Raw genomic sequence first — 72,089 nt, 5'->3', positions numbered from 1 at the left:
CTTTCTTTTTCTTCACTGCCTGCAGAAACACAACATTTTATGGAACCATTCTCAGTGTAGTTGATGATTCAAACGTGTACTCCGGAGTTCCGAAGGACTACACTAAAGAGGTTATATTTGTTTTGTTTGACATGGTAACATGTTTAGTTTTGTTTTGATATTTTTATTCCATATCTGTGCACAATTATAACTTTCAACAATAATGATTAATTATGACATGATCTTATAGGATGTGACCCCAAAGAACTTCCTGGCTGCTCTTAGAGGGGATAAGAAGAGCACACACAAAAAAGTCATAAAAAGGTTTGTTTGTCTGTAAAGAAGAAATCTTTCGATGCTATCAATATGTCATGTAATGTTTTATTATTATTATTAATATATCTTCACTTTTGTGCAGTTAAAGCCGAACTCGGCAACTCTAGCGAACTCTAGTCACTTCTTCGCTGATTTTCCCTTTTGTTGTCGCATGTTTTCCCCACGAGCTCCCCCTACAGCTGTGGGGGGGCGTATATTTCACAACACAGTCGTAAAAAACTCACTTGCGGCGGCCTCCTCCCCTTCTCTACCGCTGCTCATGTGCGTTTGTTTTGATCGGAGCAAGCCAACTGTATCGCGTGGAGCTATGTCTTCCGAGGTGGGTAATCTGGTAATACATCATACATGCGTGTGTGTTTATGTCGAATTGCCGTAAAGCAATTTGTGTTTCGCGCTCGTTCTCGTTCTCGCTTTCGCTTCTCACGAGACTTCCAATTTCTATCTTGCCGGGACGGTAGTGAACAAGTTGCAAGGTTGGTTTTCCGCCTGGGAACGCTGGGGGGAGCGGGGAAAGTCACCAATATCACCAGAACAGGTTGTTTAACCATCCAAATGATTTCTAGACAGTTTTATTAAATTAAAAAAGCTACCAAGTTCTCCTTTAAATGAGGCCAACCACTGAATGTAAGGAAGCAGCACAGGTGCTTACAGATGTAGCTTTGAATCTGAAATCACATACTTCCCAATATATATACATTCCTTATATGACATTAAGTCATAGGGCTGGAGCCTTTCCCAGTTTTCTAGGCCATAGTCAGGGGAAAGCACCGCGGACAGATGGTCAGTACTAAATAGTTTGCAAAAAGCAGTATGTGACAAAAGAAGTATGTCCGAATTTCACAGAACTCATAAAAGAGTTGGCAAAAAGTCCCCAGATCAAGATTCTAGCTTCGTCCAAAATCGCATACTCTCTTGAATAGGTACTTATTTTGAATAAGTACTTACTTCACGATCGACCACTAAAAAAGTATGTTCTATATGTGTGTAGTATGAATGTAATCCGGACATACTACATTCGCCATGTTGTCATTATCATGTGACCTACCAGCGAGTTATGTCGCTCACCCCCATGCGATAGTAAAGTGTCCATATGCACACTTCAGAATCTCGCTGGAAGTAGATGATCATCCGGGTACTTTTTGCCTACTCTTATATTCTGTCACATCTGTTTTTCCGCTTACTTTATAGTAGGGAAGTATGCGATTTCGGATGCAGCCAATGTGTGCATATGATGGATATTTTACTATCCCATGAGGCCACAGGAGAGATTTATGAATGGCAGTGACGTGACACAATTGACGCTAATAGGTCATGTGATAAGGACAACATAGCAAATATGTATGGATCATTACATTAATACTACACACATTCATACTATATAGAACATACTTTTTTAGCAGTCGAAAAGAAATAATTTATTCAAAAGTACCTACTCAGGAGAGTATGCGATTTCAGACGCAGCCAATATGTTTGTCAAAATACACAATTTTCTATGAATTAGGTGACCGCACCACCTACTGGTCAAAAAGCAATTGTTTCACGTTATAAATATTTCTACATGTGGATTTTGGAAACAAATTTGCCTACAATTATCACCAGGGATGCTCTGTACAATGAAATAACTGTAACAGATCTGCCGCTTCAGTGATTGGCCCTGTAATTGCTGCTTGTAGCTAATGTGAATTTGCAGCTAAAATGAAGTACCATTATTATTTTCATTAAATGCAGTGGACCCAATGACAACATCTACGTCTACATGTCCGGTCTGGGACAAGAAGGCGCGTTTCAGTTTCCTGAGAAGGCAGTAAGTATAAAAAGATTCAAGAGATTATCAGAATGGACATGAAATACGGTATATTTATAATGATGAGCCAAAAATATTACGATATAAAAATTGCAATTCTCTACTCTCAAGAGTGTAGCAATGTATGAAGCTCACAGCTCTCAAATAATTCACTTTTAAACCAAGCAGTTTTCTGTCGACCAACTTGAATATGAGCAAAATCTATTTTCATCCTCATGCAAAACTCGCAATCGCACGGATTCCAATGTGAAAGAAATTCTGCCCACAAAATTTCGAAGAAAAACAATAAATGTTAAGGAATCTTTTATCTGAACATGAAAAAATATAATAATTAAAGCTGCAAGCAGCGATGAAAAGGGCCCTCGCACCCGTGCCGCCGCCACCCGGCGCCTTTAGGAAAACAGAGCACGGTGGGCATTATGTAAATATAGGAGGACTATGTCAAAGTAATTTGTATTTGCCACACTTCCTTGTCAAAGTAATTTGTATTTGCCACACTTCCTGCTACCAGCAGGTGGCGCTATTGCTATAACCAAATATGAGCATGGTCATGTGTTCAGGCCAGGACTCTTATCAAACATGTGAAGTTTGGGGCAGATTGGACATCGAATGCCTGAGTTACTGCAGGCTGTCTGTGGTTGCCTAGCAACATCGGAACTGCAAGCAATATTGACAGAGAACTTATCTGATCATGCATGTATCACCAAAAGGCCGAAATTGGGTGTACGTTTGTCAGGCCGCCGAGGGCACACCCTTCGACGAAAACTCAAGATCTTCGCAATTTAACGTCGCAAAGGTCTTAAAGGGACACTCCACCCATTTGCATTAAGCTTTGCATTGTTAGAAACCCAGTCATACTATTGAATGGTCGTGCAACACTCTCTCATTTTCCCCTGAGACAGGAGAAATCTGTTATTTACCTCTGACACTTCCTCCTACAATGACGCAAAAATCATCATTTTGCGTCATTGTAGGAGGAAGTGTAAGGGGGGGGGGATTTCTGTTGAGACTACAAGCACTCATTCCTCATCTTTCCCAGGAGGCGGGACCCGCTCACGCTACAGACCTATTACAGTTCAGTGGGTGGGACTTTACTCTCTGAAACTGAAAGCAATATCCTCCATCTTGTTTGAAGCTAAGCTAACAGGCGCTGTGGAGACAAATGTACAGTTATGACAATAGCGGAGGAGAGTGCTCAATATGATATAGAAGAAGAGGATTTCGGAAGTCTGATGCTTGAATTAGGTGTTTGTGGCTACCTTTACAAGCCGCATTATAGCGAAGAGCAGCCGAGGCAGAAGACCTGCCTGCCGCGGACGAGGAGCCCGGACTGGCTCGAGTTAGGGCGGACTGGTGGCGCCGGTGATCTCACGCAACTACGAACCGCTACGAACACAGAGATAGAGTCCGTCTGCGGCAAAGAATTTCAACGATGACAATTTCTCCTGGACGAAATCTCTGAATCAGACGAGGACACGGACGTTTGTGTTCTGAACTATCCTAGTTTTGCACCGCATATGTTCTGACTGAACATCCAGGTACCATGCAATAATTCACCTTTTCGAAAGAAATACAAACGAGGAATAATGCACTAATGAGTTCGCCAACTAACTAGACATTTTGTGTGAAATGAATTTCAAGCTCTGGTGGTAGCTAGCCTTGTAGACGGAAGAGTGATTTCTCTTATAGGCAGATATGCGCTTTCTGGATTAGTGGGAGTGGCTTGCGGAGCTGTGCTATTTGGTGCATTGTGGGAGTTGTTGTCTTTCATACAAATGCGTCCTGAAGTTATTTTTTTGTCTTTCCTCGGTCACGAAGGCACCAAATTAAAAAATTATTTTACATTTCGACTACATATATGACCCACTTTAAATAAAAAACAATGTTCAAATGGGTGGAATGCCCCTTTAAGATTACACTCACCAAATTTGAAGACGATCAGATCAAAACTGTAGGAGGAGTTCGTTGAAGTACAACATCAGGAAATTACGAAAAATGCACAAAATCTAGGAGGAAGTTCAAAATAGCTGACTTCCTGTTGTGTTTAGGGCTATGCTCCAAGAGACTTTTTTGTAGGTATTGGGTCATTACATGTATGTACCAAATTTCATACCTGTACGTGAAACCTAGAGCCGGGGCAAAATGTGGGGGCAATAATTTACCGAATTTGCCCCACCCAATTTTGAAAACCATATCACACGTAAATTTTCACCACTTCTGAAGCATGTGCAAAGTTTCATGAGTTTTCGAGCATGTTAAGGCCCTCTAAAAAGCGATTCACTTTGGAGAAGAAGAAGAAGAAGAATAAACGGAGCAAAAACAATAGGGTCCTCTCACCATCGGTGCTCTGGCCCTAATAATACTAATCTGTATAGTTAAAAGCAATAACTATCGCATTTATAAGTGTATCTATGGATACACAACTGACAAAACGTACAACAATTTGATTACATTTTTTCAATTTATTATTATTTATTTATTTGCTTTTAATGGTTGTTTATAAGTGATCATCTCAAAAATGACTTTATTTACGCAGAAAGAATGGTAATTTCAGGGAATAAAACGATTTTGCATGTAATTACACGGATAAGGACATAGGAACTGTTGTGTTTAATCTGAAAACCTGCAGACTTCTAGACCATTAATTCAGTGTGTTTTATGACAGCTTCATCCTGATAAACTCATTCAAGCGCTCAAGGACATGCATAAGAAAAGAAAATTTTCAAAGGTATGTATTCAGTAATGTTCACATGATTTTTATGTACCGGTATTATAAACATGATTTTATTATAGTTATATATATATATATATATATATATATATATATATATATATATATATATATATGTATGTATACACACAATGCAGTTCAAATGTTTTTGATCAGTAAGATGTTTAATGTTTAAAAAACCAAGACAAAAAACAGTAATATTGTGAAATATTATCACAATTTAAAAAAGCTGTTTTCTATGTGAATATATAGTAAAGTGTAATTTATTCCTGTGAAATCAAAATTTATTCTATTCATCAAAGAATCCTAAAAAAAAATGTACAAACTGTTTTCAATATTGATAATAATAATGAATGTTTGTTGAGCATCAAATCATCACTTTAGAATGATTTCTGAAGGATCATGACGTGTGACACTGAAGACTGGTGTAATGATGCTGAAAATTCAGTTTTGATTACAGGAATAAATTACATCTTAAAATATATTAAAATAGAAAAATTTATTTTACATTGTCATATCAATTTATTCAAATGTTACAATATTGTTTTGAAAAAATCATTCAAATGTTACAATATTACAATTTCTTTATATTTTTAATCAAATAAATACGGCCTTGGTGAGCCAGAAGAGACTTCTTCTGAAAACATTAAAAATCTTACCAATCCAAAACTTTTGAATTACAGTATATATATATACACTATATATATAGAGAGAGAGAGAGATAGAGAGAGAGAGAGAGAGAGAGAGAGAGAGAGAGAGAGAGAGAGAGAGAGAGAGAGAGAGAGAGAGAGAGAGAGAGAGAGAGAGAGAGAGAGAGAGAGAGAGAGAGAGAGAGAGAGAGAGAGAGAGAGAGAGAGAGAGAGAGAGAGAGAGAGAGAGAAAATTAATAATAAAAATCATTTGCTGCCAAATGTGACAAATTTGACCCTCTTCCACCTTCCTTATAACAAATCCTAATCTTAAATTCAGACCTTTGCGATTCTTTTTCATACTCTTCTATTTCTAGCAGGTCCATCTTACCCCAGTCACATTATTAGGCCTACTACTTTCACAACTGATACTGCAAGCTTTTGAAAGAGGCAACAAATAGTGATATAAAACCGCTTAAGTAAAGGGAATGAGTCGGCTGTATTTTTAAATATCTTACTATTTCCTCATCATGTATATGTGCTGCAGATGGTGATATACATGGACAGCAGTTACTCTGCAACAATGTTTGAAGGACTTCCCACGGATATAAACGGTAAGATGCTATATGATACTAATGGTCCTGCCTTATTTGTAACTAGAGTCACACGAGTTTTAATTTGAAAGTTGAGTGTATAACCATAATCCATTTTCTGGCACCCAGTCTTTGCGTTGACTTCATGTTCCAAAAATACCGAAATCACTCCCACTGATTACAATAAAGAGAGGGACGTCTTCCTCTCTGATAAATTCTCAAGGACTTGGTTGAAGTACCTTGACAAGGTATGTGTTTTCTGTCAGTAAACTTTAAACTGCAAATTGTATTTGAAGGTTAACATTCTGATCTCATTACAGCCACAAAGTAAACATGACAAATGTGTGTTTTTGTCTTTGTATTCACAGGCTGACTTTACTACAGAAACATTCCATGACCTGGTAAAGAAAAGACAATCTAAATACCTTAAACTAAATTCTGACTCTGCAAAGACTGATGAAGAACTCTGCCCCTGCGTGTTTGGAGACAGGGTATTAAAAATTCTAAAACTTTATACAATAAGAACTTAAGTTATTATTTTCATTATTTGAATATAACAGGATATGAACACGTATATACTGTATATATTCACAAGATCCATGAATGATGTACTTTTTTCTAAATTGGTTTGTTCATTTTTCTTTTTTCTTTTCTGTAGGAAATCACTAAATGTCACCTCAGTGATTTTCTGCAAAAATGAACTCCCTACAAGCTGTTCAACCCTTGTTCAAGAAAACATCCTGCTGAGGCTCATGCACATGACCAGAGTAATTAAGAGTATTCTGATGACCTTTTGTACTAGTTTCTTGTTTCAGACTTATAGCTTTATGATTAAAATTAAATTGATTGCAAAATAGCATACACTATTAATTAAAGGTTTCTGGTTTGGGGTTTATTTATTTTTTCTTCATCTTATGTTCTTCTTTTTTTCTTATGCATTTGTTTGATCAAAATAGAACCTAAAAAGTAATATTATGAAATATTGTACCAAAAAAACAATAAAACTGGGAATAAGGTTAAAAGTCCAGTGATTGTGTGTGTTATTTTATGTATGTGAATGGTTTTGACAGCTTCCTTAATTCTGCATTGTCTTACGGTGCAAACGGCTAAAAGAATGGTTCGTCAAAAGGATGAAGACTTCACCTTCTAATTTGCTTATTTAAGTTTCACTCACTACAAACAGATGCAGAAAAATCATGCATGAAAATCACACAAAGTGCACACATGTAGATAGAAGTGATTTATTGGACTGGCCTGTACAAATTTCAGACCTGAACTTCACTGAACACATTTGGGATGGTTATTTATATGTATGGATTTGAAATTCGTGGTGTTTAAAAGCTCACTTTTGCACAAGTGACTTTATGCTGCATATTGACACATAATGTCTTGCTAACAGTGATTGTGTTGCTGAAATTACCTGTTCACCATTAGAACAAATATAAAACCTGATTACAGCAGAATTCCTGCAAGACGCGAGCTCTAAACAACAACATGAAGTCTTTTACACCTGTTATAAACCACAAAGCAACTCTGATTTTGTCATAAATATATCATAACAGATATAAACTGTATGACATACATTAATTATCTCAAATATTATCCTTTAGAAGAGATACAGTACAATAGTCAAAAGTTTGATTGAATTTGTTTCTCATAATCCTCAAGACCTTTCGGCCTTAAAGGGATACTCCACTTTTTTTGGAAATAGGCTCATTTTACAACTCCCCCAGAGTTAAACAGTTGAGTTTTACCGTTTTTGAATCCATTCAGCTGATCTCCGGGTCTGGCAGTACCACTTTTAGCATAGCTTAGCATATATCATTGAATCGGACAAGACCATTAGCATCTCTCTCAAAAAAATGACCAAAGTGTTTCGATATTTTTCCTATTTAAAACTTGACTGTTCTGTAGTTACATCGTGTACTAAGGCCGACAGAAAAAGAAAAGTTGTGATTTTCTAGGCTGATATGGCAAGGAACTATACTCTCATTCCTGCGTAATAATCAAGAAACTTATACCATGAGTCCAGCAGGCGTAATGATATGACGCAGCGCCTGAAAATAATCCCTAGCTTGGTAACTTCCAACATGACCGGGACTAAGTTTGTCTAACCTATTAGACCTATTTTCAGGCGCAGGCGTTATTACGCAGGAATGAGAGTATAGTTCCTAGCCATATCAGCCTAGAAAATCGCAACTTTTCTTTTTCTGTCGGCCTTAGTACACGATGTAACTACAGAAGAGTCAAGTTTTAAATAGGAAAAATATCAAAACTCTTTGGTCATTTTTTTGAGAGAGATGCTAATGGTCTTGTCCGATTCAATGATATATGCTAAGCTATGCTAAAAGTGGTACCGCCAAACCCGGAGATCGGCTGAATGGATTCGAAAACGGTAAAACTCAACTGTTTAACTCTGGGGGAGTTGTAAAATGAGCCTATTTCCAAAAAAAGTGGAGTATCCCTTTAAAGGGTTAGTTCACCCAAAAATGAAAATTCAATCCGACGCTGGTCATGTGTGATGCGTGTGACGTACAACACAGACGCGCTGCGCTATCACACTACGTGAAAAGACTCGAGGCACAGAGAGAAGGAAATTAATAGTTGAATAAAATCATTATTTTTATTTGTTTTTTGTGCACAAAAAGTATTCTCATCTCTTTATAAACTTAAAATTGAGCCACTGGAGTCGCTTGGACTATATTAATGATGTCTTTAATACATTTTCTGGGCCAGCAAGTTATAATGTCCATAGAGTCTATGGAGGAGTGATCCAGCTCTCAGATTTAATCAAAAATATCTTAATTTGTGTTCCGAAGATGAACGAAGGTCTTACGGGGTTGGAACAACATGAAGGTGAGTAATTACTGACAGAATTTTCATTTTTGGGTGAACTAACCCTTTAAGGCTTAGGCTTAAATCCTTGAAATTAGTTAAGACAAATGTAATTTAAGAGCAGAGGCAGATGCAATCATATCCAGACAGGTGAGTTTGAAGTTTAAATATAGGCTAAGTAAGCTTTGATTTTACTTTTCTAAAATGTGTGGAAAATAGAAATAATAATGTATGTCTGTATTGTAAGTTACCTTAATCAAAAATGTTCATTAACTGGAAAGTTGAGAGATAATATTTCAAAATGATCATTTTAGTATTGCATTTACCTGCTTTAGAAACATTCCAGTAAACACCGCTATGAGAAGAGAAAAGAGGGGGGCAATTACATTTTAAAGCATCCATGTGAAAACAAACCTGGAAAGGAGACGTGAGGATTTGGGTAGAAAAAAAAGAGATTCTTATTGCATTGCAGTGATTATTTATGGGATATATATTGTAAATTAAATCGGAAGAGCAAAGCACAAATGTGCAGGTTATTTATACTGTTACAGTAGAATACAAAGGAAAAATGGAAAATAATCAGGAGGAAAAGAATGCAGTGACTGAAACGAGCTCTTGCCATAGATATTTTGTCACATTAAATACCAAGTGTTAACGTTATTTTCCTGACATCTGAAAATAGAACATGAGGGAAATTTTACAGCTCATTGAGTTAAACTGACTGATAACTTAAGGATTATTAGTAGCACAGCCTTATGATTTGAAATGTTTTGTTTGTTTGTTTATCAGTAATTTTTGAGCGGAAGCCGGAAGTGCCTCCCATAATCTTGTTGGGAAAAAGGTGGACAGTTAAACAAGTTTTGTGGTTTTGAACCACAGCTCTAGATGGTGCTGTACTCAATCTATCCACCAGATGATGCTGTACACTCATCTAAATCAGTTCCTTCAATCAAAAACTGCCTTTGAGTAAATGTGTCTTGAAGATGTTTCAGATGCTTTGGGTATAAAGTCTATTAAATAACCACTGTTAGAAACTAAATACACATATTTTCACTAATGAGGTCAATGTACTTAAAAGTAAAGATCTCTAGCATAAAAAGGTTTGAAGATAATATCATCACTTGCATCACAGATGTGATATAAAAATCAGAAAATGGGGGTTAATTCTGTAACTTGTATGACCTCCAGCCAACAACCATCTACACACGCAATACACATTCACATACAATACAGGGAAGTGCAACCCACTACAAACAGACATGCAGTGTAGTATCTTGTAAACAAATAATTGAAGCATACGGTGTGCACACAGCCAACATGTGATTTAAAGACAACGGTATAGGATATATTGTTTCTGCACTCGTGGATATTTTGTACGATGGGTTTTTTATAGTAATTACTTAGTTTTGTGTTTGTCAAACGGGTTTATCCTACTGCAAAAAGCCATGGTAAAGTCATTTGGCTGTCGTGAAGTGCTTGGCCTTTACCCTATTTCCTGCTCTTAATGCTTGTCACTGAGGCATTTGGCATGTATAAAGTTTTTGGGTAAACATTTTTCTCATTTTATAGCTCCTGGGCGTATATTTACCACACAGGTCCACTAAAAAAAGCTACTGTGAAGAAAAATAGGCTTTATGAGATGAGATCATCAACCTTTGTGCTCCTTGCATTTCTGAGGCCAAACACACACGGTAACTCTGTGTTGTTCAACATGACAGGTGACATCTTGAAAGTTTCACACTTTCTAGGTTATTTGTACTAGATAGAAGCCATTTTTATAATAAAATATGAATATTTCTTTATATTTTATATCATTTTATATTGACTGGTGTTACTCTAGCATTCAGCTATTAAAAACTCCTAACTCTAAATATTAAACTTTGAATGCAGCAACATATATGAATGATACCTCAATTTATGCAGCTTAGTGAGAAGAGATGTGCTATTACTGTTTTAAATTATCTTACATTTTTGTGAGAACTGTAATTTTGCAATTTTTGCTTGCATGAAGGATGGAATATAGAGCCAGACTGTACAGACTTGGAAATGGGCTCTTTTAACTTAGACCAGTGAGTAACCAACTAAACATGTTCATTTATTTATTTATTTGAAAGAAATTAATATGTTTGTTCCTTAAGGATGCATTCAATTGTTTAAAAGTCACTGTAAAGCTTTCTACACTGTTACAAAAAAAAGGTATTCTTTGTTCATTTTCATAAAATTGAAAAAATCTATTTCCATCATATCATCCATCTAAATAAACAAATTCTGAGATATATATTTGTCTTCAGGTGAATTCTTACAGTTTAATTTGGCATTATAAGGTCATGAAGCTGAAAGGTGCTTCTCTGATAATTTAATGCTGATATTTCAACAAATATCCACTTTTTCACTAATTTTGCTATGCAATATAATATTTTTTATCTTTAAAATTGTTTAAAAATGATTTTTTTTAATAAATGTCAACTATTTCTAACTTCATTCAAATGCTGTTATTTTGAACTTTCTATTCATCTAAGAATCATAAAAAAAAATGTGTCACAGTTTCCACAAAAATATGAAATAAGCATGAAATGGAAGTTGTGATAGTGTTTTCTTCCCTATTGTTACATGTATCCAAGTGAAATGGCTTCTCAAACAGGAATAAAAAGGTAGGACGGGACTTGATTTTGTCCAGGAATCGACTGGATGGTTGTGGTTTGCAATTGGTCGATCTCATGTGAGTGACAGGTTGTCCCGCTCTCGCGCCAGTAAACACATCATCTGAATTCGGAAAGGTATAGAAAATGAATAACGCATTCTACCTTAAAGGAACATGATTACGCTTGCTGTGGTAGTCGGTTGCATTACAGTACATCAGATTTCACGTATCACGTGAAGACAGTAAGGAGAGATGACTGTCGGTGTGCAGTCTTTGCAGATCCTGATTGTCATTGACAAATATCTTATCTTGTAAAGTGTGTGGTCAGTAGCTGCTCTCTACACAGAATACGTGTGATCGTGAACTGGAAAGGGAAAGTAAAAAGCGAGCGTGCATTCTAAAGCGATTTCAATACCCCGCATATTGATATCTTCTCCCTGATACCCGCAAATTATATACAATATAATTACCCAACTGTACAACTGCAAGAGTACGCTATTAATTTTTTTTCTCCCCTCATGCTTTTTTTCCATCACCATGTCCCTTTAGGGGCTCCGTAGAATGCATCATTTAATTTTTTAATCATAGTATTCTAAATTGTGAGTATAAGTTTGCACCATTTGATTTAAAAATATCTATTAACAAATAACCTTTCAAAAGAATAGTTTCACTTCCTAACCATCATGTCGTTCCAAACTATCTTCTTTTGTGTTTCGCAGAAGACAGAAATGAAAACAATATTTACATTTTTGGGTGAGCTATCCCTTTTAGAGCTTTACATGTTCTCACATGGCCAAAAATATACTTCCAACAATCATGCAAGTTTGGAAACCGTTTGTTATGTGGCCATAACTCTTTCTGTCCAGGTGTCTGGACAACTCTGGCATCAGATGAGCGATATCCTCCATCCATAACTGTTTCACTTCTGACCACTCAGGAAAACAGCCACAGAATGTCCAAGTGTCCATTTCCTGTCCCTCATCCCACAATGCGTATTTAATTACGTAACACAGGCCTTTCTTTTTATGTGTTTTTCCTAGGTCTGTATGTGTTTGTGTGTTTCTGCACTTGTGACGCCGCGTATCTCAGGGATGAGGCCATCCGAGGGGAACCTGTGGAAAATGACACAGAGGCTGATAGATGTGTTTGCTGTGGCACCAGGCAAAGCAAGCCTGACTGCCGCCCGCCTGCTTTTTCTCAGCAAACTGAATGTTGTTCTCATGCATCACTGCTGTTAGAGTACAGTAGAGACCTTGCAGACTATGTACAGTAAGTAAAGAATGTTTGGATGTATCTAAGGTCTAAAGCATCTCAAGCATTTAAAATGTTGTCATCTTTTTTCTCAGCCTAATGTTGTTTTGTTCATTTTAATCTGAAAGATTTGAAAGTCACTGAAAGCAATTGCCATTTTGCATGTCACAGAACAAATAAACAATAACCTAATTTTTCATATCATATAGCTTCAGAAGACTTGAAATATAGTGCACGGCTACTTTTGTCCCTTTTGGAAGTATACACTAAAGTTCAAACATTTGGGGTCGGTAAGATTTGTTTTGTTTTTTTTAAGAATTTATTACTTTTATTCAGAAAGGATGCATTAAATGAATCAAATGTGACAGTAAAGACGTTTATAATGTTGCAAAAGAGTTCAATTTAAAATAAACTTGTTCTTTTCATCAGATAATCCTGGGGAAAAAATGTATTTGTACTAAAATATACAGTTTCCACAAAAATCAGTTTTCAACATTGATAACAATAATAATTATAGTTTATGATAAAAGTTTATAAGTATAGTTAATAATTGAAAATCAGCATATTAGAATGATTTCTGAAGGATCATGTGACACTGAAGACTGGAGTAAAGATGCTGAAAATTCAGCTTTGATCACAGGAATAAATTACAACAATATTAGTGTTTTTACTGTATTTTTGATCAAACAAATACAGCCTTAGTGAGCATAAGAGACATCTTTCTAAAACTTTTGAACAGTAGTGTAAATCACCATCTACTTTCACTGTAAATTATAAAAGACCAGCTCATACATTTTTCCTAACATCTCATTTTGTGTTTCACAGAAGAAAAAAGAAATTACCGGGTTGGAATGACATAAGGATGAGTAAATGACAAATATTTCCTTTTTGTGTGAACTAACCCATTCATTTCATTTTAAAAAACACTTAAATGTTAGAGTATATTCTACTGCATAGTAGTACAAATGTTGTGCAACACTCTTTTTAGTTTATACTAGTTGCACGAACTACCCCTTCAATGTAATTAAACTATTTTTATGATAGAAATATACAATTAGATATCAGCATTGCATGTTTCCATGCCTCCCACATCCATCTCATAAATCCAGTGTAAACTGTTGCTTCCTGAGTTGAAATACCTCTCTTGTGATGCTTCATGGCCGAAGTCAGAATGAGGTCACTGTCTCTTTAAGAAGCATCCTGCTGACTACTGTGAACACAACTCAGATCTCTGTCCGCAAATGCTGGTGAGAGGAGAGAGGAACACAGAAGAGTTCACATGTGAGAGAACCTCACAGGATCACTGATTCACACATGGCTGGAACATCTTATGTGAGTCTAATGTATGAAGATTAACATTATTTGTAAGGTGAGTATTTGACAGACATGTTTCTTTTAGTTGCACTGCCTCATTTCAAGTGCACTGGGAAACAAAAGTCTGATTTCTCTACTTATATTGCTTTGTTGGTTTTTTGTTTTCAAAAGAAAATTTTGCATTAAAAATGACTTGGGATGCACAATATATCAGTCACCATATTGGTACCGGCTGATATATGTTCTTTTTTAATGTTATCGTTGTCAGCCGATAAGAAAATGTGGCTGATATATTAAAGCTGATAAATAATAAATGATTTCCCTCAGCTAAGACACTTCAGATGTGCACTGTTCGCCATGATGGTTTTGAATTCCTTGAAATATGATTGGAATCACTTCAAAAAGAAAATACTGTGAAGTGCAACATGTGCAGCGCAAGTCTGTCATAGGCTACATAAAATTATAATGAGAACATTATAATTGTGTACTTAGGACATGGCTTTTAATGGTGAAACTTTTGTTTTTTGTAACCAGGTTCTCAAAAATTACATAAAAATTTGGAATTATATTTATAGGGCAATATATTGGTTATTGGCTTTTTAAATATAAAGTGAATCATTATCTTCAAGGGAAAAGACAACAGAAAGCAACACTGAACTTCAGTGTATTTACACCTTGAATGAGAAGGAAAGTTTGCTTGGTGCAAGTGATGGACATTTGATAGCAGTCATGCCACCATTGTTTAATACAAATGGAAACAAGAACCTATATGAATATTTAAACATTAGCCGAATGCAATTGTGCAGCACTGGCTTTTATGACCTATAAAAAGGTTAACGTGTTCCCTCTAATACTTTGGGGTCATGCAGCTTTGGTTGTGGTTTTTATCTGCATTCTCTGTCTTTACTGTGTCAACTCCAGCATTAGAAGTAGAGTAATTTTGAGTGATAACTGTGCATCATGATAAAGAAACATCCGATTTACTAGATGTTTTGACCAGTGGAAAGGTCAAATACTAAAAAAAGATATTGAATTCAAACTGATCAGATGTTAAAGGCATGAAAATTCTTAATTGACCCATATAGTTCCAAACCCATATGCTGTTTTTTTAGCAGAATCTTTCAGCAATTTCACAGCTTCACTGGCGGGAAAGATCTATCAGTGACTAATAACACATACTAATAAAAACTAAATTGAAATATAAAAATAAATAAAAAATGACAAACACAACACAATTACTAAAACTTTCAAATGAAAATATAAAAATAAAGACTAATTCAGACTATTGATTTAAAAATGGTACAGGAATGACATATAAAAAAAACACTGTTCCACAGAAATAAATAATAGCATATGAATTTAAATGAAAATGTTAACCATGAGAGTTTTCATTTTTTGTGTGACCTATTCCTTTCAGGAGGGTCAGATGTTAACTCTCATTCTGTCTTATATAAAAGGGAAGTAAAACAAACCGGTAGTGCTAAGATGAATGATTACGTCTCCAAGCAACTGAACAGATATAATAGGCAAGACCTGTTTACTATATTTTACTTATATTTTCAGGACTCTCACAGTGGATGGAGAAGGTTTAGTCTGGTTTAGTCCAGTGGGGAACAGCTCTTCATCATGAGTCCAGACGACAAGATGAGCAAAGAGAAACTGATCTTCTATCTGACAGTTCCACTCTCCACAATCATCATCTTCTCCAACCTCTTCATTATCATAGGCATCGCCTGCAACCGGCAGCTGCACAACACCCCTAACTACTTCTTCTTGAGTCTTCTGGTGGCCGACTTGTGCACGGGCATCACCCTGCCTTTCATTCCCCGCATGACATTAGACCGGCATCTGGACTTCAAGCACTGTTTGGTGATGTACATCTTCCCCAACTTTCTGTTCTTGTCGTTCCTCTTCAATCTGGTGATGGTGCATTACGAGCGATACCTGTGTATCGTCAGCCCGCTCCACCACAGCCAGTTCTGGGTTCACCGCTACTTCCCATTGGCCTTATTAACAGTTTGGCTCCCGCCGTTGCTATACGCATCCCTCCCTGCTTTTGGATGGAATAATTGGGTGGAACCCAATGCCAACAAGAGCTCCAACCCAAACGAGACGTTACTGAGATCAAACACAGTTGGTAACACTTCCAAAGAGGATGAGGTTTGCTCCTACAAACAGGTTTTTCCCAAGGCCTTCATTTACCTGGAAGTGTGCGGACTGGTTCTGCCGGCCATGCTGTCCATCGTGGGCATGATGGGACGGGTGTTGTGGATCGCACACAAGCAGCTGCAGAACATCTGCAAGCTCCACCGGGCCGTGGACCGTCTTCAGCAGCAGCAGCCGACGGACCACGAGCAGCAGCTTAACCTGCGTTACGCCAAATGCGTGGCCGCCGTGTCCCTCACGTTCTTGGTCTGCTGGGTGCCGTATATCATCTACCAACTCATGTCTGTGACGGCTCTGCAGAGCGGCGTGAGCTTGCCAAGCTCCTCTCTGTACATCATCATGTCCTGTACGGGAATCGGGAGCATGGCCGTCATTCCGCTGATACTGGGACTGGCCAACAAGCAGTACACTGAGCCCATCCGCATGGTGATGCGGAAACTCAGAAACCGCTGGAGAGGAGGACAGAACAACAGAGATATTGCGCTTTGACGAGTGGACAATGAGTCGTAGGATGTTTCAATTGATTGTTCTGTCATGCATTAAATGCTTTATATAAACTACTGTTTAAAAGTTTGGGGTCGGTAAGATCTCTTATGCCTGGTTCAGATTACACGATTTTAGCCCGATTTTGGCACGATCCATTTGACGTAGGGTGTCGTGGGGATTCGTAAACGACAACGGGCGTCGGGACGCAAGATTCGATCGTTTCATCTCGTAAAGTGTGTCATAGTGGGCGACAACCGATGCTTCACGACATCACCATAAAAAGACTAGCATGTTTAAATTTTTTTATGGTCCTCCACGACGGGTTGCGCCAAGAGTGAGTGAGTGAGTGTGTGTGTGCACGAGTGAGTGAGTGAGTGAGCGAGCGAGCGAGCGTGCGTGCGTGCGTGCGTGCGTGAGTGAGTGCGTTTGTGTGAGCGAGAGTGTGTGTGCGCGTGTGTGTGTGAATGCGTGTGTATATGTGCGATTGAATGTGTGCGTGTGAGACAGCACACGATGACTGGTCGGAAAGCAACGTGTAGTCTGACGTTTCTTGTCCACGACAAGACAAGATTTTAGGAGTCAAAATCGCGTAATCTGACACAGTGACTATCGTAACAGACAAGAAAATCGTGTAATCTGAACCAGGCATTATGCTCATTAAGGCATATTATAACTTTTTAACTGTATTGTAAAAGAACAAAACACTCTATTAGTTAGTAATCACATCTATTTATCCGAGGGGCTCAACAATAAGTTTGTCATGTTGACCTGGGAGTTTTGTGTTGCCACTGAAAATCTTACACTTCATCTTGTACATTTATTTTTATGCCTTGTAAACGTAAATGTTCAGTTTTCTGTGATGTGTTCTACGTTGTTGTTGCAAACTGTGCTGATTTGTCACCAAGATAACAAAAGTTACTTGTCATACTGATGGAAACATCAGTAAAAATATGTTGAAAACTACAAACCACTTAATAATGTTTTATGCTGTAAAAATGTGTTTATGAGTTTACGGAATGATATTATATATATATTTAAGCACATTCTTAATTTTGTACAAAAAAAAAAAACCTGGAGGATTTTTTTTTTAAATAACGTTAAAGGGTTAGTTTCCCCAAAATGGAAATGCTGTCATTACTCACCCTCATGTTGTTCCACACCCATAAGACTTCCGTTCATCTTCAGAACACAAATTAAGCTCTTTTTAATGAAATCTGAGTTTTCTGTCCATCCATTGACAGCTACGCAACTACCACTTTCAAACCCCAGAAAGGTAATAAAGATCATGAAAGTAATCCATGTGACTCAAGTGGTTTAAACTCAATTTTAAGAAGCGAAGCCAGTGCTTTGTTTGTGCAAAAAAAAACATAATTTACCACTTTACTTACAAAATATTATTCTCCAACACACATTCATGAGAGCAGAGCACCACAATGCATGCATTTTGTGTTGACGTGAGAGTAAACATTGTTGTGTGTTGTCTATCTATCTATCTATCTATCTATCTATCTATCTATCTATCTATCTATCTATCTATCTATCTATCATTACAAATTGAGGACAGTAAGCTAAAACATATTTGTTTGCCATACATTCATAATCTAAACATTTCCCACTGAGATAAAGCATTTACTATTAGACATACATTTTACGTCATAAAGTGAATAAATGAACAAATATGAGAACTTTAAATTGACCAATGGTTTAAGATGTGATCATAGATGTGGTCAGCTATTTCTGTGCCTGAGATAAGAGTGTTTTTCAGAGGCCCTTTACTCATACGCTCATTCCCAGAAACTGTCCTTCCGCTGCCAAATGCAGTGCACTAACATTGAATTCATCACGGTGGGGAATTGTTAAATGATACACTGAGTCTAGAGAAAGTCTTTTGAATATTGTGTGTTTGCATACTGTCTGTATGGCCCACAAGACAAAAGGCTAAAAATCACAAAGTAACTGTAAACAAGAGATATAAAGACAAATCGAGCTGTCCTGATGGTTTGTGTTGCAGGGTAAAATGTGAAATATGTCCAGTCCCTAGAGAACATTTCAGTAACTTCACAACAAACACTGGCCAAGACTCTCTAACGTTGATCATTACTCACATGTACATTTATATAAAGAAGAAAATATTTGCTTAATGCTTTTAAGTCTAACTCTTTGTTCCCCATAGTTTTGAAGAAGCTAAGGAAGGTCAATAGTGTACAGAGTAAAAAACCACAAACACACCCTCTTCCCTCCACCCACACACACACACACACATTTATCACTTGCACTTTCGATACCCAACACTTTCTTCCTTCTTACTACTCACAGAGCGTTCAGCTTTCAGAAGACAAATCATTACTATTGCTCATACTTACATTTAGGGACTGGAACCCCTGATCTTAACTATTAAATTTCAGTATATATATAGGCCTGGTTTCACAGACAGGGCTTAGATTAAGCTAGGATTAGGCCATCTAAGTAGCTTTTAAATACGTGCCTTAGAAAAAAAACACATTACTGGCGTGCATCTTGAGACAAAACAATGGCAGTGACATATTTTAAGACATGTCAGTGAAGATATGTCAGATATGTCAGAAAGCAAGTGTTGCTTTCAGTTAAAAAAGCTCAAACATGCATTTTAGTCTAGGGTTAGGCTAAGGCCTTGTATGTGAAACCGGGGGATAAACTTTTAAATATTTTTATGTTAAATATCTATATTGTTCCATAAAATATTTAGTTATTTTATTAAAGGGGTCGTATAATGCCCTTTTTACAAGATGTAAAGTAAGTCTTTGATGTCCCCAGAGTGTGAATGTGAAGTTTTAGCTCAAAATACCCCACAGATATTTTTATATAGCATCTTAAAATTGTCACTTTTTGAGGGTGAGCACAAACTTGTCTTGTGTCTGTTCCTTTAAATGCAAATGAGCTGCTACTCCCGGCACAGGACAGCTTGTGTCCTTTTACCTCACACAGACATGCACTGAAAATTTCTAAAACTTTTAGCCTTTTATGTTCAAACCGGAGTCAGAAAATGATAGAGAGACTCAAGACAACATGTAGAAGCAACAGGACGTTTCTGAATGGTTGATGAATTTATGTAGCTTATGTGTAGTTATCTTCTAGTCACTGATTAGCATATTCTGTCTTGTTAATCTATAAATTGTGTTCAGGGGGGGTGGGGTTTATGTAAATTTTAGGGTTAGTGATGTCACTAACCCGGGAGGAATGTCGTGTAGTCTCTACCAGCCGTTTGTTGTAGTCCTTAAAAAGCGATTTCTTTAAAAGCAAATATTTCCCTTTGCTTTGAACTTTGAGCGTTGTAACTTTGCAGATGTTGTTTATGCTCAAACAGCAACATTACACACTAACTAAAGTTAAAAAAGTTAAATCATACTCAACCACCCCTTTATTAACATAATGGTTTATAAACCAAGTACAATGTGAAACCCAATGTGATTACATTTTTATGAAAGAACGAAATATCGCAGTGTCCAGACTATACTCAAATTTAAAATAAATCTAAATAATAATACAAACCATTCAAATAAATACATAAAAATTTAGTATACAGTCTATTTAGGCTTTGACCTTTCAGTCTCTGAGGTTTTGATGAGCCTCTTCTTGGCTAAGAATAAGGGACAACAGTCACTCCTATTGTGCGTGGATGTTTGCGTAAGCTATGGTATGTTTATGAATATGAACGGCACATGTGATATGATATTGTAGAAGAGCATTTTATAAACACCACCCCAGTGTTTTTAATACAGTGTCTGATGGACACTCTGATTTATTAAATGCAAACGTCAGAATGAATGAGCTTGAAACTATTTCGTCATGTCTGTTTTTTAATTTTTCATTTAAAAGCATTTTAAAGAGCTATAATTAACAGTATTGGACCTTGCCAGCGCTTATTTCAAAGTTATTTTGTATATTGTGTATAGATATACACATACACACAGATAGATATTGTATAGATATTGTGACAGACCTAGATTTTTTTTTTTTTTTTGCAATTTGCTTGATTAATTATTTCTGGAAAAAAAACTATATTTTAATGATGATCTAAAAAGTTGTTTCTGGATATTAATCTAGGTCTTATAGGCAGAATTCTGCCATCTGCTGGTGTGCGTGCGTGCGTGCGTGTGTGTGTGTTATTTGTACAACTATCTTTGTGAGGACCAGTTTGAGTTTTAGACCACTGGAGTGAGGACAAAGAGAGTACAGTGAGGACATTTTGGCCACTCCTCACTTTCTGAGACCCCTTTAAAGGCCTGTTTGAGAGTCAAGACTTGGTTTTAGGGATATGGTTATAATTAGGTTAAGGGTCGGTTTAGGGTCAGGGTTTGGGTTAGGCACTTAGTTGTGATGGGTAAGGTTAGGGTAAGCGGCTAGAGATTGCATTGTGTCAATGAATGTCCTCATAAAGATAGATGTACAAGAGTGTGTGTGTGTGTGTGTGTGTGTGTGTGTGTGTGTGTGTGTGTGTGTGTGTGTGTGTGAGAGAGTGTTTGGTGTCACCCCTTCATATCTACATTTGTGGCTTATTTTGTTTGCTAAACTCTACAAATGCTGTCTGCAGCAGTCACACCTCATGTGTGTGTGAACATTTGTTTCACATTGCATTTGTGCTCTAATACTAGGCCTTTCGTTTCTGTTTGAGAGAATTATGTTGCATTTATGGATTTTATTAAAACAATGAACTTACTAAAAAAAAAATCTTAATTTTTCGCCTTTCCCATTCCTTTTCAATGTGGGCCCGGACCCCCGAAGACCACGAGTGTGTTTTTTTTTTTTTTTACATACCTTCAGAACAATCAAATGAAGCCCGTTTTTTTGTTTTTAGATAGATAATGTAACAAAAGTCACAAAATCCCATGCCACTGAGATTAAGAAAACTATTTTTATTTTTATTTTTTAATGAGGGAAACATCAAATGGAGTCCGCAAATATTATATATATATATATATATATATATATATATATATATATATATATATATATATACATACATACATACACACACACTTTTCATAAGGGTGATGAGTGAATCACAAAAACATGTCATATTTATCCCTAAAATCAAAACTATTTAATTTTAAAAATAAATTTTTATTATTATTATATTTGTATTTAAAATGACTTAAATTGTTTTCCATTGCAAACCATTCCCAATGTGACATATTAAAGGATTAGTTCAGTTTAAAAAAAAATTTGCTGATAATTTTCTCACCCCGATGTCATCCAAGATATCCATGTCTTTCTTTCTTCAGTCGAAAAGAAATTAAGGTTTTTGAGGAAAACATTCCAGGATTTCTCTCCACAGAATGGACTTCAATGGCAACCAACTATACCAATGTTCAAAGAAGGTTCAAATGTCAGAATCAATGCAGCTTCAAAGTCTCTAGACGATCCGAGTCAAGAAATAAGGGTCTTATCTAGTGAAACGATCTGTCATTTTCTAAAAAAAAATTAGAAACTAATTTTCTATATATATATACTTTTTAACCACAAATGCCAGTCGTTGTACCATCTCTGAGAAGCACCACGTATTACGTCATCACGTTGGAAAGGTCACGAAAAAAAATAACAAAATAATAATAATCAATTAAAACAAAGATGTCGGACGATTGTGAAGTTGGAGGAGAAAATGAGATGGACCTTTTTGAACCGGAGTACACAGACAAATAACTTAGACAGATGACGTGACGCGTGACCTTTCCAACGTGATGACGCAATGTGTGGCGAATCTCAGAGATGGTACACGATGAGCATTTGTGGTTAAAAAGTATATATATATTTTTTTTTTTAGAAAATGACAGATCGTTTCGCTAGATAAGACCCTAATTCTCGTCTGGGATCGTGTCAAGCCTTTGAAGCTGCATTGAGACATACATTTAAACCTTCGAACCGTTGGTTGCCATTGAAGTCCATTACATAAAGAAAAACCCTGGAATGTTTTCCTCAAAAACTTTAATTTCTTTTCAACTGAAGAAAGAAAGACATGGATATCTTGGATGACATCAGGGGTGAGTAAATTATCCGCACTTTTTTTTTTAAAGTGAACTAATCCTTTAAGCATAAGAAATGTTTTAAAAATATTATAATATGAATATTTCAAAAAGCATAAATAAAAGGCAGTGCAAAAAATATAACAAAACATAATACCTGATGAATACATATTTTACTATTTAAAATGTGCTATTTTTTTCCCCATTACAGTTATGCATCATGGTAATAAAAACTGGCGAGATTTTCTTATGGTGGTGATGACCAGAAAACTTAAAGGGTTTCATAAGATTCCCCCATTTAACGGTTTCCTCTCATCTGTTGAGAACTGTATATTATATTCACTTGTATCATAAAATCCATCTGCACAGAAATGCATCCCCCAAAAAAGCAGGTGCATCCTAGAGCCAGTTTAATTCAGGCCATTTATTGTGCTATGACCCTTCATCTGAAAACCACATCCAATAAGATCCAATATTGTAAAGGTGCTTTCATCAATGACAGCACAAGGGTAGCCACAAACCAGAATTTAAGATTAGATTATTTTACTCATCCGTGAAGGATGAGTGTATTGTGACTGAAAAGGTAACTAGATCCAAATCAGATACACTTGACCAAAAGCAATACTCATCTTTTTTTATCCGTGTTTGTTCTGCTCTCCATCATCTTTATTGCAAGCGGCAGGAACCTCATTCTGGGCCGCCAGTTTCAGGATGTTATCTTTCTCTGTGCTTCTCTGGGTCTCCATGCTCAGAACATTCCGGCTTGGGATTGAAGCTCAGCAGATCTTCTGCTCAAAGAAAGAAATAGTTCACTCATTTGATCACACTTATGTCAGATCTTTTAAAGAACATTGAAAATTTTCATTATTGATTTTTTGCTCAGCCTGTCAATATACACATTATAGTACATGAGGAATCAACAGGTGGAAAAGTTGTCGGATGTGATTTATCTCCCTGAGAAACATTATATGTCGACTGGCCTGAGCATCTGGGATCCTTTGAGTCGGAATGATTTACGCTAGACTAATACAGATTTATACAACCAAATGCCTACAGCTGTTAGATCTACACCTCTGAGATAAGCTGAGCACAAACAGACAGTGATCTGTATTAAAACAGACTCTTTCCTAAATGATAATCATGCATTTTCCTAGAAATGGAGCCTGTATTTTGAGGAGAGCATGCATTAGTATCTCTATGTGTACACACAGACATGTCTGTTTGATTCAAACAGTAGCTTATGGGAGTTTAGAAGTCTGATCCATTCCTGAATGTCCCGTTTAAGTCATTTATGTTCTTATCAGAAGTCCATAATCTTGTCATAATTCAGTTCAGCAGTGGATTCTGATGTTCATGGGCCGCTCCATGTCGTTTATCAGTTCATAACAGACTAATCTTTGTCGCTCTTTGTGAGACTAAAGCTCTACAATGTTTAGTCTCCAGTCTCCAGTGCTTTGTTTACTCCTGATTTTTCCGCACCTGTGACAAACGATTTGTGACCTATGGCATTTATGGCATGCAAACAATGGGTTATATCACACACTCAGTAGTCATATTACATACCATGAAACTACTTCTCTTTCCATAAAATATATTTAGTTGTACTTACAAATTAAATTATAATCATGGGAAGCTGCAGAACTGTGTCAGAAAGCTGTAAAGAACTGTGAAACTGTGTGAGATTGCAACTGATAGGGATCTCTGAGGTCAGATAACACAAAAGCATTGCACGAAATATGTTTTTCTGCTCACATAAATAAGTTACTGGGAAGAAAAAAAGAAAACTGTTTAATCACATCAAATTATCAAAGTTGTTACCAGAAATATACATACATGTCATAAAAGAAAGATGAGAAATTTGCCATTCCAGAGGCAAATATATGATTTTTGAGAGAAAACTTCTATTAATATTCCAGACTTTTAATAAATGAGCACAGCTAAAAAAATGGCCGGGCCTTACATTATCAATCAGCCATTTAAAAATAAGTAGGCCTACTATAGGCCTACTGAACTGAAAAAAACGATAAAAAATGTATTTCACCGAATCGGTTCAAAAACTATTCAGTGATTATTTTACGTCACGTCGTAATTAAGAAATCAAAATTGTTGCAGCCATGATTTAACTCATAAAACAAAGTAATTTATTTTACAATAAACAGTAGCCTACAAACATTCATTTACATCACTCGGCTGAAAAGGCTGAGCATTTTAATAAAAGCTATCCGCATGCGTGTTGACATTTTATTTGAAACATTTTGTTATTCAACTATTAAAAAGTAGCCTACTATCAAAACTTACTTTTCAACTGTTCTCTGTTCAGTGAGTAGACTGTTTTGACTCAAGAACGGATTCAGTAAGCTACGATTCACGCATCGTTCAGACCGCTTTAGAGAACCAGTTGAAACAATGTATTGTATGAATGTAACGTTACCCTGTATGATCCCTGAACAGAGAACTACAATCCAATCCTTCATGATTCCTGAAGAACGTTTCTTGTGTGTAACAGAAATCAAGCGTTCTCTGCTGCCCTCATGTGGCCAAATGTGGAAAGTCACACTTCAAGAGATGAAATAAATAATTGGGAAGAATGATCACATTATTCTAAAGATTATTAGAAATATAAAATGCACTTTAATTATTTGAAAGCACAAAAGAATGTGGGCTACATAAATTTACATTCAAACACGAGTCAGCCATACAATTAAGGTATTTGAACTGAATGGTTGAAGGATCAGAGGATTTTTCATAAATGGCAAATTGGGGGCAAGTTGTAAATTTTAAAAATTCATCAGATTTATTAAAAATATTAGTTGGCCGGAACAATAGTTATTATTATTGTTTTTTGTTTCATCATTTCACAAAAAATTTTGTTATCACAACGTTTTTCTTTTGTCAAATCAACTTATAAAATGAATGTGGTTCAGATAACATATTTTGAGCTTCTGTTGATTAAACCAATCTCATTCTTTGTATTAACTTAACTTACATTTTTAGTTTCAATGAACTGAAATTTAAGGCAAACAGGTTACTTGTTTAAGTTAAGCCAACAATAATTTATAGTGTATACTTGCATTAAGCTGTTTCATGGTAAGTTCCTTACCATGAATGTGACAACTTACCCCATAAGCTACTGGGCCTTGTTTTCACAAAAGGTCAGTGTGTGTTCAATTCAACTCAATTTTATTCCTGGGCTATAACGGTGTAGGCCTAAAAATTTCACGTTTTTGTAGACAAATATACCAAAAATTGTCAAAAACAATGAATGTGTTTATAGTTACATTTTATATTTTTGCTATGTAATAACTTTATGTTTCAAAGTTGTTTTACTGATTATATTTTGATGAAAAGCCGTTAGGCTGTTTGGTGTGACAACTTACCCCATGGGGGGGCTTGGTGGTATGTAAAAACAGATATTGCATCACAATAAGTGTAATTGTGATTGTCAAGACATTTGGTAACTAAATAGAATTGTATGAAGTTTAGTGACAACATGTTACAATGTTTACATTGTACAATGACTGGTAGGATACAGTTTTTATTATTGCTTGACAAAAATTTCAAGATTTCAATTTCATTCTTGTGATTTGATTCCGATTTTGATTCAATATTGACTAATTTGGATACATGTTTATTTTAAATTTTATTTTAAAAAATAATCTCACCTAATGCTGTAAACATAGAGGGCCCAATCTGCTGGTATTATTAAAGGTTAAAAATAACAAATTAAATTAAATATAATGCAGTTTTTGTTATAATAACAATTATTTAATGACATAAGTAAAAAAATATATATATATGTAATATAGTGCTCAGCAAAATCTCCTCTCTAGCTATTTTTTCTATTCAATTAACATGCTATGGTCATTAAATGGCTTTCCTGAGGTAAATGTAACGTTATGTGACATAATTGTTCTCCTGCTGTTATATTGACCTCTTTCCGTGGTTGAAAAACACTAATTGGTCGATATTATGTATACTTTCGGTAAGTTGTACTGCATCTTTAAATAAAAAAGTAACAGATGATCGGTTCACGTGCACTTGAACTGAGGCGCTCAGCGATCTGTCATGTCACTTACAAGCGCCAAACTGAATTTCGTAATAAAATTGACGGAATCTAAGTGCTGAGAATAAGTTTAATATTAAAAGTACCTCTTTGCTCCGCAATTTTTCTGTGCGTGAGAAAACGGATGTGTGGCGTGAGAGCGTGTGAAAAGTGTCAAATGCGTGAGTCACGCTCAATGCGTGAGAGTTGGCAGCCCAAGCAAAACCTAATTCTTAGAATGAAATATTACCTTGGCGTTTTCTTGACAGATGTTCTGAGACAACCAGCATGCTTATATTTACTTTTCTAATAACATTTGAAATGTTTACTTTCATGAATTTAAATTTCCTCCACAAAGTGATAATTCACCCAAACATGTAGTCACCTTCAGGCCATCCAAGATGTAGGTGTCTTTTTTTTTGTTTGTTTTTTTTTTTTTACTAGAACAGTAAAGAAGTTTTTAGCTGAAACCAGGGTCCTTGGTGATTCATATAGGCCTAATGCATGTCAAAGGCTCCCTCACTTTGAGTGAGTAAAACATAGGCCATGCAGGCAAAACAAAATGAACACCCGTGACTCCTGGTGATACATTGACTTATTATTAGGCGAAACAATCGGTCTGTGCAAGACACTGACCACTATTTACAAAATTATTACCTGTAATCAACAGACAGGGCAAACGGTCCTTAGCGCGTTCACAGCACTCTGCAGCGCGAGCGAGCTTCCTGTGGCATTAAGTATGCGCCTGAGCAAACTCACCTGTGACCAGCTGCGTTTGTTTACATGTTTGTATTGTTCATCAAAGTGGAACTTACATGTGGGTGGATGGATGGATTTACTCCTGGATGCCGCAAGCTATATAAAAAAAAATCAAGTTTACGTTCACTTCGTGATCTCAATCGGGAAGATTGACTTTTTACAGATTCCCAATGAGCTCCTGCACACACGTCATAATGCGACCGGAAGCTCGCCCAGCTTTCTGAAGATCGGGACGGGAGGAGGAGATTGTTCCAAAAGGTAGATCAACTCGCGCAGACATCCCTCCTCCTAACCTTCTACATTCATCTTTCTATGTATTTTTCTATTTCATTTCATGGACAGCATGCCAAGCCTTTACCTATATCTTTTCATAATGATAATATGAACAAGCGAATTCACAACTGTACTATTCCGATGTGTTTTATATGCAATAGCAGACTAACTTGCTTGCAGGTTACTCGTGCATTTGCGAGATTACTTACATACAAATTGTAGGCCGTTACTGATTTCAAATTACATGATGAAATTGTAATTTGTAATTGCAATTACATTGCAAATGTTATAATCTGACATTTTTGAAATTTTTTGATCACTTTTAGACTAGGGTCAAACTGGGGTTCGTGAAGAAACTGCAGGGGATTCATAAATTGATAAATCTAATAAGTAATCATAAAAAAAGTTTAAAATATATTTTTTAAGTAAAAACAAATCCAAATATAATACAAAAAGATGTGACCAATTTCCCCTTTGAAGTCAATAGGCTTTTTAGAAGATAGAAAAGATCAATAGTGCCCAGGAGTAAAACAAAAAGACACTTTCTTTTATTCCACGTGCTCTTAAATTGTTTTATAAATAACGTACAGGTTATATTGTATGAAGCCTGTATTTCAGATTTTTCTGTGTATTTACTCCACCTGTTTGTTTTCTTTTTTTATTTGTTCTAAATTAGGTACATATTAAAGGGGTCATATAATGGTACATGCACTTTTACAAGTTGATTGCACTGAAATGTCTGTTGGCAGTGCCTGTACACAACCATCCTATCATGATAAAAATCCATCCAGTGGTTTTGTTTTAATCTCCTTATATGTTTGACCCTCTCTGAAATCAAGCCGTTCGATATTGTGACGTCATAAGATCGTACGCCCCTCCCGCTATTGTGATTGACAGCTGTGTTGCAACACAAGACCCGCCCTGAGTGAGCTGTGACAGCCGTCTTAGTAGTCCGCCATTGTGGATATGCTGGAGCAGAATGGCGTCTAAGCGATTGTGGTGTTCTGTTCTTAGATGAAATAAGGAACACAGCAGTAATTTGGATGTTCCTAAATCCGAGCCGTTGAAGAGTTTTGTTTTTGAAGCGATATGCCCAAAGGATTGACGCGGGGATTCCCTCACGGGGATTCCCCACGATCGTCCATGCTTTCATGTTTGCGCGAATCATTTCACACCAGACAGCTTTACAAACGAGAAAAAAACGGATCGGTACCAACGTGTTCCTGCTGAACCTCCAGAAAATGTGAGTGTAATGTTTTATTAACCTTTATATTAGTATTTATAATAATCTATGCGAAATTTGCAAACCTTGCTGCAGGCTTCACAATGAATGCATCTAAGGTTTACACTCAGGGTACATTACGGCATGTTTTCTATGTACGACCTTCTCAATATAATTCATAATCCCACGTTTATAATGAACAACGCGTGGTTATTGTGTTAGAAACGGTGTACGCACAGAACAGAGGGGCGTGGTGAGCAAAGCTCATTATCATTTAAAGACACATGCACTGAAACGGCGTGCTGAAAACAGAGCTGTTTTTGACCAGGTAAAATTAGTGTTTTCTTACAATACTAATGAGAATTTTTAATTAAAGTATATTACAAACTTTTAATTTAGACCCTAAAGAATCATATTAGCTTGTACAAAAATGGCATTATATGACCCCTTTAAGGTTGTCTTGAGTATGTGTTATGTTTGATACATTTCAGGGTTTTGTTCTTCAATATCCTACCTTCTCAAACTCTAAATAAAACTAACTAAATTACTAAATTTAGCTAAATTAAATTAATTAACTAAGAAAATCAATATGAACAATTGACTGCCATTGTATTAATAACATGTAATCATGTAATCTATAAAAAAAAAAAAAAAAAAAAAAAAAAAAAAAGTAAATGTAGTCTGAGCAGTATAAAATGTAATATAATTACAATATACTCAATTTTTGGAATCTGTTCATGTAATACATAATCAGCCCAGCACTGTGCAAAAAAATTCTCTACTAGTTTGTTTGTTTATCGTCTTTAGGATTTTGCATTTGCAAACAAATGAGAGAGGTGCAGCCGTAGACAGACCAATCACTGTAGAGAGCTGAGTCTATATATAGCTGCTCCCAAACCCCTCTCACACTACTACCTGCTGCAGGTAAAACAACGGACCGTGTCTCGCAAACACATTCAAAGGCACCTCTAATCTGCACCATGTCGTTCAAGGGCCCTTCCAGGAGTTTCTCCAGCTCAAGCCTGTCTGGCAGCATGGGCTCAAGGAGCAGTTTGTTTGGGGCTTTTTCCCCATCCACTATAGGGAATCTGGCAAACGCACTGCGTCCGCATGTGCAGATCAACAGCAACACTTTGCCTCCTCTAGATGATAAAGAGACCATGAAGGGTCTGAATGACCGTCTGGGGGATTACCTGTCGAAAGTGCGACTGCTGGAGGAGTCCAACAGTAAACTGGAGGAGCAAATCAAAGAGGCTCTGATGAGAAAAGGAGCGGAGACCGGCAGAGACTGGAGCCCATATGAGAAGATCATTGCTGATCTGAGAAACCAGGTGAGCAAATAAAAGGGTTTGTTAGGCATCCATGCATGCTTTTTTATCATAATGTACACAGACAATGTTTGGACACACCCGACTACTACTTTCCTCATTTCAGAATGATAGTAAAGCCATCAATATGAAATAGCACAGTGGAAGTATGGAGTGACCAAACAAATTGCATATATTTGAGCTTCAGCAAAAGCTCTCCACCCTTTAGATTCCAGCTCTGCTCACTTTCTCAACTTCATGAGATGCAAGCTAATGCTGGACTTATCCATTAAAAATTACATTTGAAATTAAAATGTCATTTCAAGCATATAAGTGTGTCTAAACATTTGGAAAGCTTGTAAGAACAACTTTCTAACATTATATGCTGCAACGACCTTTAAACTTTTAATGAGAATGTATTAAATTAATTGAATATTCAATTGGTTTAATAAAATATAATATTGTTATAATGCATTTTTAGTTAGTAATCTTTTTTTAACCAAGTAAAGAGTCACATTTTTCACTGGTGACCTCGCCAAAAGCAGCAAAAGATAACTGTTGTCGAAATATCAATAAGAAAGTTTAAAAGAAAACTGGGTGCATTAAAAAGGGCCACAAAAACAAATACTACATGAACTGCTTTCACGCAAGAGATACATAAAAATCTTACAAAAATATAATGCATATACTTATTACTACAGGAGCTTTTTTTACATATATTTTTTATGAGATGTAAAGATTTAAAAAAAGAAAATACCGAGCTATTATGTATAAAAGTGTATTTGTTTTATATTTAATTATTTGTCTAATGACAATTGTAGAATTTGGGGGGGGTTATTTGCTGTATTGAGTCAATGCGAGACAATGATATCATTGTGTTTGTAGATCCAGGAAATGAATTTGGACAATGCCAGACTGTTTCTACAGATAGACAATGCGAGACTGGCTGCTGACGATTTCAAAGTCAAGTGAGATATTTATTTATTTATTTATTCTCTTATAATAAAACAATTTAAGAAATGTATTAAGTTTTAACTCAATGCAAATATACAGATATTCCATATCATGTTAAAAAAAAAATCCTGTATCCTGTAAGTGTGACATACGCCCTGTAGTCTCTCATGTAAATGAACTGTCCCGTCCGGGCAGGTTTGAGTCAGAGCAGGGTATGCGGCAGGGGGTGGAGCAGGATCTTGCTCGTCTCCGCAAGATGCTGGACGACACTTACATGGGCCGCATGCAGCTGGAGAGCCAGATCGAGTCTATGAGAGAAGAGCTGGCGTTCCTAAAGAAGAGCCATGATGAGGTATACGCCTTAAACACACTATTCAACACTGATTAAACACCTACAGATGTACTACTCATGGTTTGTTTGATCTGTGATTAATGAGAATCCAACAGCCTTCTAGTCAGCAAGAAGTAGTAGTTAACAGATTTTTAACATTAATGTTTAATAAACTTAAAATATATTATTTTATATGTATAATCAATTCAATTGTAGACCTATCATCAGTTTTTAGGATGTTATTCATAATGATTCGTTATATAATGAGTCCTGTAGGCCTACTTTTGTCTGATTTCTGACTTTCTGACAAAGGTTGATTCAGAAACTTATTTATTTATTTAATTTAAAGGGGTTGTATGTAGAATTCAGAAACCCTTGTTATTAGCGACACCGGTGGCCATTAAGTGAACTGCAGCCAGCAGCTTAATTGCTTGTGCGTGCACATGTAACGCACAAGAGACTGATCGTGATTCTTAGAAGTAAGAAGTTGGAAATACCTTTGCAGCGATATACTGTTAACAAACAGACAGCAGTGAGAAATCAGCAGTTAAGAAAGCATCTGTGAATATGTTTGACTTTGTACAACAAACTCTGCAATTCACCCGTATCATGCCAACATGATGAGGTAATAAAAATGACACGTTGATAGTTTGATTATTAAGTATATTTTTGAGACTAGATCTGGATATGTGAGACTATTTGAATTAGTTAGAATTAATCCCTTTTCTTTGCATGACACATTGACATTACAGGACAGAATAGCTCTTTCGGCATTTTCCTGAACATAAGCATTTGTTTCATGTGTCAAAAGAGCGGCCTAGGAAATCGGGGAAGGCCTCGTTTTTTTTTTTTTTTTTTACAAGCTGTTCACACTTAAGCAATAAATAAAGTAATTAATGCATGGAAATTCCTCTTGGCTATAAAAAAGTGATTAATACATGGAAATTCCTCATATAGCCCCTTTAACTTAATATTTAATTTAAATGTAGGCCTATTTATGTATTTAGAAATGCCTATGGGGAAATATATATATATATATATATATTCCCAAACTAAGACGTGCTAAAAAAAAGTTGGCAGTCACCATAAAATCAATAGGTGTGTGCGACTTGAAACAGCGCTGCGCAGACCAATCGGTGTATGACATTAAAATACCACGAGAGATTCGAAAGCACACAGAGCCGTCTGCTCTCTAATCGTTCACGCCACTTTGATGTCATACAACGATCGATCTGCACAGCGCTGTTTCAAGTCGCACACACCTATTATTTAAGCCTACTGTCAACAGATCTTCCCACCTGGTTTCCAATGCTTTAGGGCAAGCGTTAAACAAACTCAGTTATCTAGTAGCCAAACTGTTTCCAGATCCTGTTATTATAAACCGTATATCTAAAGTCATTTATCATTTTATTTCACAGGATGTTGCCAACCTGAAGGGCCAGATCAGCGACTGTCAAGTCAATGTGCAAATGGAGAATAAAAACAGTCCAGACCTCAATGACACCATTAGTAACATCCGCAAGCAGTACGAACGAGCTGTACAGAAGAGCCGCGAGGAAACTGAAGCCTGGTATCAAAACAAAGTCAGTTGTATTGTGCATTCTTCTGTTGTCTCACTCTGTTTTTCCAAACTGTTGGCACTTTCTGTCCATACACTATGCTTTGGTGTCCCATTACATGGCACTTTTTATGATGTAGGCACTATTAGATCTATTAGCTAAACTGTTATTTTTACATTAAAATGATCCTAGCATGAATATCACATCATTTTCAACACATAAAATGTCTGTATCTCCCATTAATTTGCAGATTTTGGCCTGTTTGCAATCTCATTCATCTCTAAACAAACATTTGCTCTCAGTCAAACTAGCACTTGGGATCATATTACCCTTTCTGACCTACTTTTATTTATAATGTTTTAATCCATCCAATGATTTATTTATTATCTAAGGATTTATGTATAGTATACAGTATACATGTATATATATAGTATACTATGAATAAGGGTGCTAATTTATATTTAGAAAATTCAGCAAAAATGGAAAATCTCATATAAAATATATTTAAAACAATTGTACCTTCAAAGAAATGAAGCTTAAGCACATCTTTGTTGTGACCCTATTTTACACCCTATGGGAAAGTGCCTATTATTTAGGAGAGCTTTGTGCATAATTATAAGGCGGACCTATATTATCATGTGTCCTGAATATCTTGTTCCTCTCTATCCAGTTTGACAACATCACAGCTGAGGTGACTCAGAACACAGAAGCCCTGCAGACAGCAAAGACTGAGCTGAATGAGCTGCGCAGGCAGAGACAATCTCTAGAAATTGACCTGCAGGCTCTGCACAACATGGTACGGTACACCAATTACACTAATTATCTGCTTGACAAATCATTCTGCATTCTACACAGTCAGCGCTCTCACCTGGCAGACATGTGCATCCTTCAAACGATTATGAAATGTCCCATGCTTGTCTTCATGCATGCATGTCATCTGAACTTACACATTATCTTTGTGCATCCATGTGTTTTCTAAACCATGAGAAAATAGAAGCTGACAAACAAAGTGGTTTGTCGAGATTTTTTGGACCTAAAGCAGTCATGCACAAAAATGTTCACAGAACTCTGATGCGCATACTTTTATTAATATTATTTCCCACATTTTAGAATAATTGCAAATATGTCTATGAATAACACAAATTGAAACATAACATGAATTTAAAGCCATTTAAAAGGTTATTAAGATTATGAGAAAAATAATTTCCGTCAAGTGTGTCCAAACTTTTCTTCTTCTGCTTGATCGCTTGAAATGTGATTGCAAAAAAAATGTTCCGATGCCTATCTCTGTGCATGCATGTCATCTGATTTTACACATTATTCCTGTGCACCCAACTGTTTTTTTAAAACCATGGGAAAACAGAATCTGTTTTTATACAGTGGTTTGTCAAGATTTGTTTTTGAACTTGGCTGAAGCACAATCCTGCACAAAAATGATTGCATAACTTAGTAAAAACGTTGACGCACACACTTATTCTTTATAATTGCTTTATTATTATTTCCCACGTTCATTTTTAACTCAATGCATTGCAGATATGCTATTCCATATCATGTAAATAGATCAATACTGTTTAATTTTCCATATTTTAGAATAATAGTAATCTATAAAAAAAGTAATTATAAAACCAATAAAGTTAATAAAATATAATTTATTTAAAATATATATATATATATTTTGTCCATATAACTAATTGCAAGCATTTAAGCAGAGGCCTTTATTTCAAAAGGTTATTAAGATCATGAGAAACATTAAGTGTGTCAAGTGTGTCCAAACTTTTCTTGGTGCCTTGCAGATTCGTTCTCTCGAAGATTCGCTGCATGAAACTGAAGCACGTTACGGTCAGGAGGTCAATGGCCACAACTCTCAAATCATGCAGCTGGAGAGTGAGCTGGGACAGGTGCGTGCCCAGGTGGAGCGTCACACGGCCGAGTACGAGGCGCTGCTCAACATTAAGTCCAAACTCGAGGCAGAGATCGGCAGCTATCATCGTCTTTTGGAGGGTGTTGTTGACGACAATAAGGGGGACAAAGACAGGTAAGATGGAAAGTTTGTTAAACAATGAGATTCAAAAAATGGATGGCGAAAAAATATTCCAGCTCAATGCTAGACTCATCCATTATACTTAATCGCCTCAAGTCCCTAATGAGCTGAATCATTTGTGTTTCTTTTTTAAAACTACAAAAGCTGTCACTGGGTTGATACCCTTTCAAATGGTACACCTTTGTACCTTGTTTATCCCTAAAGGGTGCATATTAGTACCTAAAGTGTGCATTTTTGCACCTAAATGGTACATATTAGTACCTTTCGAAAGGGTACTGTCCACTGATCTCTATAGAATGACATTATATAGATCAGTGGTACTGTCCCATTTGTACCATATCTTTTTTTCTTTTTTTTCTTTTTTTTCTTTTTTTTTTTAGAGTGTGAAGCCTGAAGCCCTTATAAAGAATCAATACTACAATCTTAAAAATAAAGGTTCTTTATTGGCATTTATGGTTCCATGTGGAACCTTTAACATTTATAGAATCTTTACATTGCACAAAAGGTTCTTTATAGTGGAATTAAAAAGTTCTCCACACACAAAGAGGAATAAAAGCATTCTTTGTGGAACTCAAAATGATTTTTCAAAAAAAAAAAAAAACTTTTATTTTTAAGAATGTACCAGTTAGGAAAGCATGGGCAATATATCAAAGGTTCACAATATTTTCAAGATATATAAAAGTATTGCTATAATTTGATAACATTATGTAGACAACTTTAGTGCATGTTCATGTTGACTTTAAACATTGTAAAAAAAAAATGGCGTTAGAGTTGGTTGGTTCGATTCATTTTCGTGCATCAGTCCGTTTTAACAATCTTTCTATTAAAAAAAATGATTAAAGGAATAGTTGACCCAAAAATGAAAACTGGCTCATAATTTACTCACCCTCAAGCCATCCTAGATGTATATGACTTTCTTCTTTCAGCTAAACACAATCAGAGTTATATTAAATAACTATATAATAACTAAATAAATCCTGGCTCTTCCCAGCTTTGTAATGGCATTGAATAGAGCCTAAGTTTTTGAAGCTCCAAAAATCGCATCATATTTGTAAGAAAAATATCCGTATTTAAAACTTTATTAACTATAATCACTGACTTCCAGCAACGGCCGTACTCGCGTTCATGAGAATCGAGTTCCGGCAGAAGGATGACCTCTGACCCAGTGCATGACGTAGGCATTTTTTCTCTTTTCTTTAATTTTATTTGAAACTTCTCGATTTTAGACTTCTAATTCTTGACCGGCGTTTTCTTTTGCTCTATCCTTTAATACTTTTATATTATTTAATATAACTCCGATTGTGTCCGACTGAAAGAAGAAAGGCATATACAATATAGGATGGCTTGAGAGGGGGAGTAAATTATGGGATAATTTTTGGGTGAACTATTCTTTAAAAGGTGTGTATATATATATATATATATATATATATATATATATATATATATATATATATATAGGAAAATATTGCTGTTTGTTCACATGTTTTGATGTAGTTCAGAACAAATACAAAAAGCATGTTTAATTTTGAAAAGCATTTGGTCACAAATTGCAATGTGCACATCACACAATATTGCTGTGTCCATACAGCATTTTCCCTGGTGAGCTGCCCATGCAAATCTAGCATATCTTTCCATGGTGAAGTCACGCTAACAAACACAAGGCTCAAACTCTTTCCCTACAGGCTTGTGAGAAACATGTCCCAGCAAGCATTTGTCTTTTAAAACAGACATCACTTAAACACCATAGACAATGAGGGGGTCACGTCCCCCCCTGGTATGCAGAAAAGTGGTCGCCCAATGTGGGTTTTTCAGTGAACGATCCTTAACAACAATCCACCCCAGTCTTGAATAATTAGTTGCATCCTTTCCCCACAAGTACCTACATTTGTGCCACTCTCTCATGTTTTCTCTTCCCTCCCACAGAGAGGAATTTTCTTTAGAGCAGGCGTTGTATGCAGGTGAGTACGTGACGTGTAGATTTTAGGCATCGTCGTTCAGTTTGAGTTAACAAACGCTTGCCTAACCCACATCAAGCTTGTCTTCATACTAATCATTACTCACTGCTCTACGGTCTCACACAAACGAGTAATCAGTGCTGCCTGAGCCCTCGCTGGCCAAATATACATGCATCAGTCACACTGTTTGTTTCTCACTGCTATCCTCATGCAAATATGTTTGAAGATAATCATCTTTATAATTTGTTAAAGAATCAAAAGGGTAATTCTACAAAACTAGTACCATATATATATATATATATATATATATATATATATATATATATATATATATATATATATATATATATATATATATATATATATATATGGTACTAGTTTTGTAGAATGACCCTTTTGATTCTTTAACAAATTGTAAAAGCCTGATGCTTTAACCCTGATGCAATTACAAAAGTTGCTTTCTCAACTAATATATACAGCACCAGGGCTTGACATTAACTTTTTTGCTCACCAGCCACTGTGGCTAGTGGTTTTCCGAAATTACTAGCCACTCACCATTTTCACTGGCCACAATTTTGACATTGATACCATGGGGAAAAACCACCATATAGATATTTTTAATATTATCTCATAATTTGTTAGCAGGAATATTAGGCTGCTGTCACTTTAAGACCTGACACATGGACCCATTACACTGTTAAACTTGGTTTTCTTTCTCAACTGTTTACCTTAATTTAAAACATAACTGTGTTTAAGTGAATACTCGCCAATGCCGGCATTTTGACATTATTTTGTGTGTATTTGACTGTTTAAGCAGCGAAAAAGAACTCAATTTATTACTGAGAGGCGGCTTTATGTGCGTGTATTTTGGGTGTGAGAACCACATCTGCAGGAATGAGTAAAATTATGCGCAATCTCACGCTTAAATTCAAACCCTGTAACACCAACAATATTTATCATCGGGAGCAAATGAATCGAGTGAGTAAAGGGACGCAGTGTGTGTGTAACTCGTTGTCGGAGAGATGAGAGCGTGAGAAAACGCAGCTGGAATCCTGTATCTATTCTGCAGAACACGAGTATTGGAAGGGTTTCAGATATTTCAGCATCGCTATGTATCAAAACAAATCTGTATTTTTGACAATACCGCATTGCACTTAGTTTATTATTTCAGATGCCTTTTTAAAAGATTACAATTTGGCGGGTTGGTGGGTGTTATGTCAAGCCCTGTGCAGCAGTTAAACATTAATGATTTGTTTGCTTCTAATGTTTTTAGAGAACAATAACTACTACTTTTTTGTGTAAGCTACATAAATGTAATGAATTACTAAAGACTGACTCTAACCTCCAGCCTACGTTCTGTCTCCAGCTCCTCCTCTTCCGTCTTCCGTAGGTCTTAAGAAAGCCATCATCATCACCCAAGAAATAGTGGACGGAGAGGTGGTCTCTCAGAGTGAACTTGAGCAGAATCATACTAACCACAACAGCCAGGACGTTTTTGGGGAGGAAGAGGAGTTAGCAGAACTACAGGAGATAGTGGAGGCAGAACTACAGGAGATAGTGGAGGAAGAACTGCAGAAGTCAGTAGAGGTGTTGGTGGAGAAAGAGAAGAAACCCGATGAACAGAAGGAAGATTCTCTAAATGTGGAGGAAGAGAACGAGTGACTTTCTACTGCTGCTCTTACATTTCTCTTCCTAATCTTATAGCCTGAGGGGTTCTTCATCTCTCTTTCTTTCCTTCCTGCTCAGTTTATTATTGTGAAGACCATGAATCTCTTATCATTCTACTGTGCCACATTAAAACAAGTATGGGCCTCATTTTCTGGTCAGTGTTGTTATTTTATAATGTACAGTACATTTAGGTTAGAAAGTTAGGGTTAGTGTATATATATATATATTAAGAAATTAATACTTCAGCAAGGCAGATTAAATTGATCAAAAGTGACAGTGTAAACATTTATAATTTTAGAAAAGATTTCGGTAACACTTGAAGCCTGTATAATGCAATATTTTCAATGCATTAATTATGCCTTGTATTGCACCTTATAATTAATTATATGATCTCATGTATAATTGTAACCACAGTTACAATATTTGTCTATTCATTGCATGGAAATGCATTAAAACACATGACAAACAACCAATTTTAGATGTAACAAGCGATTAGTGAAAATATAATGCATTTCAACTTCGGTTACAATTATTTATGAAAAGATATAATGAATTATAACATACATTATGAATACCTTATAGTGCATTATTTCTGTTATTTTGATCTCCTGGAAAAATAAATCACTGTTTCCACAAAAATATAAAGAGGCACAACTGTTTTTAACATTGATAACAAAAAGAAATGTCTCTTGAGCATCAAATCCGCATATTAGATTGATTTCTGAAGGATCATGTGACACTGAAGACTGGAATAATGATGCTGAAAAACATCACAGGAATAAATTTCATTTCAAAATATATTCAAATAGAAAACAGTTGTTTTGAATTGTAATAATATTTAACAATATTACTGTTTTTACTGTATTTTTGAGCATAGAGACTCAAAAACATTACAAAACCCAAACTTTTAAATGATTTCACCCCAAAGAACAGACAAAGAATCTCTTGTATAGAAGACTGGTTTATTCAAGACCATTTCATGATGTCCAATATTGATGCATTTGGCGAAACGAAGGAAAGAGGAAAAGGAAAATACTGCAATGACTATGTCAATAAAACACTGTCAGTCAACAGCGCTACACAGTGAAACATAAGAGTGTATCAAAAAATCTGTTTATCCAACATACAAATAACATTTATCCTATAAATGCAAAGCGAGGAATTTATTTGTCTCCCTGTTGCAAATTCCACGTGGAGGATCGACATCACTGGCCAGAGGTGTATAATGGAGTCCACGGATGCTGGTCTCGTGATTGCACATCATGTCCTTAACGAGAGAAGGTCTTGCCCCTGAACAGATCATGTGAGGGTTAGATTCATGTTCCCAGGTCAAAACAGGGGAATAAATGTGATCAAATATCACTAGCCTGAGGCAAATCATAATTTTATACTCAATGGGTCAGATTTACTAAACAAGTCAAATTAGCGCAAGTGTGCAATCCCATAAAAGCACCGATGGGAGTGGAAAGTTCTGTGTGTGATCTACTGACGAAATAAACAACAAATTAAATAACACAGACGCAGCCGGATCATTTCCATAATGACCAACGCAATCTACCAAGAGCAGCGCAAATTAGCATCTAACGTTTAAGACATACGTTTGCTTTTTTTGGGGAGGTAAATAATGGCGCAAATACCAGTAAATTTACGAGCGCAAACCATAGTAAATCACCTTGCGTGATTCATTTAAATACTCTCCTCCAATAAATGTTGCATCTGAAAGGGAAACTCCTAAAAATGCATATGCAATAAGGTCAGCCGCAAAAATAACCCTTTCCACAGATTTTCAGCGCTAACTTAGTCTTTGGTAAATCCCGACAGTAGTTTTTTAACTCCTAACCTTGCGCTGGTGCAAGATGCTAGTAAATCTGGCCCAATATTGGAAACATTTACTACAGACACATAATACAAAAGAAATGTAGAAGTACATACACATTTTAAACAAAATAGGCAACCTAATATAAAAATTACACTTTATTTCAATAGTCCACTGTAGACATTCTACTAACTACAAGTAACTTTGCAACCACATGTCAACTACCAGTCAATAGAGTATTAGTCGACTGATTGCTTAATATCTGCTAACACTTTATTTTGATGCTTCCCAACAGACATTATGCTGACCATAAGTAACTTTGTAGGAACTAATGCTCTAATGAGAGTTAGTTGACATGTAGTTGCAAAAGAATTTGTAAGATTTGGCCAAGTTTCAGTTTAAACAAGCTCGAACAACAACCAGTGTGTTTAAAAAGTACACACTAATCTGCTCTGATCAGATCAACCTCTAAGAGTCAGCAAATGGCGCAACACCTCTGTGTAATTAATAAAGACGAAGAGTCAGAGCCAGTTAAACACATACTATCACAAATTAATCTTTTGCAAGTATGTGCCTCTGGTATTGGATAAAATCCAGAGATAAGCACCAACATCAGCACAAATGGAAAAAAAGCCCATGAGAAAGATTTTTTTTTTGTTGTGCGGTTTCATGTGAAGTGCGAAAAATTGTAAAAACAACACTTACGAAATAGTTTTCATCTCTTTCTTCTCAGCGTCTGGGCGAGCTCGGTTGAGTACCTTGAGAAACTCTGAGGTCTTGGCCCTCATACGAGTGTGGATGTAGGCCTAACACAGGAGAAAACACACCGATTATTCATTAACTTCACACTGGCAAAAGCCCCCAGCATATTTGTTTCATCTGACCAAACAAAGGGCCGAATGGTTGAATGGCAAGTATGCAAACTAAGAAGCCCATTACAAAGCTTTTTACAAACTCAAGGGCGTTGCTCAAACCCTCATAAACACAAAGCCGTGTTTACACCTGGTATTAAGATGCGTTTCGGTCGATCGGATCACAAGTGGACAACTCTAAATACAGGTGTAAACAGGGTCTAAAACATTTTGAGCTTGTCCACTTTCAACCACTTCCAGAGGTAGACAGAAACGCTTTCGGATTACTTTCGTAGTGTAAACACACATGTGGTGGAACGAGTCCGAACAGACAAAAAAGACCGTCTACTCTCTGTCTGCTGACCTAATGCGGGAACATTATGGGAAGTGCGCAAGCCAGACGGGATTTAAACTTTGTCGGCTAAAGACCCAAGTTTGGTTTGAAGATGAAAAATGTACCAAGCACAATGTTCTCTCACCATTCCTGATTTCTAACACACACTCACAGCGTTCGGCTGGTCTTGCGGCTGTCAGAGCAAAAACTAAAGCTGATGCTCTCCGTATGTTTTTTGCTAGTATGTAAATTGGGCAAGATTATTTCATCCATTAGATCGAAAGATCTGAAAAAACCCATATATTTACCCACCCATCAACCATCCCCTCAAAGAAATCAGGAAAGAAGTGGTTGAAAGTGGACAAAAGAGAGGGATTAAAACACCAGATGTAAACGGGAATGTGTCTCTCTCGTCTCCTTGTGATCCGATCGACCAAAACGCATTTTAATACCAGGTGTAAACAGGGCCAATAAGTCGTTGTTGGGTCGACTGAGGCGTTTCTGAGGAGGGTCTCACCTTGGAGCACTTTATGTGGTAGTGCAGATAGTCCCGGAAGGTGTGGATGAGGTTGATGGTGTTGTCTCTTGTACTTGCGTTGGTGTGTCGGGGGAACAGCACTGGTTGGAAATCATTTCAAATAATTTTAGGATTTATATTTAAAATAGAATATGACATTCAGTGTAAATGTGATATTTGGGTAACAAATACATACTATGAATAAAAATACTGCAAAAAAAGGTTACACTTTATTTTAAGGTGACGTAGTTGCATTGTAATATTAATTAACTACATGTACTTACTATAGAGTCAGGGTTAGTTACTTGTAATTATGTATAATTTACTGTTATTACAATAGTAAGTACATGTAGTAACGTTTAACTACGTCACCTTAAAATAAAGTGTTACAAATAACCAATATATATTTATTTATTATTTCTAAAAATATACAAGTATTTTATTTATGTTTTACTGCAAAAAAAAAACATCTTTTGTATCAAAATCTTTAAAACAAGATAAATTTACTTAAGCAACACTGCATAAGATATTCAGACTCGGTTTCATAAGTTGTGTCTTTATCATGAGAGTATTTTGTCTTACTGCACTGACAGATTCTTTCACTTCGTCTTAACTAGTTTATACTTAAAATGAAAGAAAAATCTGCCAGTGCAGTAAGACAAATTACACTCGTATTAGACACAAGTCTGAATATCTTCAGTGCTGCTTCTTAAGTAAATTGATCCTGTTCAAAGAATTGTTAGACATTTCAACTGGAAAAAGGGGAGAAAACCCAATTAAATACTTAAGAAGTCATTTAAATCAAAGAAACTTGAAAACAGAGGTGTAATCCTAAAGGTATAACGTCAATCTGAGTAACTAAAAGCATTTTTCTCAGAATACAATAATCTGTGATATGAGGTTTGCATAGGTTAACACTAAAAGAACAGTAGTTTCAGTTACTGCTGCAAGCTACCAGAGTAAAATGAACAAGAAACTAACTAAAGCACTCAGTAAACATTGCATGTCTCCAAATACTTCCTTGGTTGCATGAAAAACTGAAGTAGAGTAGCACTGGTAAACGTTGTTGGCTTTGATAAAAGGGTGCGGTGTTTTTTTTAATCATTAAGAGGTTTGTGTAACCGCCATGAAGAGAAGCTGGGCGTTTGCTCTCTTGAACCAAATGCAAATACACAGTGCACCTGCCACAGGTAAGCAGAAGCGCTTTGTTCTGGCCACGTATTAACGTGCAAGTCATCACCAAGTAAACCTGACAAGAGTCTATATTTAACTTAGTTCCAGCTAGCAGATGTGGTTGATAACAGTGTTTAACCAGGGTCCAAAATAAACACTTTCTTAGAGCCATTTGTGAGTAAAAATAACCATTCTCGACACTAAATTCATGTTTGTGTGTATGTGACCTCATGGTACAAACCAAAAGTGATGTAGCCGATGTTGTCTCCCACAGTGGCGTCAGTGTCCTTCAGCTCGAGAGGAGGCTCTCTGTGACTGAACAGCACCTGCGGAGCCGTGTGACTGGCCCTCCTGCCCTCCTTAAACTCCTGAACGCAGAGAGAAACAGTCATCGGTCTGTCAAAACGTCACTGTAACAAACACAGCAGCCGTCCTGGTGGGGGTTTGCACTGCTGACATCATTACGTGCAGGTGATTTTGTGAAAACAGTCAAATTACATTAGAAGTGCCTTTCATTTGTAAAGTACTTCATTCATTGGATTATCCCAAACATCCCAATGATTTCTGAAGGATCATAAGACACCAAAGACTGGAGTACTTGCTGATGAAAATTCAGCTTTGCATCACAAAAATAAATTACATTTTAAAATTTATTAAAAAAGAGAACCATTATTTTAAATTGTAATAATATTTCATAATATTACTGGGGTTTTTTTTGTTTTTTGTTTTTTTAACTGCAGGCTTGATGAGCATAAGAGACTTCTTTCAAAAACATTAAAAATAGTAATGTTTCCAAACTTTTGACTGGTACTGTATACAAAATTGTAATGATATTTAAAAAAAATAGTTTTTATTGTATTTTTGATCCAACAAATGCAGGCTTACTAATCTAAGCTATTAAACGCATAAGAGAATTCTTTAAAAAAAAATGTTTAAAAAATCTGACTCCCAAATTTGAAAGTGTATACACTGAAGAAAATAATTTTCTTGGTACTTAACTCTTACTTTCCAGTTAAAATATCTAAAAACCCTTAAAACAAGATAACCCACACTGCATAAAATATTAAAACTTCCCTTGTTTTTAACTGCTGGTTCACTAAGACAAAACACACTTGTTTTAAAGACACAGTCTATGAATCTTATGCAGTGTTGCTTCTAAATTGATCTTGATCCTTTTTAGACATCAGCAAATATAATACATTTTTATAGATGTATTATGTAGCCCCAAAACATATTTGGTCACTTCTGGACACTTAAAAAGCTCACTGCATTACATGTAAACTTCATTTTGTGAAGTGTTTTGATTGAAATGAGTGCTTTTTATATAAAGCAAATATTTTTGATTGTGGCTTATTTGTCAAAATAATTTATGGGATGACTGTACATGTTACAGTGCTATACAATGACTTAAAATGTTAAGTCATGAGTTTGGAAGTCAGAATAAATTATAGCATAAATAAATACAGGAATGACAGCGTTGGTGGATGACGTCATACAGTGGTTTAAATAGGAAACCATGACACAAAATGACTGGATTGCAAAACACCCAGAGGACATGTGTTTCAACATTGTAAGCATACAAAAATGAGTCAAAACAGAAATGGTCGAGATTGAACCTGAGAACCAACTATTACAAAAAAATGGGACAAAATGAGCGAACCTGCATGAACACTTTCCCGATGATGACATCGTCGTCATCCTTGAACACTGTGCTGAACACAACAGTTACTCGGTCTTTCTTAGCCTCAATATACCTGAAAAACACAAACACAGGTGAGATGTGAGCTGGATTATAAACTGTGTGCTAGGGGTGTCGTATACACACACACACACATATATATATATATATGTTTATCTGAAGTAATTAATATGGTGAAAAGATTTTGCGCCACTCAATTTCTTCAGAAACTGTAAAATTCTAGTCTAATTCTAGTCCCTTACGGCCTAAAAATTGCAAAATGATATGTTTTGTCAATTAAATGCAAAATAATACAATTTTATTCAATTAATTAGACAAATAAAGACTCGAGTTGTTGACTATCAATAATTTGTCAGTTGCAGGACTAATGAAGAAAGATCAAGTATCTTACATAGACTCGTCATCCCTGTAATGGACAACAGCCCTCTTCTCTCCCTCACGACCCTCCTCCTGGAAATTAAAGTACTTCTCGAAGACAGAAGCAAAGCAGTTCCTCTTGAGAATGCCCGCCTGGTGGATCACCTCCTCTTTGTTGGGCGGAAGTGCCTCCAGGTCAAAGAGCAGTGAAATATTGTACCCTTCGGAGAGGAACAGCAACAAACAGTCAAACCAAAATTCTTACAGTAATAAATTCTTACCGCTTAGCTTACCATCTTCTGGTGCCACGAGGTAATTGCCATAAACGCGCTTCAGCAACTGAAAAAAAACAAAATTCAAAAATTTAAATCTCAATATCTAATTTAAAAAAGGACAAAAACACTGAATTATTCTATAAGAATATTAACAACTGCAACAAAGTTAATGCAATATACTTTTTTTTTAAAGAGAACATCTTGATTTTAGATAAAATTTTGTATGAATGTACAAGTGAAAGTGTATATCTTTGGCCCTACTGCTGGTTACTATTTATTTTCCACTTTTTGGCTAAACCCTCTGGTGCGGCCTGGTCATTTTTGACCTAAAAATGTTACGTTTTTTTTTTTTACTTCATCGGAATGGTATGAAACTTGGTAAAGGTTTTAGTACATGCTGTGTAAACTAAAAAAAAACATGGACATGGTTCAAAAAATGTTAAATGGTCCTTAAAAAAAAAAAAAAATAGTAACACTTGTATTGTTCTATTGTATTATTTTTTTGGTAATTAACGGGAAGATTAATTTCATCTAGTGGAAATGTTTGGTACTGCACCAAAACAAATTCTTTCAGAGAAGCACATTTTTTTAGATATCAACCATAAATTTGGAACACAGCTTGTTTAGATTTATGGCTTTGATTTTCCTCACAGTTTTAGAGTCAAACGTGTTTTGGAAAATACATATTTCTATTTCTGTGCATAATAAATGTAACATTTTATAATTTTTTTCAAGTTCCCTTTTTTACAGTTTTTTTCACTTCAGCAATAATCTGCCAAGTGTCGTCTTTAAATTAAAAAGAGACCAAACTTAAGTCTGTTCTCCAAAGCATTACAGAAATATGTTTATACATTTTAAGGTCCATGCTCAAAAAGTGAATAAATTGGATTATAACTACTGCATAAATATAATGTAGTGCCATACAATTCCCTAAAAATACAAAATATTAAATAAAAAACATTATCGAACTAAAATATAGTACAATAATTTCATTGAAATCATTTTTATTTTATTTTAAATCTGTCATTGAACAGCACCAGAGGGTTAACTAGCTCAATAATAAAAAAAATCAGGTCCTAAAATGTCAGCATGTGTAACAATTATAACGGTATGAATAAAATGCATTTTTAAGTTAAGTATAGAATGTCACATTTCAGGGCACATCAACATCCAAAAAACTATTTCATGTCACTAACCATGTATGAAATAACAGGCACTGGCTTGTTTCATTCCTGGCATTTTTAACATGCTTTGAGTTCCCTGTATTTTATCTTTTGTCATCTGTTTTAGCCTGAATGTCAGTATTTAGGCAAGATATTTTCAACAAATAAAACAGTTGCCAGGGGGGAAAAACACTCATTTGAATTAATTTTTGTCTTAGAGATTGTATCTGTGTGGATGGCAAGAGCAGACAGGAAAGCTGAGGGCCATTCTACTGGTTCCTCTATTTTGCATTGGTAATTCGTTTGATTTACATTGGCAGTCCTGAATGGGGCTGGAACATACTTTGAATATTTATTTGCATTGGCAGGGAAAAGGCTACCCATCAACCGCAACTCCATGAACCCTAAAGATTCTTGATAATCCTTCCCTAAAAACAATTCATTCATTTTTTTCTCAATGCACTGATACAAAATCCTGCCGATGCAACTGCAATGATCTTGAAACATCCCAGCAAATAATGAATCAATTCAATATTTAAAACAGCAAATAAACAGAACACTGGCTTAAAAGGACAAGGAACCAATGTTTCTTTTTTTACAACATGTGACTTCCTCCATCCAAAGCGAGTCACAGACACTTCCTGTTTCATAGTGAAACCACAAGTCATTTAAAACCTTACATGGTGCTTAAATGTGATCACCCTGGACTGAGCCATGTCAAATCACAGGACAAGAACCGTATGAAAGAATTACACAAAAGACCGTGTGAAATAAAGCAACTTGTCTGCAACTTCACATTGCATAATTGTCCATAGGAAACCTGAACTGTACTTTTGTAACAGACCAGAATTACAATATATAATCTATAAAAGTTGCAATCTTGCAAACTACTAGTCCATTTGCTCAGTAAGCTACGATGATGTTCTTGTGAAAAACTGCATTGAACATAATGTTGTAAAACTCACAAAAATAATAAACCAGGTCATATTTCACTCGAAATCAAAAGAAACAAGTAATTAAAATACACTACCGTTCGAAGGTTTGGGGTCAGTACGATTTATTTTAAAGAAATTTATACTTTTATTCAGCAAGGGCGCATTAAATTGGCCAAAAGTGACAATAAAGACATTCCGAATGTTACAAAAGATTTAAATTTCAAATTAATTCTGATCTTTTGAACTTCCCATTCAGTAAAGAATCCTGAAAAAAGTATCATGGTTTGCACAAAAATATTAAGGAGCAAAACTGTTCAGTAAGAAATGTTTCTTGAGCAGCAAATCATCATATTAGAATGATTTCTGAAGGATCATGTGACACTGAAGACTGGAGCAATGATGCTGAAAATTCAGCTTTGATCACAGGAATAAATTACATTTTAAAAGATATTCAAATAGAAAACAGTTCTATTAAATTGTAATAAAATTTCTGAATATTTCAGTTTTAACTGTATTTTTGATTTCGAAAAAAAAAAGCATAACGTCCCCAAACGGTAGTGTATTTTTTGCATAAAAAGATAAAGCCAATTTTTTAGGCTCACTGAACTTCCACTCGGATATGTTCTTGGCATGTTCTCGTACCTCGTCGGCGCCGTGCTCCTGAAGCTCCTTGTAGAACTTGAGAGAGATGCTGACCATTAGTTTAGTTTTGTCTCCATTGGGGTTGGAGATGTGGTAAAGCACACCATCGAAGTCTGTAGCAAAAATATAATCAGGTCCCATTCCAATCATTCATTTTGCTTTTATCAGTGTATATATTTTATCAATAAAGTACATGCATAGTAATAACACAGTTTGGATAATAGAAACACTCTTAACAACAGAAAACACTAACAACAGAAAGACTTCCACTGCTGAGGTCATTCATATTTCAATCTTACCTGCAAATGTAACTTCTACTGCTTCAGGCTTGTTCCTGAAAGAAAGAAAAAAAGCATTTTGTGAGTCTGCTATCTGGAAATGAACGACAATATATAGGCCGTGTGGGCACTAAGATAGGAAAATCAAGGTACTGTCACTTTAAATTCGGGACAACAATAAGGAGAAAATCACTATTATCAAGATATTCAGCCTCATTAAGGCTGAGCAGGAACATGAATGATTTAATATTTAAAAGAACAGTTAATCCAATTGATAGTATTTTCCACATGAAACACACAGAAACAAAAATAAAAATAAGAAAACGTGAGAAAAAGTAAGGGATAAGTCATCCATTATTATGCAATGGTACATTATTCCACTTACTAAACAACTACTTGCCATGGACATTCAATATTCTCTGTTGAAATAATTGTATTAGTTTGTACAACGCTAATATAAGTTATTTATACGGATGGTGTGGTCATGAACAGCGGTCATTATCAAGAAATACCTGAATGTTGTGATTGACCAATCAGAATTAAAGGTACAGTTCACCCAAAAATGAAAAATTCTCGCCCTCAAGTTGTTCCAAACCTGTATGAATTTCGTTCTTCTGTTGAACACAAAAGAAGCTATTGTGAAAAATATGGTTAACCAAACACCCGATGGACCGACTTCCATAATATGGGGTCAATGGGGTCAATCAACTGTTTAGTTTCCAACATTCTTCAAAATATCTTCTTTTGGGTTCAGCAGAAGAACGAAAATAATACTGGTTTGGAACAACTTGAAAGTTAATAAATGATGACAGAATTTTTGGGTGAACTTTACCTTAAAGTATCCCAGTAATTATGTAAACAATGAAAGAATTTTTATGTTTTGGTGAATTATTCCTTTAAAAACACTAACGTGTCATTTCATTTACTTTTATTTTAAGTAAAATCACTCTTTTTTTTTTATAAACACAAAGCGGAAACAAATCATAACTTGGTTATATTTATATCCTTTGATGATGAGTCACAGCAGGCGCGTGGCCGTTCCAACACGAGCGCAAGCACGCGCAAAGTCACACATATTGGAGAAGAATGAAATGAAGGGGAGAGAAGTTCCCGAGGAACTGTCTGCAAACTAAGCTACTTCATCCTGCATGGACGGGTCTGATAGTTGCTTGTTCTTGCAGCGACATGTAGGCTATTCGACTGATTTACATGGACGCTATGATGAACAGGAAGTGTCTTCAGTCTTCACTGTCTGGGACTAAACATTTATAGAAATCTGGTCAGCCGAAAGCGACATGTATGAAATGGTCAGAATCAATCACGAGATTTGTTTTAGCAATCACTTGACACACTGATCCACTCTCACTCACACATAAATCATTGTTTTCTATGTGACCTGAACAGCTGGACACACCCCATACAGGATACTTCATTACTCGACCACGGACAATCAACAGATTACCTCACAGAACAGAATCAATCGAACACGAATGCATGCGTTATGTTATTTTATCCGTGCAAAAGAAAATATGTCTCTTGTCAACGCATGCATGCATCAGATGAGCGATGTTTGATGTGAGTTCTGACTCAGACAGGAAGATCTTCCTCTTACCCGTTGCTCGCGCTGTCGAATTTGAGGGTGAGAGTCTCCTCTATGATCCGATTGTTGATTTCCAACAAAATCATGATGACTTAAATGACTGTTTAATGGCTATGTGGAATTAAAAATATAAGAGTAAATATTGCTGTTCTATAATCCTACTACAATCGTTTTGGTTTTCCTGCTCCTAGACCTCTGGCCGCTTCCGCATTGACTCGAAAGACCCGCGAGCTGCCCGCGTCACTGCCTGTTCGTTTGTGCTAATCATATCCTGAAATTAAATAAGAAGAATTTCTACTATTTATTCGTTCTTTCTAAAATACTTCAGATATTTTATTTTATATTATAACATTTACATTTATTAGTTTATTGAAATTGCGCTGTTTGGGGGCCATTCTCTGATATTTCCAACTTTTGAGTGTGAAAGGCCTGTTGATACAAATAGCATAGGCTAATTGTGCTGTATACTGTCCAGTTACTAAAAAGAAAATGAAATCGATTTTAATAAAACTGAAGAATTATGTATTTTGCAACAATATGTGTCTAAAATTCGATCTTTTGTACCTAATGATGAAAATTTAGGACAGTGTTGTGATTATCTAGTATAGTTAGGGAAAGTTAGGAATTTTTTTTGCCAATCTGCAAAAAAAATTCTTACCAATAGCTTTTTTTACCATGTGTTCCTATAGGTGTCTAGTAACACCTCCCAATTTATCCACGGCCAAATCCTCGGGGAAACGCCTGGAGAGGCAATCAAAGTTGGGGTGCCCAGACGGCCTGGGTAAAAATAATGAACATTTTTTATTTTTTATTTTTTTTTATATTACCTTTTGAGATGTCTAACTAGGGGTTTTTAGGGGTACCGAATCTATCCCAGCCATTAGTTTTGAGTAGTCCATACAAAAACCACATAAAAATGGTTTTATTGAATAATTACAAAACAAAACTTACTAAATCGGTTTAAGGTCAGACACTACAGGTGAATAGAGTCAAATTTTTAACCAGCAGAGTCAAATTGAGAAAACGGATTTGACCAATTTGAATTTTCTCTCATACTCCAAGTCCGAAATCTCCGCTTCATTAGCACCTATATACACCAAACTCTCCAATCTTGTACCTAGTTATATCATGAAGACATATACTGAGGGATTTGTAAATATATTATTCCTAGCCTGATTTATATAACATTTTATTCCAAAAAACATGACAAAAATATTTTTTTAAGGCTATTGACAGTATTTTCTGATTTACAGGATAACAAAAGTAGATATCCATAAATCCCTCCGTAATTTTTTGCCCATCTAATATGTGAACACAATGAAAAAATAATTTTTAACCTGGCTTTATCCAATACTCAGTTTTTTTATATGCAAATTAGCGCATATTTAATTAGATATAGCCTAATTTGCATATTTAAAAATTTTATTACAGAAAACGTGTAATACATTTTTTTTCTCATCTTAATATAGGTAATCAACTGGGAAAGTTTCATGGTGATATCTGCTAGTTAAAAATTTGACTCTATTCACCGTGTCTGGCCTTAAACCGATTTAGTAAGTTTTGTTTTGTAATTGTTCAATAAAACCATTTTTATGTGGTTTTTGTATGGACTTGGAGTCATTTTTACTCAAAACTAATGGCTGGGATAGATTTGGTACCCCTAAAAACCCCTAGTTAGACATCTCAAAAGGTAATATAAAAAAAAAAAAAAATTCATTATTTTTACCCAGGCCGTCTGGGCACCCCAACTTTGATTGCCTCTCCAGGCGTTTCCCCGAGGATATGGCCGTGGATAAATTGGGAGGTGTTACTAGACACCTATAGGAACACATGGTAAAAAAAGCTATTGGTAAGAAATTTTTTTGCAGATTGGCAAAAAAAAATCGTAACTTTCCCTAACTAGTAGGCTAAGGTTGTTTTGTTATTGTAAGGCTAAATTTGTCTTGCCTGAGATTTGATGTTTAGATAATTTCATCCAGTTAAGGCAGTAGCAAAATAGTTTGTGTGTCAGTGTGTATTTTGTGTCATTCACTCTTAAAAATAAAGTTTTCTTTATTGCTATCGATGGTTCATGAAGGAACTTTAACAACTTTAGAATCTTTCCACTGCACAAAAGGTTCTCTGAAGTGAAAAAGGGTCCTTCAGATTATAAGACTGTTCTTCACAATAAGAAAAAAAAGGTTATTTTAAGATCTGTTTACTGAAAGGTTTTCTGTGGAACCAAAAATGTTTATTCTATGGCATCGTATACAAACCTCCCTTTGGAACCTTTAGTATGACCGCTGCTAGCGTAGCTAGCGAAAGCGGTCATATAGGGATTGTCAAAGGTTTTTTTTTTCCCGCACCTTACTGAATTTTTCGTCAACGATACCTGGGACACCGAAGCACCGGGGGAACATGAAATTTGGTGGGCATGTAGCCCCACTAGACTTCTAAGGAAAAATTTCGTTTGGTCCCCGGGGGCCGCCCAAAACCCAAAAAATGCAGTTTTTCCTAAATAACTACCTGAACCGTGGCACCGAGGATGAAGAAATTTTTATGGTATGTTGCTCTTAAGGGCCCACGTCAACCTAGCCCATAATCACTCATTTGTGATTTGCGCCCCTCCCATAAAAATGAAAATGCAATATTATTCTGCTTTAATCGCCCCTATCTTCAGTGGAGATGTTCATAACTGCACCATATTTCATGTGTATGATTAACTTGACATCCTCTGGGGGTATCCTCTGCTAAGTTTTGTAGAATTTCATCCATGGGGGGGTATAAAATAAATTCATTTATGTGCACATTTAGTGACTGTACACTCATCGGCCTGTAGATGGTGCTGTTGAGCGAAGGGTTGCTGGTTTAGGATGAATGATACTGTCACACACACACATGCAGGAATACAAACAAACGCAAGCATGCACACACACTGACATCCACACGCACAGACACACACATACAAATCCACATGCACACACAAACACACACGCGCACACATGTACGCACACATACATACACGCACAGACACACACACACAGACACACACATACACAAACACACACACATACACAAACACACACACACACACACACACACACACAGACAGACAGACATGCACATACTATTACTTTTTTTAGGTATATACATAAACACGCAATACAGCCAAATTACTCCACGTCATTTATTTTTGTGGAAAGCCAGTGCAGGCCTGAGCGGCGGTTATATTTTGTACCGCGATGCGGTACATCTAGTTTATATGAGTGTTACAGAAGATAACTAGATTCTTCAAAGTTCCCTTTCTGTGTTTTTTGGAAAAATGCCAGCATGCGGGTTTGGAATAACATGAGGGTAAGTAAACAATGACAAAATAGTTGGGTGAACTATTACTTTAAGAATTAATTTCTTGTTCTATCTACTCCTATTAAAATCCTATTCATTTGGCTCATTAACATTCACTGCAGAGATCTTTATTTTTGATTGGAAAGTAGCATAAACATGCATCAGCTTCTGAGGATCTTTGATGAAACTGATTATAGCCTGAGGCTGAGTTTTCAGGCAAGAATTTTCACCTCTTTCTTTTTGTTGCCATTTACACACACTGTAATCTGAGAAGGACACAATTTTCCATTCTCTGTCTATAAAATGTTTTTACTTTCGTGGAATGAAGTGGGGTTGGGATGTCTCCCTATTTACAGGTTATCACCGTTTACAAAGAAACTTGATCTTTCAACAAAATACACTTGGAAGAAATGTTGAAATCTCTGACATTTCACTGCACACAATATTTTGATTGCTGAGATATTAAAAATATCTAATTTGAGATTTTCTGCCCCTATATGGGTTATCTTGTGCCTACCATATTTTAATATGAATGCTTGAAATGCTATGAATGAACTTATATAACATTCCGATGTAATACAAACACTTTACATCTCATCTTGCATTCCTTGCCTTATTCTTCACAGAGAGACGTGTTTCTTCCTGTCCTGAACACAGCAGAAAGGGGTCTTAGTCAAAAAGGGCTGGACCAGATTCACGCTGCTTTAAATTTCACAAAGTCATCTAATTTAAGCTCATATCTCATTGTACTTGATCACATTGCTGACAATAAGGTAAATCTAAACAGAATTCTAGCACTGTTATTGTAGAATAACTTTGCATTAAGTCATTTACAATTATTACATTCAAATATTCATGTTTGGTGGGGGAATATGTATAAATATGCCTATAATACGCATATACCATTCTCAGCCTATAGCCCCGCCCCCAAATGTTTGGATTTAAATAGGCAAATGCTTAAGAGTCTATAATTGGTGTCACGTGCGTGTGCTAGAAGGAAGACAAAGACAGAAAAATATAGTTCCAGACGTATAGTTTAATAACTAGGCAGACAGGCATTAGCACAACACAACTTAACATACCGGTTACCAGACACTGAGTGATGGTGAAGGGGAAACTTGAGTACTAAATGCAAACAAGGTAACGTAATGACAATACACATCTGATGACCTCATAATGACGGTAACCAAGGAAACAGATTAGTGGTGGGAATCTAACCAAAGAAACATGTGTGACTAACCAATACAAACAGAAGGTCCATGAAAACCCAACTGAACATAAATGTGACATTTGGATCATTATTGCCGTGATTATTTGTCATGTTATATGTTTGGCAACAGTTTGTCTAACCCTAGTTGATGGAGTGTGTCGCTTTTCATTTCTTAAACAACCATGTAGGAAGACACATCACGGCCATATTCCAGGATAACAATATCAAGATTCATCAGACTCAAATTGTGAAAGAATGGTTGGGAGGAGCATTAAGAATCATTTTCAGCGTCACTGGCATGGGATGTGGACAGACTAACAAGGACGCTAAAGACCAGTTTCTAATACAATAGTGTGTCTCCTGAGGCCAGGGGAGTGAGGTTTACTTGCACTTACTAACTAGCCTCTCTTACACCTCAAAATATAAAAAACACATATTTTATCATTTACACATGAAAGGATTGCTCTGCATGTCTGTTTACATCAGTATTCATAAATGAAGGTCCAAAGATGTAAAAAAAAAAAACACTCAAATACCCAGGATATCTCCAGTTTTACTTTTTCTGCATTTAAAAATAGCCAATGAAATTAAATTGGTCGCTTCTCATGTGAGAAACACTTGTTTACAGCGTCTTCAGGACAAACCTAGTGGGACGGAGTTGCTCAATTTCCTTGATAAATGTTGGTAAGTGATGATTTGTGGCTTCACATCTCTTCACATGTGACGCATCTTTCCTCCGATGTTGAACAATCACTTCCATATTACGTATTTTAGGTTTTTCTAAATCATGTTTATCTGTTTATGGTGTTCTTTGATCAGATAAATCCTTGTCAAATAACATTCTAATGATTTATTTAAAATTCAATACACTTTATTATTTTGTGTGTGTGTGTGTGTGTGTGTGTGTGTGTGTGTGCGCGTGTGTGTGTGTGTGTGTGTGTGTGTGTGTGTGTGTGTGTGTGTGTGTGTGCGTGTGTGTGTGTGTGGGGGTGTGTCTGGGTGTGTGTGGAGATCAGACATCAGAAGAGACGTGACCGTGTGTGTGTGTGTGTGTGTGTGTGTGTGTGTGTGTGTGTGTGTGTGTGTGTGTGTGTTTGTGTGTGTGTGTGTGTGTGTGTGTGTGTGTGTGTGTGTGTGTGTGTGTGTGTGTGTGTCTGTGTGTGTGTATGGAGATCAGACATCAGAGAAGACGTGACCGTGTGTGTGTGTGTGTGTGTGTGTGTGTGTGTGTGTGTGTGTGTGTGTGTGTGTGTGTGTGCGTGTGTGTGTGTGTGTGTCTGTGTGTGTGTATGGAGATCAGACATCAGAGAAGACGTGACCGTGTGTGTGTGTGTGTGTGTGTGTGTGTGTGTGTGTGTGTGTGTGTGTGGAGATCAGACATCAGAGAAGACGTTGACGTGTGTGTGTGTGTGTGTGTGTGTGTGTGTGTGTGTGTGTGTGTGTGGAGATCAGACATCAGAAGAGACGTGACCGTGTGTGTGTGTGTGTGTGTGTGTGTGTGTGTGTGTGTGTGTGTGTGTGTGTGTGTGTGTGTGTGTGTGTGTGTGTGTGTGTGTGTGTGTGTGTGTGTGTGTGTGTGTGTGTGTGTGTGTGTGTGTGTGTGTGTGTGTGTGTGTGTGTGTGTGTGTGTAAAATTAGGTAGAAAGTAAGGTAGAACAGTTAGCCTATGTGTATTAGTATGTAGATTCAATGGGTTATCCCACCGGTCACTATTGCTGCCGGTGACATGTTTGTGAGTTCTATGACCACATTAAACAAAGTTGAGTAATTGCAAATGCATATATCAATACTAGACACCTTAAACATGATGTGTACCAAAAATCTATGTCCTATCTTTATGTTAACATACTTTACCACCCTTTTCTTTTGGAGCTTTCTTGCTGCCATCCTCTTCTCTTGGCCTAAACAGGAAGTAAACAGCTCTGGTCATGTGACAATTTACAGTAAACATGCGACACTGCACATATTTCATTGAGACCCTTTATTTTTTCAATATCTGCTGGAAATGCATTGATAGATCATTCAGTAACATTTTTATAGCCTTAGAAATTAAACATTTTTTCTCCGGTGGGATTAAATGGGTATTCACAACCAAAATAATGATTTAAAACTGGGTTTCAGAATTCTTATTAAATGGCCTCATGACTTTGTATCATAAATATTATGATTTAAGTCCACATGATTCTTAGTTTCATTTTTGGTGTTTTGATCATGTTTATGTCTGATTGAACACGAGTGAGGATCTTGTGACCATTTGAATGTCTCAAATTCCCCCAGCATACATCTCCTATCTTCTGCTTTCTTGTTGCTACATAAAAGCAACATCACCAAACATCCTAATCTTCTGAATCCCATTCAGATATTGGAGACATAAATGTGAGATCTGCTTGTCTCCTGTGAAAGGGGGAAAGATTATTCCAGATATGTCATGAGTACTGTGAATACGTTTTTGAGAAGAATCGGAGCATCTTAGTTCAGATGGTGCACTTTAGGTAACTTTTAGGACTTAGGCAAACAGGATATATCAACATCCCTTCAAAGAGTATAAAGGAACCTTCAGCACACACGTCTAACATCGTATCCCGTGGATTCTCACGTACAGCACGTACAAAAGAAGTTATGATGACTGGTAAGTCCCATATCTTAATTTTATCATTCATTTAGAAGTCAATCATTTGGAAATCTGATTATCAAACGCTTTTAAGTCGTTGACACTTAAAATGTTTATTTAAAAACAGATTGTACGTTAACATTTATATTGATGTATAGGCCTATGGGACCATTTCAGCTTTCCCTAAAAATGTTTAACCATCTTCTGCCATCATTTATTCATTTTAAATAGTCCTGCTGTGTGATAAATAAATTGTACTAGTAAACCTTCAATTAAAATGAGCTAATATACAGCATGTAATGGGCCTAAAAAGCAACATTTTAAATAGTACAAGTTTTAATAATAACAGTAAAATAGTTTAAGATAGCGTGTCACATTGCAGAAAAACATTTTAAATGTCAACTGCCCACCAAAAAATCTCAGTTAGAATATCAAATAATTAATGTATTGTTTTGATTGTTTATTTGTTTATTCATGTCTTTTTTTATTATTATTATTTTAGACATTAGAAATACTAAAAATCATTTATAGTGAATTTCATTAATAAAAACTGATGAAGAAAAAAATGTATGAATGTATGATGTTTTTTTTTTTTGTTTTTTTTTTTTTGATTTGTATTTGATACAAACAGAGTTACTACTAAACTGTATTTCTTGCCGGAATTTTTTTATTTATTTTGAAATTATTAATAATACATCGCTTCTCTATTTGTTCTTCTCTACAGATCTGAACACCTCTTATCATATGGGGACTATTTTGGACTTCAGTGAATTCTACAATGAAGAGTTCAACTATACAGAATACCCGAACGACACATTTGATGTGGATGAGAAAACGCTGCTCTGCTCCTCCATCAATATGGCGGATGCCATCAACATTTCATTCTGTGTCTTCTACGTACTCATCTTTCTGATGGCTATTCCTGGGAATCTGATCGTAGGCTGGGTCATCGGCTCTAACAGACGCTCGCTTTCTGCTTCAGATGTTTACCTGTTCAACCTGATGCTGGCCGACACGTTACTGGCTCTCGTTCTGCCCTTTTCGGCGGTTTCCGTGATCGAAGGTTGGGTGTTTGGTGATGTTTTGTGCAAGTTGGTTAACCTGGTGAAGGAAGTGAACTTCTACACCAGCATCTTGTTTTTGGTGTGCATCAGTGTAGACCGTTACTTGGTCATCGTACGGGCTATGGAGTCCAGGAAGGCTCAGAGGAGACTGTGCAGTGGGGTTGCCTGTGTAATGGTGTGGGTTTTGGGCTTTGTGCTGTCCTTGCCATCATTCTACAATGAGGCATTTTACGACAAACATTCTAAGATTATTTGTGCAGAACGCTTCGAGACGGACCACGCCGACGAGTGGCGACTGGCCACACGTATCATGAGGCATCTGCTGGGCTTCCTTCTCCCTCTGGTGGTCATGTTGGTCTGCTACAGCGTGACAGTGGCGCGGCTGTTGCGTACACGTGGTTTCCAGAGGCACAAGGCCATGAAGGTGATCGTAGCCGTGGTCGTGGTTTTTCTTCTGTGCTGGACCCCCTTCCATGTTTCCATGATGGTTGACACCCTCATGAGGGCCAAAGTGGTTCACTTCAGCTGTTTCGCACGGACATCAATGGACATCGCCATGTTCGCAACTCAAAACTTTGGGCTTCTGCATTGCTGCGTGAACCCAGTGCTGTACGCCTTTGTGGGACAGAAGTTCAGAAGAAGGCTTCTGCAGTTGCTCTATAGAAATGGACTTCTGGACCGGATCTCAGTCTCTAGATCTAGTAGGTCTTCCTCCTCTCTGTCCTCAGAAGTCACTTCCAGCTTCTTGTGAGCTACTGCCAGGCCATGGACATCAATGTATGTGAATTGCAAGAGACTTAGTGCACCTTTCCATGTTTGCTTGAAATACAACAACACTGTCTTTCCGTCAAAGAGTAGCTTTAGCTCTAATTCAAAACATCTGAACCAGATAATCAAGGTCTTCAGGACTACTAGAAACTTCCAGGTAGTTGTGTTGGAACTAAACTCTGCAGGAAAGTGGCCCTCCAGGAGCAGGATTGGAGACCCCTCTTCTAGAGATTGATTGCCATGTTGCGTTGGCTCCATCTATTGGTCAGAAAGAGTAAAATCCATGATTGGGTGAGGAATAGAAGTGGTGACATATTTTTGTAGACAAAAACCCAATAGTATTTTTTTCCTTTGGGCTGTTGGATGATTACAGAAAATAAGCTTTGTGGCCAACAACATTTATGATTCATACAACCTTTGTTCATCATGATAATCTTCACAAATTAACTCAACTTTTATGAATTCTGAAACACAAATACAATCAGCAGAAGTGAAAAGCTAAAGTTAGGCTATAAATGAACTACACTATAGTCACATGACTTAAACGCCACCACTATTAAGCTTCTGACAACTCTTTAAGGTTACGCTTAAGGAGACTAGATCGCTTTATATGATGAACAGATTTAATTTAGACTTTTATTCACATATAAACATTGATCAGCGAACAGAAACAGAAACTCAACCAAACCTGCTTGATGCAAGAATGAAGCTCATTGGTTCTTGCTGAAGCTCAAACGTGCTGCGTAACACTAGAATGAACCTCATTGGTTCTTGCTCGTCAAGCGAACATGCTTGAGCTTCCATCTACCACAACTGATGTGTGATTTGATGAATGTTTATATGTGAATAAAAGCCTAAATTCAATCTGAAGATTGAAGAAAGTCTTATGGGTTGATGAACGAAAGATGAACGAAAGTTTTACGGGTTTGGAACAACAAGAGTGTGAGTAATTAATGACAAAAATGTTCATTTTTGGGTGAAATTTTTTTCATTAAAGGTGACCCTTTAATGTCCCCGACAATTGTTATAGTCCCATTTAGCCACTTGTTAGTAAAAGCTAAAAAAGCTTTAAAAAAAATCACAAGTTGACTTTTACTGATGTATTTTGTGTCAAAGATTGAAACATGAAAACATCTTGAGCTTGTGTTCACCACAGACCTTATTCAGGCTTAGTAAAAACCCATTAAAAATAACTATTTGACTTTGGGACAATGGGACCGGAAGTGCTAGGATGATGATAACGCAAGTAAAGAAACCCACTGACTTACATTGAAGGATGGACCCGAGCCACCTGAGAAAGCATAATATCATTAAGACTTAATGGTGATGAACTCTTTTGACTTGCCAGTAAACAAACACAAGCTATTGCATAATGCTAGGAGGTTGATGTTGGCGAAATTGCTTACAACACACCACGCAAAAGCTTTTCACAGTCATGTTTTGCTCAAGGCTGTTGGTTTGTACAGTATGTGGTCAGTAAGCAAGAAGCTTTTTATTTATGAGATTATAGTCTAAAATGCACTTGATCAAAATGCATTATACTTCTTTTCATAATGCATAATGTACTTTTTTCCTCCATTAATTTTACAGTATTCTTCATTTCATTCAGGGCATTCTGGAGGGGTATTATATTATATTATTGTACTCATGAAGTGTCTATGGTGCAATAATAACAAAACCTCTCCAGGACTTAAAATGGATGTACTGTATGTTTGTTTTATATGCTCATTTGTAAGTTTAAAAAATAAAAATGCTATGAACACTCTCATGTCCCTTTAATATACCGTCAGCCCAAGCATGTTGCACAATAAACTCAGAAAGGGCGATCAGTACACACTTAATTAGGGGTTTATTTTGAGATAATGTCTCAAAAGTGGCTGTTGAGGCCACTTCTGTGTTTTGTGTCATGTGACATTTTAAATGTTCAAACATGTGACTTAATTTTTAGCTACTTTTAGATATGGTTTTGTTGGTTACAGTTTTGTTTTTATTTAATCTGCTCATTTTTATATTTTTCAGTTTTTAAAAGCTGAAGTCAAGCTGAAGTCAAAAATAATTACAATTAAAATAATTGCATTTTAGGATTTCAAAAACTTTAAGAGCTGCATGTTCTTCAGGGCTCCCAATATTTTTAACCAATGAATTTACATGACTCTTCCAATTATTCATAATTTAGGCCTACATGGATTTTTTTTTAAAGAGCTTGGCATATAGTGCAATGTCTATTTATTATAAAAAATACTGATGGCTTTTCAATTTTAAATTAATTGACATGACTTTTCCAGGTCTAAATCACACTTCCACATACAGTATATCCAGGTTTTCCAAGACTGTGTGAACCGTTTCTACATAGGCAACAAACAGATGTTGATGGGGTGAATTAAAATAAGAAATATGGTCTTTTGTCTTTTTTAAAAATCATTTTAAATCATCTTGAGGCCCATTTGGAAGTTTGCGGAGGCTCTGGTTGAAAATCCCTTTACTATATAAACTTGAAATCCTTTTCAGAATCAACAGCATTTCTTTTATCACAAACCATATTGTCTTCTCACAAAAAGAAAAACATTCAACCGTGTGAAAATGCTGACTATGGAAACGTGCCTCCATTCTGGTTAATTTATTTTAAAGGGATAGTTCACTTTGAAATTAAATTTTGGTAGCTTACCTCAAGGGCATCCAAGATGTAGGTGTCTTTTTTTCCGCAGTAGTTTCAATTTTGATATTTTTAGGTCAAACCGTTCTTGTCTGTCAGTCATATAATGCAGGTCTATGGTCACTGTCTCAAAGAGCATGCACAGGGTATAGATATATACACTAGATGTCGCCTTGGCTACGGTTTCGTCCCAATGAACTGCAGTAGCCAAGGCGACATCTAGTGAATATATCTATACCCGCCCGCGCCCTCAGATCACTTGGATGTGGCTGTGTTCAAGAGGTAACAACGATAAATACTGTTTGTTTTCTCACACAAACCGCTCGTTTCGTGTCTTAGGCCATCAATGTGTACTTACGATGGGGAATTGTTTAATTTGGACGACAGGGAATTGTTTTAATTTGGACTCTGTGCATGCTCTTTGAGACAGTGACCATAGACCTGCATTATATGACTGACAGACAAGAACGGTTTGACCTAAAAATATCAAAATTGAAACTACTGCGGAAAAAAAGACACCTACATCTTGGATGCCCTTGAGGTAAGCTAAAACATGCCAAAATTTAATTTCAAAGTGAACTATCCCTTTAAGTTAAATTAATTTGGTTATTAAATGTTATTTTATTTGATCATAGTTTTATCATTGTTTCAATAACCCTGCTCCGATTAGAAAGCGTCAATTTTAGTAGTGAATGGCTGTAATCACTGCAGCAACTGCTATGATTTGTTACATCCCAAAGAAATAATTTCACTTCTCTAAAAGGATATGACCAAATTCCCTTAAAGGCAAGTCATTTCGCTCGACGGCCATCATTCAGTCGTGTAAGTACAGCTCCTATCTCTCTGACTGGGAAAACATCAAATTCACGAAAGCTATCCACCAAGCTAACGATTAAATGTAATATTTGAAATCACCACTGAAATCTGACAAAAGAAGTATGTCTGAATTCACAGTAGGCTACTCATCGAAGGCAAAACGTTCCCGGATGACCTACTTCTTCCAGCAAGATTCTGGAGTGCGCATACGATGAACACTTTATTATCCCATGAGGCCACGGGAGAGGATTTATGAATGGCAGTGAAGCGACGCAACTGATGTTGGTAGGTCTGATAATTACCATTACTTGTTACCAAGCCATTACTTGTGCACTTATCATTGTCCGGCCTGGAGCCAACCTGGTGAAGACGTGGGTCGTCCGCCCCGTGTTGTTCCGATCTGTCTTGAAGAGGACTAGTTATCTGCCTATTTACCACGATACAGTTCAAAGAGGATTCCCTAGTCCCGTACTTACCCTTGTGTAAGTTTCCACTGAAGAGGGAAGAGGCCAGGAGTAGAAGAGGAAGTTGATTGAGTGACACGTTATTTTAAGAGATACTTTTAATTCAATAAAGATGAACTTTGTGCCCTCTATCTGATTGTCTTGCCTGGTGGTGAACTTTGCTAGCTCCTCGAAGTGGTACGGTTCATAGGGGCGGTGCGTAAAGGCCCGGTTGGCCGCCCTGGCCTGTGACACATGTCTTCACCTTCCTAAAATAATTGTCTAAAGTCATTTATTGACAAAAAGATTGTTTTGCACAAGTGATCTCCTCATGATGCTGGCCACTTCTGGTTAAATCGCACACATCCTCCGTTGAACAGATCATGCAATTCTACCCCTGTGTATATAGTGGCCAATGTCAAGAGTGTGATTTAGGCCGTTTTATTTTTCCTTAGACGAAAGACAAATGGTTAAATATATTTTAAACAAAGCAATCCTGCTACTTTTTAGCCTAATATGCTTATGAAATGTTTGTCCATCAAAAAATAGTGTAACTTTGTGTGTATTAACTATATATTTGATATTTTTATCAAATTTCCTAGTGTCCCACATTAGGAAATGTGGTTTCCAAATCCGGGACAGCATGATCAGCCTAATGTGGGACAGTACTTCAATCAGAGTCAAAAATGTGTGGTGGGGCATGGTTTGTGGGACAAACATGGTTATTTACATGGTTTTAGTCTTGTAATGCAATATTAGAATACTGTTAATGCAGATTTTTTAACAGTTAACAGCACGTTTATGAATTAAAGTTTGTTCAAGCTGTGTTTGTTGTTAAGTAAACTGAACTAGATAGTATTATCGGTCTGATGATGTTCAGTTATCCATGTTTCATCCATCCATAACCAAGAGAATTACTAACTGAGATTTAATAAAATGAGATTTTACTATTCATCAATGTGATTTTTGGTCTTTTATCATAGATTTTTCAGTGTCCCACATTGGGGACACAACTGTCTCACATTAGGAAGCTGCAGATTGTCTCAGATGACTTGCAATATGAGCACTAATATGTCTATAATTTCTCTTATGAATGGCTTATCTGAAATTTCTCTTTTGATGTGATTAGGACACATCCTGGGGTTTTTAAAATGGTATTGGGTGTGGATTTAATGTTTTGGTTACACATCGCAATATGTCACAGACGTCTGAAGTGCAAAAAATGTCCCACATTAGGGCAATTCACCCTACTCTTGTATGCAAATTATATTTTGTTCTAAATAAAAATCATAAAAAATAAGTCTTTGGTACAACACAGGGGTTTGTATCTTTTCAGAGCTACATTTATGGTTAGTTCCTACCCTGAAGCGAACCTAAAGCCTAAAGTGCAGTTTGTACACAGGTCTGAACCACTGTACAGCGATGTGTGATTCTGAACCAATGAGATTTCGTTGTGGGCAGAGCTGGCATGGAGTCGTGGTCACTACTTGAAAATAACTATTAGCGCTTTATGGACACATGCACTAGCGTATAGTGTGTATTGTGTTTTTTATATCACATAAAAGCAAGCCAGAGTCAACATGACCTACTGTGTATCACTAACTGCTAATACCTGAAGAGGTTTTAAGATGGTTTTAGTTGTCTCTCTTGTGAAACTGTGGTACTGATAATATCTGCTCTAATTTTTTTTTTTTTTTTTTGATTATTCATGCAGGAAGGAAAGGGACGTGGTAGTAATAATCAGTTGTTATCAAACCTGTCATTCTCAGAAAACTGTGAGAAATCAGTCAGTAAGTATCGGAGAATTTCCACTGAATGATCCCTAAACCCAAGATTGTCAGCCCTGAAAATCTCAGTAAAATCACAGAAGATAAAACGGTAAGAGAATAAAAATTATTAAGTGTTTGTTCAGCTTTTGGATGTTACTGTGAAATATTTCCTTTGAATTGTCGAAGTATGCTTTTAGATTTATGCATTTAAGTGTACAATATAACAGTCAAAATTTATTTATATTGCACTTTATACAATACAGATTGTTTCAAAGCAGCTTAAGAAACAAGAAAATAACAGTTAATGTTGTGAAGATCTTTGATAATGAAATTTCACAGTATCAGCTGTAAAGCAGCTCTAAAAGACAATAGACCTTATTCAGAGCAAGACTGTGAGTGATACATAAAAAAATAAATAAAAACCTGTAGAAAGCTCCTAGATCACTTATAATAATCCAATGCTCATGTTTTTTGGCTACAGAAATTTCTTGGAAAGACATTTTTGCAATGTTTTGTAAGCAGAACGATCCAAAAACGCATTAAATAACAGTACAACCCATCCCGTTCAAAATAAAAGATAGCGCTGCTGTGAAAAAGGTCTATAGTGGCAGTAGTCCATTAGTTATGAAGCAAACTCAATTCAACTATAAAGCAGCTCTTCAGAACATAATAGTGTCATTACTCAGCTCAAGTCAGTATCATGTCGATTCGGGTTTGTTCAATATACTGTAGTTTATTGACAAGCTTAATTCGGCTAGTGCATATGAGAGCTGTTAGTTTGAACCATTAAAAATGAATAGTTTACATTTAATAAATTACATACAGTGATTCACACATACTGTACAGTATATCTTTTAATATCAGTATAACATTTGATTGGTAGTGAGTCATATTTTGTACATTTCTCAATCTGAAAATGCTTTTCGTCCCCTGCAGTTGACAGCCAAACTCCTTAAACATGGAAGACCCAAACATGGAAGTTACTACTTTAGATTACATATACCCTGCATTTATGGCTCCCTGCCCGGACAACTTTCAGCATCTGAACAGCACGCCTTTGGTCCTAGTCTACATCATCGTCTTCGGCCTGAGCTTGCTGGGCAACACCGTGGTGATATTCGTGGTGTTTTGCATGGAGAACCGCAGGACGTCTACTGACGTTTATCTGATGCACCTGGCCATAGCCGACCTACTCTTTTCTGTGACCCTCCCGTTCTGGGCCGCGTTCCTTCACGCCGGCGACTGGGTGTTTGGCACCATTATGTGCAAACTGCTATCAGGCATACAGGAAGCCACGTTTTACTGCTGCGTCTTCCTGCTGGCATGCATTAGTGTTGATCGCTACCTGGCCATCGTGAAAGCAACCCAATTCATCAGCCAGAAACGCCATCTGGTTGGCATAGTGTGTGCGTTGGTGTGGCTGTGCGCCATTTTCTTGTCCATTCCCGTTATGTTGAATCGCGATGCCATCGCACCCAATGGGCAGTACATATGTCATGACAATGTGACGGTGGAAAGCATGGAAAACTGGAGGTTGAGCCTACGGATTCTCCACCACACTTTGGGATTCTTCCTCCCGCTTGCCGTGATGATGTTCTGCTACGGTTTCACCATGTGCACGCTCTGCCGCTCGCGCAACAACCAAAAGCAGAAGGCCATGCGGGTCATCTTGAGCGTCGTTCTGGCTTTTATCTTCTGCTGGTTGCCCAACAACATCACAGAGCTCTTAGACAACCTGATGCGAGCCGGCAGAATCACGGAAACGTGCAAGCTGAGGGACGACTTAGACGTGGCCTTATATGTCACGCAGGCCATAGCTTTCGCCCACTGTGCGATAAACCCCATCTTGTACGCCTTCATTGGGAAGAAATTCCGCAACCAGCTCCTGACTTCTCTCTTTAAGAAAGGCCTGTTGGGGAGAAGCGTGTTGTCGAAATATCGAGTGGGATCTGTTCATAGCTCTGGGAGCACAAGGCACACGTCAGTCACACTGTAGTCAACCGCTGTTCTCTTATGAGGGTGCAAAAGCCTTTTGCTTCTGTTAAAGAAATAGTGTAGACAAAAATGTACATTTGGTCATTATTTACTTATCCTTGAGAACAGTCAAAGGAGTGAGTAAAAAAAATGACAGATTTTTTTTTTTTGAGTGCACTGGTCTTTTGCTTCCGTGTAAACTAAATTCTTCTTTTTTTAAGTATAGCAGTTTAATTTAGAAGGTATAGACTACACCTTGTTTGTGAATCTTGTGATAATCATTATAAAAAAAAATGTTTTTGGCTTGAGGTGACATGCCACGCTTGTGCTTTTAACTCTGTGGGTTCATATCAACAATGATCTGTGAAAAACACTTTGCAGAGGTTTCAGATTCTGTCAGAACAGAATACCAATGAAAGTAGAGAGTCTTTTTTGTACATTTTTTTTTACATCTGTATTTTTACCGGTGTTGTATACAATTTTGGGTCAGTTTTACGAATTGGTTCAATTTTACGATTTTTTAAAATGTTTTTGACAAAAGCCTCTTATATGCTCACCAAGGCTGCATTTATTTGATCAAAAACACAGTTAAAACAGTACACTGTAAATATTTGAAGTTCAAAAGAACAGCATTTATTTGAAACATACATGTTTTGTTACATTATAAATGCCCTAACTGTCACTTTAAATCACTTTAATGTGTCCATGCTGAATAAAAGTCATAATTTCTTTTAAAAAATATTACTGACCAAACGTTTGAATATAGTTTGTTCTTTTTGTTGTTGTTGTTGCTTGTTTCAGGGCATGTTATCTTTCTTCTTAGCCTACTCTAATAATGTAAAAAGCAAATAACTGTGCTGATTCTGCTTCACAGCTGTAAATAAAGTTGTTTCAGTAAAAATAAAGTTCTTACACTTTTACATTAAACTCTGTTGAGAAATCAGTCTGCTCTGAGTCATGCAATGACATGATTTCACTAATGTCTCCACTTCCCCTCGACAACAAAACAGAGAGAAGTGAAGCAACCTGTTTTCTTCCTTCACAGGTCACAACTCTTAAAATATTACAACATCATGCACACACAAACTGACATACAAAAAAAAAAGTTATATTACTTTCTGTATGCCACTAAAATACAGTTATTAGATTTTATTATTTTATTATTTTTATGGATATGTCGGCTAAGTGTTAACCATGATAAAAGGACACATGTACATGTGACACGTCATCCTTATGTGGTTTGCGTAAATAAAGTCTTGAGAAATGGAAACAGGAAAAAATACTTTTGAAACACAATCCAAATTCTTAATGCTGTATCACATATAATCTTTATCCTCATTACGCTTGTTATCAGTGTGAATTAAGACAAGAAAGATCATTTGTTTAAAACCATTGCCTTGGAACATTGATAGTTATTCCGCAATAATAATAATAATAATAATAACAGTAAAATCTAAAATAACTTTAATCAAAAACTATATAACATATGACAAAGTATTGATGAATTAATAATATGGTAAACACATACAGTCTAAAAAAAATTGTTTTCAGAAAGGTACAGGATGTGGCTTCACACTTATTTTCTTTCCATTGTATCCACTGTATAAAAATAAACTGAAAGAGGGTGGCTGGGTAAACATAAGACACAAGAACATCTGCAGTAAACTTGTGGGGAGTGATATACTTGTAGCCTACTAGAAAAGGCTGCTTTAGGGCATGTCAAAGATGAAGCAGCTTAGATCTGAGGGATCAGGAGTGATTTTGCCAGCCCTTTTGTTCACTCTGGATGAGTGCGGTTCTTGGAGAGCGGGAAGGGCTGTAGTCTTCTCAGGTCTGATCTGGTAGTTGAACCAGACAGTGACTCGTCAGCGTAGCAGGCTTTCCTATCATTCGTTCCCTGGCAAAATTGAAGCAAAGGGCAAAGTGAAGTTTCATAACTATATATATTTTTAGGCTATTGTAGCCTTCTAGAGCGATGTATTTGCCTGAATTGTTTGCTTTATTTCTTATCATATCTTCTTTTTACTTTTATACTCACTATAATTATTGATCATTAAAACTTTGATAATTTTTGATCATTAAAAAGACATTTAAAAAAAAGAGACAGGGTTGTGTTTTATGTCATGTTTAATTTTATTACAGTGAAGACAATCAGAGTACATATGCACATATTGCCTGAACCACATATTAATATGTTTTATAATTTTAAATTCATGTAACACATACTGCAATGAATATATAAACAGTAGATAGTGTCATTCTTTTTTTTGTCAAGTTGAGACTGACAAAACACGAACAAGTGATATACTTGTAGCCTACTAGAAAAGGCTGCTTTAGGGCATGTAAAAATCTGGGCTGCTAACACAAAGGTCATACTAGATGTGAATCATAAACTAGAGATATCCATCACTGTGCTCTTGAGCATATTCATAACCAAAGGTTACCAATGGAAATGTCACTACTGCTTGTGTCATTCAGAATACGACTATTCAATTCTATTCACATTTATTTGTATACCGCTTTTCACAATACACATCGGTTTCAAAGCAGCTTTACAGAAACTAGGTCAAGTAATGAAAGGTGTTTGTTGTTTTCCATTTCCTAAAAATGCTTTTTAAGAAAGAAAAGGTATGACATACTGTGAAGAATGCACAGCTAAATGAGCAAGTAAAATGTTTATTATTTCCCAAATATGTTTCCCCAAGTACTCTTGTTATTAGGTGCATTTGGAGATTAGCTGAGATAGATGATTTCATTGTATTTTTAGACAAACAGGAAAGTAGGAAAGTAATGCAAGAAATGCAAATTCTAAGACCTCCTCATTACTGTTGCTTGTTTTTTGTTTTTCTCATGAATATTCTGCAGCAGAAATACTTGATAACCATATATATGATCAGGATTATGAGTGCCACAGCAGAAAGCAGGAACAGTGTGACATCAACAGAGTGGTAAGAGTACCAGGGCATTTTATGAGACTCTGTCTGCAAGTGAGCGGCACCTTTGTGCCTCATAACAAACTCAATCCAGAAGATGGCGTTGTCTAGAGGCTTCACTGGGACGTCCTTGTGAAGCCTTGAGAGCCTCTGCATGCTCTCCCGATAAGAGGGCTCATAGAGAACCTCTTTAACAGTTTTAAGAAAGAAGTCTTTATCCATTGTGGCAAAGTCTACATTCTTGGCTACACCCTTTACTCTCATTTTTACAAGATTACTGGGCTGGTCAAAAATCAGCCCAAGTCCAATGATTGGCACGCCGTGGTAGATGGCTTCTTGAACTCCATTGGTTCCTCCATGTGTCACAAAGGCTCTGGTCTTAGGATGACCCAGAAGATCATTCTGAGGCATCCAGTCCATCAATAAGGTATTGTTCCCTAGTGCAGATGGTCTCTTTCCTTTGTACCTCCAGATGATCTTCTGTGGAAGTTCTGCAAAAGCTTCAGCAATTGCCTCAGCTACATCATCAGGAAGCTGACCAATGAGAGTGCCCAGAGACATGATGATGACCCCATGCTCACCAGAGCTCTCCACAAAGTCCTCCAGGTCTTGTGGAAGAGGCTTTGATGGCTTGCATTGAAAACCACCAATGTAGATAATGTTTGGCATAGTGGGACGCGGGAATTCAAAGATAAAATCAGCTCTATGGAGCCACAGATCAGCACCCTGAAGTAAAGAAAAGTAGGATGTTCCTGGGTCAATGAACCGTTCACAAAGTGCATTATACGTTGGAGTAATCAGGATAGCTAGCAGTATTTCTGGAACGATGTACATCGCAACATTCTCCACTCTTTCCAAGAAACTCATGCGGTCTGATAACTCCACCATTGAAGCAGGAACATAAGAAAGCGGTGAAGGAGCTATTACAAAATGAGCCTCACTGTAATCGGTCCAACGGACATTGTAGACAATAGGCAGTTTAAGATAATGACCCAACATAACACCTCTAAACACGGCTGGATCTGTTAGAATCATATCATATTTGGCATCTTTTAAGGACTGCATTAGCTGCTGGTCTTCAAACATGTTGATTATTATCTTGTTTTCTTCTTCAACCATCCATAAAAAACTTTTCCACATGATTATCTCCAGCTTCAGACGAGCCCAGATCGAATCCTCCCTCATAATTCCCAGCAGTCCGGATGTAAATGTCTCGAGGAGTTCCTCACTAAATCCTCCTTCACTCTTGAGATTGATCGATGTGTAGTGTGGTGAGAATTCTTTGATGTGCCAGCTGTCTTCTATCCGAATGACTGTAACATTGTGACCTTTGGCATGAAGTGCTTCAACCAAGATGTTCATGTTGACCCAGTGACTGCCACCCACAGGACAGACAAGAACCTTCCCGCTCTGAACAACTGGAACAGTCGTCAGAAGGAGGGTTAGCATGATTGGACCAAGCACCTGAGAAACCTGTCCAGTACCTGTATCGCAAAGGAGGGAAAGAAAAGATCAAAATGAAATGTAAATAATTATGTTAAGTTAAGATAAATGGTTAAGACCAATTTCAGCATTTAAAACTATGAAATTAATTGCATTAACTCCAAAAAAAGCCAAATATTGACAGCTCTAATTTATACAGGACCCATATGTATTTCATTAAGGAAACATTTAAATATTACACAGCAATATAAACATGAATCACAATAAGAGAGACTGCATCTTTTCAAGAGAAAACAAATTCTCACCCATCATTGTGTATAATGGAAAATCTGTGTAATAGTGCAAGTATCATCCAACTGCAGCCTGTCAACATCTGTAAACAAGTGAAGGTTCAAATACTATAACAAGCTTTAAAAGGCATAGGGCATTTATCCTCAAAGTAAGTTAATCAGTGACTAACCAACAGGGGCTGGTTACCCATGAGCAAAAGTGAAAGAGGTGTAATCATTTCATTCAGATAAAGTACCTCATATCTGCATATACAGATCTACATTTTGAGGTAATCA

At 36.5% G+C, this 72,089-nt stretch overlaps 6 protein-coding genes across 8 annotated transcripts; 4 read left to right on the top strand and 2 right to left on the bottom strand.

Annotated features, from left to right (window-relative positions):
- The first annotated feature begins 14,032 nt into the window (after nucleotides 1-14,032).
- Nucleotides 14,033-18,058, top strand: gpbar1 (G protein-coupled bile acid receptor 1). Of its 2 annotated transcripts, none has more exons than XM_081367458.1 (2): nucleotides 14,033-14,131; nucleotides 15,677-18,058. In XM_081367458.1, exon 2 carries the CDS (start codon nucleotides 15,740-15,742, stop codon nucleotides 16,766-16,768), a length of 1,029 nt encoding a protein of 342 aa, XP_081223584.1. In that variant the 5' UTR covers nucleotides 14,033-14,131; nucleotides 15,677-15,739; the 3' UTR covers nucleotides 16,769-18,058. The 2 variants fall into 2 exon arrangements, with proteins under 2 accessions (XP_081223584.1, XP_081223583.1); XM_081367457.1 differs by having other exon boundaries at nucleotides 14,049-14,168.
- Nucleotides 18,059-29,865: 11,807 nt separating this feature from the next.
- Nucleotides 29,866-39,022, top strand: LOC308692066 (keratin, type I cytoskeletal 18). 2 transcript variants are annotated; one of them, XM_081367766.1, is made up of 8 exons: nucleotides 29,977-30,391; nucleotides 31,253-31,335; nucleotides 31,517-31,673; nucleotides 33,071-33,235; nucleotides 33,882-34,007; nucleotides 35,005-35,246; nucleotides 37,176-37,210; nucleotides 38,574-39,022. In XM_081367766.1, exons 1-8 carry the CDS (start codon nucleotides 30,041-30,043, stop codon nucleotides 38,867-38,869), a joined length of 1,455 nt encoding a protein of 484 aa, XP_081223892.1. In that variant the 5' UTR covers nucleotides 29,977-30,040; the 3' UTR covers nucleotides 38,870-39,022. The 2 variants fall into 2 exon arrangements, with proteins under 2 accessions (XP_081223893.1, XP_081223892.1); XM_081367767.1 differs by lacking the exon at nucleotides 37,176-37,210 and having other exon boundaries at nucleotides 29,866-30,391.
- A 795-nt stretch (nucleotides 39,023-39,817) lies between these two features.
- On the bottom strand, nucleotides 39,818-50,788 carry arpc2 (actin related protein 2/3 complex, subunit 2). Its single transcript, XM_081369634.1, has 10 exons — nucleotides 50,528-50,788; nucleotides 48,937-48,971; nucleotides 48,638-48,750; nucleotides 45,916-45,961; nucleotides 45,657-45,843; nucleotides 45,227-45,320; nucleotides 43,808-43,934; nucleotides 42,394-42,494; nucleotides 41,397-41,497; nucleotides 39,818-40,165 (listed from the first exon to the last, which is right to left on the bottom strand). Exons 1-10 carry the CDS (start codon nucleotides 50,599-50,601, stop codon nucleotides 40,144-40,146), a joined length of 900 nt encoding a protein of 299 aa, XP_081225760.1. The 5' UTR covers nucleotides 50,602-50,788; the 3' UTR covers nucleotides 39,818-40,143.
- Nucleotides 50,789-57,602: 6,814 nt separating this feature from the next.
- cxcr1 (chemokine (C-X-C motif) receptor 1) lies at nucleotides 57,603-61,255 on the top strand. Its single transcript, XM_081367719.1, has 2 exons — nucleotides 57,603-57,678; nucleotides 58,385-61,255. Exons 1-2 carry the CDS (start codon nucleotides 57,669-57,671, stop codon nucleotides 59,473-59,475), a joined length of 1,101 nt encoding a protein of 366 aa, XP_081223845.1. The 5' UTR covers nucleotides 57,603-57,668; the 3' UTR covers nucleotides 59,476-61,255.
- Nucleotides 61,256-62,954: 1,699 nt separating this feature from the next.
- cxcr2 (chemokine (C-X-C motif) receptor 2) lies at nucleotides 62,955-68,071 on the top strand. Its single transcript, XM_081367720.1, has 3 exons — nucleotides 62,955-63,246; nucleotides 65,119-65,282; nucleotides 66,110-68,071. The coding sequence occupies exon 3, from the start codon at nucleotides 66,132-66,134 to the stop codon at nucleotides 67,167-67,169; it is 1,038 nt and encodes a 345-aa protein (XP_081223846.1). The 5' UTR covers nucleotides 62,955-63,246; nucleotides 65,119-65,282; nucleotides 66,110-66,131; the 3' UTR covers nucleotides 67,170-68,071.
- Nucleotides 68,072-69,271: 1,200 nt separating this feature from the next.
- Nucleotides 69,272-71,550, bottom strand: LOC308692407 (UDP-glucuronosyltransferase 2A3-like). The gene has a single exon (XM_081368377.1). It carries the CDS (start codon nucleotides 71,527-71,529, stop codon nucleotides 69,970-69,972), a length of 1,560 nt encoding a protein of 519 aa, XP_081224503.1. The 5' UTR covers nucleotides 71,530-71,550; the 3' UTR covers nucleotides 69,272-69,969.
- Nucleotides 71,551-72,089: the final 539 nt, after the last annotated feature.

Source organism: Scardinius erythrophthalmus, assembly GCF_964197995.2.
Source record: "Scardinius erythrophthalmus genome assembly, chromosome: 6".
NCBI classification, from domain to species: domain Eukaryota; kingdom Metazoa; phylum Chordata; class Actinopteri; order Cypriniformes; family Leuciscidae; genus Scardinius; species Scardinius erythrophthalmus.
The sequence above is the reverse complement of the archived record's forward strand: the minus strand, read 5'-3'. Positions and strand labels throughout refer to the sequence as shown.

What these genes read in the sequence shown, in the direction of transcription:
- gpbar1 (XM_081367458.1), top strand. Translation starts at nt 15,740, where the DNA reads ATGAGTCCAGACGACAAGATGAGCAAAGAGAAACTGATCTTCTATCTG.
- LOC308692066 (XM_081367766.1), top strand. Translation starts at nt 30,041, where the DNA reads ATGTCGTTCAAGGGCCCTTCCAGGAGTTTCTCCAGCTCAAGCCTGTCT. An exon ending in TTGCTGATCTGAGAAACCAG is followed by an intron (nt 30,392 to 31,252) that starts GTGAGCAAATAA and finishes TTGTGTTTGTAG; the next exon opens with ATCCAGGAAATGAATTTGGA. An exon ending in AAGCCTGGTATCAAAACAAA is followed by an intron (nt 33,236 to 33,881) that starts GTCAGTTGTATT and finishes CTCTCTATCCAG; the next exon opens with TTTGACAACATCACAGCTGA.
- arpc2 (XM_081369634.1), bottom strand. Translation starts at nt 50,601, where the DNA reads ATGATTTTGTTGGAAATCAACAATCGGATCATAGAGGAGACTCTCACC. An exon ending in AGGAGCACGGCGCCGACGAG is followed by an intron (nt 45,962 to 48,637) that starts GTACGAGAACAT and finishes GTTTTTTTTCAG; the next exon opens with TTGCTGAAGCGCGTTTATGG. An exon ending in ACCACATAAAGTGCTCCAAG is followed by an intron (nt 41,498 to 42,393) that starts GTGAGACCCTCC and finishes CTCCTGTGTTAG; the next exon opens with GCCTACATCCACACTCGTAT.
- cxcr2 (XM_081367720.1), top strand. Translation starts at nt 66,132, where the DNA reads ATGGAAGACCCAAACATGGAAGTTACTACTTTAGATTACATATACCCT.
- LOC308692407 (XM_081368377.1), bottom strand. Translation starts at nt 71,529, where the DNA reads ATGCTAACCCTCCTTCTGACGACTGTTCCAGTTGTTCAGAGCGGGAAG.